At 60.1% G+C, this 65,167-nt stretch overlaps 1 protein-coding gene across 2 annotated transcripts; it reads right to left on the bottom strand.

Moving 5' to 3' along the window:
* Positions 1 to 10,995: 10,995 nt before the first annotated feature.
* LPCAT1 (lysophosphatidylcholine acyltransferase 1) lies at positions 10,996 to 54,026 on the bottom strand. 2 transcript variants are annotated; one of them, XM_072958892.1, is made up of 14 exons: positions 53,747 to 54,026; positions 37,637 to 37,779; positions 32,351 to 32,565; positions 29,149 to 29,261; positions 27,893 to 27,953; positions 27,582 to 27,640; positions 25,769 to 25,803; positions 24,589 to 24,643; positions 22,936 to 23,018; positions 19,442 to 19,567; positions 18,670 to 18,823; positions 17,585 to 17,683; positions 14,250 to 14,388; positions 10,996 to 13,017 (listed from the first exon to the last, which is right to left on the bottom strand). In XM_072958892.1, the coding sequence occupies exons 1-14, from the start codon at positions 53,879 to 53,881 to the stop codon at positions 12,833 to 12,835; spliced, it is 1,602 nt and encodes a 533-aa protein (XP_072814993.1). In that variant the 5' UTR covers positions 53,882 to 54,026; the 3' UTR covers positions 10,996 to 12,832. The 2 variants fall into 2 exon arrangements, with proteins under 2 accessions (XP_072814993.1, XP_072814994.1); XM_072958893.1 differs by lacking the exon at positions 53,747 to 54,026 and adding an exon at positions 38,602 to 38,636.
* Between the last annotated feature and the right edge of the window lie 11,141 nt (positions 54,027 to 65,167).

Below are 65,167 nucleotides of genomic sequence, written 5' to 3'. Positions count from 1 at the left end.
ACGCGCGCACACACATACACACACACACAGGAGCAGAAGGGAGCAGGATGGCAGCAGTAATGGGGTAATTTCCCTCTTCATCCAAGTTTGAACAAAACTCAGAGCACAAGCCATCTTCTGCGCGGCTTCTCCATGACAAACCCGGCAGCACTTTCCTAGGGTGAGTGAAGAGGCCCAGGAGGGGCTTCACCAGAGGAGAGGGTGGGACTGGCTGGCTGTGGGGTCTGCTTGGGGAGGGATGGACTTGAACTGGTGGCAGATCACAGCCTTTTTGCTCTGACAGCGGCCCTCGAAGGGCATCGAGGACCACCTGCCGGGAAACCCCAGGCTGGGCATTTGGGGTGAACCCACACACTCCCGAAGCCGCCACCTCAGAGGCCAGGCTTGGGCACAGGAAGCAGAACGTGGTTCTGAGGAAGCGTGGATCTGCACCCAGAACAGAAACGGAGCTCCGGTCCTTCCCTGCAGGCAGCCTGGACGCCCCGCAACCCCGTGCCCCACCTCATCTCAAAATCAAAGACCAAACCCCGCGAGAGGCAGCAGCTGCCTGGGAAAACCACCCGCGCTCGGTCAGGGGCCGCCGGCCCGGGTCCGCCTCGCCCTGCGCTGCGTCTGGCTCAAGGGCGGAATCAGCCACAGCTGCCGCCCCCGAGTCCACGGCACGGAGGCCTGGGACAGCCGCCCCCTGCCCGAACCGCTCCCCGCCTGGGGCAGGGCCGGGCGAGGGCCCGCGAGGGGCGCACACCAGCCCCCACCCCCTCTTGTGTACACGCCGCGCGGCCACAGATCGCCTTAAGGTCGCCAATGGCACTGTTGCGGGGCGCTGTGCACAACTGTTGGCCACTTTTGGAGACGCCGCCGCCTGCGGGATGTGGCACTCCCGACGGCGCCCGCCCCTGCCAGGCGCCCCTCGGCCGCAGCCTTCGGGATCCGAGTGGGGAGCGGCGCCCTCGAAGGCTGTGCGGGGGACGCCTGCGAAGGGAGCGGCCCGGCCTCACCTGCGTGCCCGGCCTTGGCTCCGCCTGGGATCCCACCGCCGATCGTCCACCAAAGCTCCTTCTCCGGTCCCTCGCAGCTCCGGGCTCTTATCTTGTCGCCGGGCCGCCCCGCCCGCCAACGGGGGCGCCCACCCGCCCTGGCTCCGCCTGCGGGCCGCCCGGGTGGGCGGGGGACGAGCTCGGCCCCGCCCCTGCACCCCGCCCCCGGGACCTGGACCGCAGGGTCGAGGCGGCGGCGCCAGTCCGCTGCCAGCGGCGCGCTCTGCCCGAGGCCCTGCGCCTCCCGGAGCCCGGGGCGCGTGGCAGCGGGGACACCTAGGGTCCCAGGCCTCGGAGGACCCAGACGGGAGGTTTTCCGTCTCCCTCCCACCTCGCCTGCATCCCCCCAGGGCTGCCTTTGGGGGCTGCCTCGGCCCACCCACCGCTCCGCCCAGCGAGGCCCGGCAGGAGCCGCGGGCTGCGGGAGGGAGCTGGGCGGCGGGCGCGCGGGATCCCGCCGAGCGGAGCCGGTCTTGCCGATCCCTCCCCCGTGCTCCCACCCCCCACCATGCTGTCCCCAGACGTTTTCTCCACTGTGGCCGCCCCTCCCGACGGCTGGCGCCCTGGGGACGTCTCCGGACCTGCGATCTTACTCTCTTACTTGGAGTTGGAGGGGGAGCCTAGCGGCCAGGATGCCAGTCCGGCGCCTGGTGTCCTGTCGCGTTTCTAGCTGATGACACGACCCCTGCCCCTGCCCGGATGGACGGGCTCAGACCCAGCCCAGTCTGGCCGTCTCTTCTCCTGCTGTGCACCCAGGTATCTGGGCCTCGAGGTACCAGATTGTCGCTTGGATCTGGGCTGCGGAGACGTGGGTCCTTCTGTGGCCACGTGAGCAGGGCCTGGTCTCCCTTCAGCGCGGGGCAAGGAGCAGAGGGTCCCCGTGCATTGCCACATCGAGCGCTAATGGATTGGAACCAAGGGTCAGGAGTCACACTGGCACTGGAGAACGATTTCTGTGGACTGGCCTGGTGAGCCCGGCGTCAGCACTGGCTCTGGGAGGAGACTGACTGGAGTCTTTGCAGAGACGCCCCTGGCAGGACTGGGCCCTCACCACACAGCGGAGTGGCGTCCCCCGGCCACCAAGCCGGCCCAGGACCCTCAGGTGCAGACCAGCATCAAGGTAGGTAGGTGGCTGCCCTGGCTCTGCACGTCGACGGGGGCCTGGCGACCAAGCCTGGGGCAGTCACCTCCCCACCCCGACCCCCAAGTATGCTTTGATTTTCTCGCTGTGTATTTGCTGCGAGGCGGGCCCACATGTGTCCCCACTCTCCACCCTGCTCAGCAGTGTCACAGATGCAGTGTCCCTCTGCCAGGGGTCCACAGAGCACCTTGGCTTCTCGTGCCCCCGCCTCCCACCACCTGGGCCTTATCCTGAGGCCACACCTCGCTGCCTCTCCCATAGCCTCCTGACTGGGGGTGGCTGGCATCCGGGGGAGCTGGCAGGGACTGCTCTTCCAGGCCGCGGGCTGAGTAAGGACCCTGCAGGGGAGCCCACGACCCAGTGCCTCGGTCCCTCTGGCCGCTGTAACACATACCACGGACTGGGCAGCTTAGGATAACGGAAATGTATGTGGCAGTGCTGGAGGCTGGAGGCCAAGTCCTCACGTGGCAGAAGGGACGTTCAAGTGCTCTGGGGCGCCTGTTACGAGAGTATCGGCCCCGTTCCTGGGGACCCAGTCCTCGTGACCTCCCAGGGCCCACCTTCCAGCACCGCTGCACGAGGGTTAGGATTTCAGTAGGCATTTTGGGGACGCATACTCAGAGAAGGGACAGGGGTTTCAGAAGATGGTGGCGAGCCACCTTGCACCTGCGCTGCCCCAGGGGCTGTCACAGCAGGATGACTCTCCCCACATTGCTCCTCAGTGTGGGTTTCAAGGAAAAAGAGCAGCCCTGCGTTTGAGAGGCAGGAACGCAGGGCAGGAGGGGCGAGCTCTGCCATACGTGTTGAAAGCACACACACTGGACAGAGACACCTGGGGAGGAGCTGAGTCCTGGGGAGCAGCCGAGGCCCCTGCCCAATGTGCAGGAAAGAGGGAGCAGGGGTGGGGGGAGCACGGCAGGGCAGCCTCCCCGTCCAGGCGCAGCGTGGACCCAGTGGAGGATGTTGGCCTGGGCTCAGGTGAGACAAGTGCAGCCTGGGCCCTCCAGCCCTGCCAACCCCCACCTCTAACCACGACTCAGAAGAGCCCTGGGGGTGTTTGTGACCAGGGAGCTGTGCCGGCAGCCTGGCCACAGGAGAGAGATTGTGAGCCGCCTGCTCCATCGGAATCCTGTGGTTAAGAGCTGGTTAAACCACAGCCTTCGAGCTCTTGGAACTTTGCCCCAGACTTGTCCTCAGCATGGCTGCCGTGGGCTGGGAGCCCTGGATGGGTGAAGGCAGAACTCAGGGCATCATCCTGCTCACCCTCAGGGCAGTTGCTCACCGTCTGGGGGGGGACCGGCTGCAGCTGCAGAGCTGGGGGAGGGCCGGCGGGGCAGGTGGCGGGAGAGTCCCGGGAGAGTCCCCTCAATTCCAACCAAAGTTCTAACTGGCTTTTTTGAAGTTGGTTCTAAAATGTGTATGGACCTAGTGGAGCCAAAACAATGCTGGAAAGGAACAAGACTGGAGGACAAAGGAAATGTCTTGTAATCCCAACATCCCAGCAAAACATCTTATCTTCTGTCGTTATCTTGCCATTTGTGTCCTTGCTTCACTAACAGCTTTGTTGGGGTGTGACTGGCGTGCAACACACTGCACGTGTGTCAGGTGTGCTATTTGGTAAGTCGTCTGTGTGGCCCCGGAACACGCTGAGGGCACCTCTCGCACTGTCCTCTCGCCCCTGCATAGTTCGCCTTTGCCCACCCCGACCCATAACCGCTCAACTGCCCACTGTCAATTCACTCATTCTTTCTAGAACTTTATGTAAATGGAACTGTTTGGGGATCTATTCTCTTCCACTCAGCCTATTTGAGATGAATGTATGTTGTTACACAAATCAGTGTGTTCCTTTTCAGTGCTGAGTAGTACTCCATCACACAGATAGAGCGCAGTCTATTTATCCATCCACCTGCCGATGGGTGTCGGGCTCTTACAAGTAAAACTGCCGTGAATATTTGCACACGAGTCTTTGCAAGGTGTGCGTTCATTTCTCCTGAGTGGAGACTTACTTGGGCAACGGCTGGGTCATTTAGTGGATGTATGTTTACCTGTTATTAAAAGCTGTCAAATTGTTCTGCCAAGTGGTTGCACTTTTGACATCTCCACAAACAGGCTGTGAGCTTCCATTGCTCCATGTCCTCCTCAGCACTTAGCATGGCCAGTCTTTTTAGTTTCAGTCATTCTAATAGGCACGTGGTACTGCCCCATTTTCCCAGTGACCAGCGTGTCTTGGCTGCTCTTCACGTGCGTGGTGCCATCAGGGTAACTTCTTGACAAGTGTATGTTCAAATCTTTTGCGCATTCAAGTTGTTTGTTGTATTATTACTGAGTTTTGAGTGTTCTTTGCCTGTTTTAGATGTACGCCCTTTCCATGTCTGATGGCTGCTTTGCAAACATTTCCCCCCAATCTTATATTGTCTTTTCATTCTCTTGAGTCTTTTGAAGAACAGAGTTGCTCATTTTGATGAAGTCCAACTTACTGATTTGTTCTCCTTTATGAATCCTGCTTAAATTGAGACACTTTTACTTAACCCGACGTCACAAACATTTTCTCCTGAGTTTTCCTCTGAGAGTTTTAAAAATTTAGGCTGTACAGTTACTTATATGATTCATTTTAAATTAACCTGGTGTAAGGCAGAGATCAAAGTCCTTCTGTTCACATGTGAATGTCCAGTTGTTCCAGCATCATTTGTTGAAGAGACACCCTTTCTCCTTGGAAGAGACACCCTTTCTCCTTGGAGCGGCCTTGGCACCTTTGTTGAAAAATCATGACCATATGCTGAGGGTTTGTTTCTGAGGCCTCTGCTTCGCTGATCTATTCATTTACGATCATCAGTGCCATTGGCTGGCGTTTTGGTGCCAATACCATGCTTTCTGCAGATGAATTGTGTCCAGCATGCCCTCACCCCTAATGTAACTGTGTCTGGAGGTAAGGTCTGCAGGAGGTCGTTAAGGGTGAATGAGGTCATCAGGGTGGGGCCCTATTCTAACAGGACTGTGGTCTTCCACAAAGAGGAGCCCCTCTCCTCTCTGTCTCTGTCTCTGTCTCTCCCTTTCTCTGCTGCGTAAGGACACAGCCAGACCGCGTCGGTCTGCGAGCGGGGAGAGAGCGCACGCCGGAAACCAGACTGGCCAGTATCTCGATCTGACGCAGCCCCAGGGCTAAGCGGAGCTCCGTCTCTGCCGTTTGAGCCCCCAGCCGGTGGTGGCTTCTGCCACGGCGGCCTGAGCTGGCTAGTGCTCCGCCGTCGTGGTTACTGTGGTTTTTTTAACACCTCGTCAGGTCAGGGGATGTCAGTCAAACAGCTTTGTTCTTTCAAAGTTGTTCAGGTTATTCTAGGGCCTTTGCATTTTTATACAAATTTTAAAATTAACTTTCCGATTTCCATGCAGAAAAGCCTGCTGGGGTTTCTCCAGGTGGAGGTGCTCACTGACTCGTGACCGTCACTCTTTTCTTCCTTCTTATCCCTTTTCAGTTTAGACCTTCAGTGCCACTAGTCCCCCGCAAGCGCTGCTGCAGCTGAATTCCATACAGCTGATACATTGTTTTTGTTTTCAGTCAGTTAAAAATTTTTAAATTTCGCTTTTGCTTTCTTCTTTGACCCACTAGTATTTATACATGTTAATTAGTTTCCAGATATTTGAGGGCTTTATGAGTGTTTTTCTTTATTTTATTATTCTCTGAATGTATTTCTTACGTTGGTGTCTAAGTGGTTTGCCCCTTCTTAGAGACCACACTTCTATCGCTTGAGTCCTTGTAAGCTTATTGAGACTCACTTTATTGTTCAGAATACGGTCACACTTGGGAAGGTTTTCTCGTGCTTTTGAGGAGACTGTGTGCGCCGTTATGCTGCGTGAACGCTGTGTAACCCTCGCGGAGGGCAAGTTAGTTCGCGTTGTTTCCCTGCAAAGCCCCCGCCCCCTTGCCCGCTCGGTCGCGGTCGCGGGGAGAGGCGCCGACAGCGCTGTGCGTGGGAGGGCGGGCGGCCTCGTAGGGCCTGTGGTCCCGCCGTCTTTGCTTCATTCACGTGGGGGCTCGCTGATGTGTCTTAGGGCTGTGTCTCCTGGGACCTGAGTTCTTGTCGTGAAATGACCTTGCTCGGGCCTGCTAACCGGCTCTGAGGGACGCTCACCCCTCCTTCTTCTGATGGCGTGGCTGCCGCCCTTCTCCGTTGGCCAGCTGGCGTCCACCTGACGCCTGCTCCGTGTAGGCCTCGTGTGCTCGGGTCTCGCTTTTGTGTCCGGCCTGATGATTTCCGCGGATCACGGAGGCCGTCCGACCGTGTGCGGCGAGTGCGGTGCTGGCGCAGCTGGGTGGGACGCACCGTCTGCTGCACTGCGTCCTCTCCCCTGCACCGCCGCCGCTGCTGCCCTTCAGCCTGAGGGTTTTCTTCTTGAGTGCCACGTTCTCCCCACTTTGTTGGACCCTTAGCTACATCTGTCGTGTCATTTTGGTGCCTCCTTCAAGTGGCATCACACTGCTGCACACGTCCTTAGGACACACGAGGGGCACTCTGTTTACCGCTCCTGGCGCCTCGCCATTGCTGTCCAGGTGTCATGAGCCCCAGAACACACCACCCGCTTTGCTTTGGACAGTCAGTCATTGCTGAAAGAGACCTGAGTAGTGCAGGAAGCCGTGTTGACAGCCGCCCTTGTGACCGTCATGTCTGCGCCCCCTCGCCCCCCGTGTGGATCCGGATTTCAAAGTGGAGTCACTGCCCCCCTGCCTGAAGGACTCGCTTTCACACTGTGCGGCGAGGCCTGCTGGCCAGTGGTGTATTCCTTCAGCTTTTGTGTCTGGAAACATCTGTATTCCTCTGCCTTGAAAGGTATTTTTGCTGAGTGAGGAATCCAGGCTGGCCGTGCTCTTTTCCTCTGCAGACTCGGCAGACACTGACTTCTGGCTTCCGTTGTCTGTGAAGAGAAATCCGCTGTGTCTCCCTGTTCTTCTGCGTGAAGTGTGTCCTTTTCCTCTGGTTTCTGACTTTCTCTTTGTTTTAAGCAGTGGATTTCGATGCACCTGATGTAGTTTCCTCCACGGCTCTTGTGCTTGGAATTCACTGAGCTCCTCGGATCCACGGGTTTACAGTTCGTGCCGCATCTGGGGAAGTGTTCCTCCGCATACTTCTCTGTTCGCCCTTTCCCTGTGGGAGCCGCAGCAGCGCGTGCGTCGGGGGGCGGGAGGCCCCGCAGCTCGCTGGGGCTCAGCTCGGCTGCTTGTCCCTCTTCTCTGTGCTGCTCTGAATAGTCTCCACTGCTGTGTCCTCACATGCGCTTGCTGGCTCCTCTGTGGCGTCGAATCCGCCCTCCAGCCCAACCCGGGCAGCTTGCATTGCAAACATCATGGTTGTCACCGACAGAATCTGCATGTGTGCTATTTAAAAGACACCTTTCAGTCTCAGCCAAGCACCGTCGCTCTCGCTCCTAGCGGGCGTTTGAACGAGGGGCCCAGGTATGCTGCACCGGGACTGTCAGTGCCATGGCCAGACTCGCTTCTGGGTGTGGCTGTGGGGCCTACGGGTCTTCCTTCCCGCTCGTCTTGCCTCCGGTGGCCTCTGGCTGGGTCTGAGGGGTTGTAAGCTTTCCTCTCTGGGTGCTGGACGGCTGTGTTCCCCTGAGTGTTCTGGAACCTTGGGCCGTAGGGAAGTTGCTCCCAGAGGGTTGGCTGTCCCTTCAGGTCTTGCCTCTAAGCTCTGTCTGGCGGGACCGGGGTTGGGTTTGGGTTTGTGGAGGGGTTACTTTTTCTTCACGACTCAGGCAGACCCCTCTGCGTTTCCATCTGTGACCTCTTCTGGGACGAAGGGCGAATCCAGTCTCCGTTTTGCCATCTTGACTGGAAGCAAAATTGCGGACTAGTTCACTCTAAGTTTAAAAGAATTACCCAGAGCCGGAGCGGCCCTTGGCAACCACGGGGCAGAGGCTGGCCGCGCTGCAGCCCTGGCGCTGCTCTGCCCCCGGGCGGACACCTGCCAGCTCCTGTGCGGCTGGCGGGCTGGGAGCCCGGTCCTGCCCCTGGAATGTGGGGAGCTTCCTCTCAATGAGGGAGCGTACTTGGTGTGATTTAAACATTTTAAGATGTCTTGAAATTTACTCTCTAGCCAAGCATAGGGTCTATTTGATCAGCTGCTTTATGTGCATGTTTAATGGCCATTCAGTCAATGTGGTAAACGGCGTTGGTCACATTTTCCGTATAATTGTGTTTCTTTCCCTGGTGGTTCTACTGCTCACGGAGAGAAGTGTGTTAAAATCTCCAGCTCTGCTGATTTGTTTATTTCTCCTTTTCATTCCGCCCCTGTTTGCTAAATGTATTTTAAGCTGTCGCGAGGGACGCGCGCATTTAGCTGGACTGAACCTTCTATCGCTCAGTGTTTGTCTACACCGTGATTCTCCTCGTCTTAAAGGTCACTTCGTGTGGTTGAATCTTGCTACACCAGCCTTTTTGTGGTTACGTCTGCATATTATATTTCCCTTTTTTTAAACTTTCAGGGTGTGTTTAGACGGCGTGCAGCCAGGTTGGTGGCTGTGGCTCAGTCTGGCCTCGCAGCTGTCGTCTAGGAGCTTCAGTCTGTGTTCCGTGCGGTTACTGATAGAGCTGGATTCAAGCCTTCCCTTTGCTGTGCTCTGTGTTTATTGTCTGTCCTTTCTCCCCCTCCCCTTACTTTCCTGATCAGTTTGAGTGAAATTATCATTTTAAAAATCCCATTTTATTTCTGCTATTGGCTTTTTAGTCACACCGCTACGTTTTCACTGTGTTTTCCCTGGGAGACTTAACACGTTTTCACCTGTGCACCACCTGCCTTCAAATCACACTAACCCCCCTGCACAGCCTGCTCTCCACGTGTACTCCTCTTAGCCTGGCCCCACGATGCGCTCTTTCCCTGCCTGCCTTTTCCCTTTTTTTAAATTGCAGTCTAGCTGACTTACTCTCTGGCTGCTTTCACTGCCACCAACTTCCAGAATCTTTTGTGACCTGCTTTGCTGTTTCGGTTACGACTGTCCTGCTGGGCTAACTGAGCTGCTCGGGTATCTGTGCTGATAGATTTGAGGGAGCTCTGGCCAATATTCTGTCCAGTATTTTTTCTGTCCTAATCTCGCCTCCGCTGGGACTCCAGTCGCCGTGGCAGGACGCTTGGTGTTTTTTCGGTCAGGTCCCCTGTTGGTCTGTGCTTTGCTGGGGCGGCGCGTTGCCCCACACAGGCTCGTGGCATTTTCTCCGAGTCTGTGTCTCGGGTGGCCCTGTCCCAAGTGTGCACGTGATGGGTGGGGCCTGCCTCTCCCCCCAGAGAGCCCAGTGTGACAACGTGGCTCTGGAAGGAGGGACTGGGGTGAGTCCCAGATCCTACACCGGAGCCGAGTGACCAGGAACAGCCCAGGCCGGGGGGGCCATGGCTGGACCCCCCTTGTCAGATGCCGGCCCAGGACTTGGCTCCCGATGCGGCCCCCTCCCTGGGTGGCAGCACGCCTGGCTGGGCCCTCCTGCCAGGAGGGGAAACGCTTGTCCTCATTTTAACACGCTATTCCAGGTCCAGACCTGCCGTCTCTGCCTCTGAGCCTCCGCCAGCAGCACTTGCAGGCGCAGCGAGCGGCTGGCTCCCGTTGCCGCCTCATGTTACGTCACGAAGGGGTGAACTTGACAGCACAGGGAAGCCTGACGCTCTGACCAGGCCCCCACCCCCAGAAGCAGCTGGCCCGATGACGTCGAAGCTTCAGTGAGGGGGTCCGTCCTAACAGGGTGATCTCCACCACACTTTGAGAGTGCTTCCCAGCGGAACACAGGGCTGTGACCCCCAGGGCTGGAGGGTGGCTTGTGTGACTGTGTCTGCGAGCATTCCTGGCCTCCCTGCATGGCCCTCGTCTGCAGGACACAGGGTCCCGCATGAACCCTGAGGGGCTGGTGCGCTTCGCTTTTGTGCAGAAGCTCCAGCACCCTCTCCATCCCTGTGTGTGTGCCTGGCGGGGCCCCAGGACAGGGCTGTGCTGTCGGACCGGGGGCCGCCTGAGAAGAGGCGGGTGAGGAGGAACTGTTTGCTGACCCAAATCTTGGGGCACAGAGCAGCCACCGCCCCGGCCCCACCACTGACGCCCGGAGGCTGCTCTCCAGTCCTCCGACGGGGAGTTGGGAATGACCAGACCCTGGCTTCGCTTTAGCCTCTTCCTTCACTTAACAACAGGAGAACGATTCAACCAATACACAGGCAATGCCTGTTTACTATGTCAGGAAGAGCAAGTGCCTGTGAGCACGAAGGAAGAGGTAAACAGCTCGGCTCGGGTCACACGCTCCGCTCCGGCCCGGCGGGGTCCGCGCGCACGCGCGCCCTTGACCGGCTTCCCAGAGCTGTCGCAGGAACAGCGCCCCGAGTGCCACTCGATCCCGAAGCCGTGGCCGCGTACGCAGCTCGCCTCTCTTATCCGGTTTTGGGGATTAACATGTCAGCTCTTCCTCTTATGTCTATTTCTACACCCTTCGCTGATTTAAGAGGCGGGCCAAGTGCGAGACTGACGTTTCTCTCTGCTCCACAAAGCGCGTGTTTAAGGCGTGTGTGTGACACGGAGAAACTGCAGAAGCCAACGCTCCAGGTCAGCAAACAGCCGTACAAGGTTGAGTTCTGTAACACGCTGGCCACCATCCACGTGGTACGGAAACATCCAGACCTTCCCTTTGGGATCCAGAAAGCCTTCTCTGCAGAATTCCGAGTGCTGTGTTTTCCCAACATGCTGGAAGAGCAGCAAGAGAAATCTCAGCCGGGCTGGCGCGCCTGCCGCGGCCCAAGTCAGGTCTGCTGTTTTTCTAATTAAAAAACCACACGTAACAAACACAGCCGCAAGCACATAAACTAGGTTTTATTCGTTCCACTGAAAACCTGAAGTTGCCTGTGGGTGCCCGTCCCACCCGCCCTCGGACCCCGGCGGGACCCCCGCAGGCGGGTGGCCGCCCCCTCCTCACCCTCCGCGGATTCGACTCCCAGACTAAGTACACCCCCGCTCTGGCTGCCCGCAACTCAGTTCTGTGAAGGAGAATCAGGAGGAACAAACATCCATTCACGGTCTGTCTGTCAGAGACTTTTCCCTGAAAGCGCGCAGCGGCGCCTCATTCGAAAGCCCTTCATGCGCAGACGGGGGCCGAGGCCTCCCTCAGAACATCTCAGCTTGTTCACCTCCCTCATGCCACGTGCGGGGTTCTCTTCCAAAGCGAACCTTTACGCGCTCCACGACCACCAGGTCAGTCCTGTTCGCCACCAGGGCTGCGCTGGGGGTTCTGTGTCCGGCGGGCCCGACGCCCTGAACGATGCCAGGTGGCCCCACCCGGGGCGGGAGGGGCCTCGGCATGAACGGAAGCGGAGGCGCCTCCCTCTTGCCAAGCCTCTGTGCCTCAGGAAGTTAGCAGACGTCTTCCCTGCGCTCCTGGCCCTGGCAGCCACTTTCCACAGAGAGGCCCCCAAGAAAAAATCCAATTTTCTCAGAAATTAAAATAAATTTCCCCACGAAGCCCAGAGGTTCTGCCTGAGGGGACAAAGGTGAGTGTGTGGTTGTGACTGTGCCTTGATGGCAGGTCTCTGACTGCGTCCCAAGGAAGGGAATCAAGGCGCCTTCGTAAGAGGGCAGGGAGCTTCCTCCCAAGCCCAAGGTGCTGCTGCCCCAGCGTCCCGCCCCCCGGCCGCCCACCGCCCGTCCCCACTGCGCCCACACCTTCCCCCACCAACGGCTCATGGTCTCAGAGCCACAGGGGGTGGGGGGGGCACACTCAGCCATGGCCGGGCCTCCCGGAGCGTCACGGGCCCCCAGGGCTCCTGACCTGGGGACTCCCTTCCCGCTTCCACCTTCTGCCTGACTTATCTCACCAGCACCCGGCGCTCTGATTAGAGTTGACGCTACGGCGGAGTGGATTCTGCCATATTGCAACAGAAACCCCAAGTAGTAATAAAAACAGCGGCATCTGAAAAGGATCAAGGAGGCAGGAGAGCGGTTGGGGCCGGGCGCCCACGGCGCCCCAGCAGAAGCAGCGGCCTGGCCAGGGGAGGCCGGGGAGGCGCGCTCAGAGCCCCACGCAGCCTCAGGTTCTATCAAAAAAGGGCATATAAATAAATATCCTCTGACCCTCAAAGGAAAACGAAGTAGAAAAACAATGTTCTCTTTATAAAAAAAAGCTGAATGTTTCCTGGAGTATCTAAATGAAGTTTATAAAATCCTCATGAGCTCCTGCAAATATAGAAATGTTTAAAAATCAGACGGCGGCTCTGCCCTGCCTCCTCGGCGGTCGGGACTCGCTGCTGGGATCAGACGCAGGGGACACGTCCCGTTTCTCAAGTGCGCATGCACGCACGGGGCCCAGCTGCCGAGAGTGGACCGGGGCCGGGGGCGGGGGGCGGCAGGTGGGAGAGGTGGATGGAAACTGAAACCCAGGATGCTGGAGGGTGGGGGGGGGCACAAAGTGACACCGGGGGCCCGGCCTCGAGCACCTGCCGGAGGGAGAGCCCGGACACGCCCCCAGGAGCCCCCGTGTGCAGACCAGGCCACTCCCTCCAGTGCTCCGCACAGGGCCGCGCGCTGGCCCCGCCAGGTCCTCGGGCCTGAGGGTGGGGACAGCACGTGTGGGAGGGCGAAACCGGACGCTGTTGCCGCAGCAGCCGGGCGGCGGCGGTGGGGAGAACCTTCTGTCCTAGTCCAGTTTCTTACACAAAGGCTCGGGCCCGATGCCCGCGTTTTCGGGGCTGAAGTCAGTGCAGAAGCCGTTGGCGGTCAGGGCTGGGGGCGTCTGTGCGCCGCTCTGGAAGCGCGTCTGGTCGGGGTACAGGTATTCCTCTGCAAAGTCGGGGTACGTTTCCGCAAACCTCTCGAAGTCGGCTGGAAAGACAAAGGCACCTTGGTTATGGCCCACGGGGCGAAGGCCTGGAGTCTGGGGTCTTCCCGGGTGTCTCCCCACCCCCAGGGGCGGCAGGCCGTCTCTGCGGGTGTCGGAGGCCCGCACGCCACTTCGGTTTTCCTCTGTCGCACAGCAGCCGCTGTGAGAACCAGGGCACCTGCCGGGCCTTTTGGCTCTTCCCGCTTCGGGGAAACTGAAGGTTCGGGTCGGGTGCTTTCTGGGTGCTGGGCGTGGAAGGGGCCTCCGCCCAAGCGCTGGTTTAGACGCGAGGAGAGGCATCCTCGGGTGGCCTGACTGCTCACCAGGCAGGCGCGTGGGTGGACGCGGCTGTGCTCTGGGGAGGCCAGGTGCATGGAGGGCCACCCTGCTGTCATGCAGCCTTTGCCCCCGTGTGTCTCCTGGTGGCCACGGGCCTGGTGTCAGGGTGAGAGCACCCCCCAAGGGCTTGGTGATGCTCAGAGGCCCAGGCGCAGGGCACAGTGGGCTCCAGGTGGCTGTAGGAGATGCGCCTGTGTTCCCTTGGGAAGCGGGACCAGTGTCCCCCGGGAATGGCTGCCGTTGGTCAGGGCTCACTGTGAGCGGCCGTACCTGGCTCCCTGGGAGGCCTGCCCCCCCATGATGCTGACACACACACATACACACACCCCCCTAAACCAACACTCGTGCCTGACATTTGGATGCAATTTAAAAGCACATCCAAACACGATGCGAACAGTGACCTTTCCTGAGCAAACGTCTCTTATTTCAGGGAGATTACGCGTTCATCTTCAGATGTGCACGCTGGCTGGCGTGCTGGGTGGGGCCGCCTTCTGGGGGTGCTGCTGCCCACCCCTCCCTGCCTCAGCCCCAGACAGGTCTCAGCCCTGGTCCCCAAGGACCCCGGCCGCCCTGCTTTCTGTGGTGACAATTTCCAAAGCCATCAACCCACCCCCCAGGAGACGCCCCCAGGATCAGCCCCGCTGGGCTGGCATAGATTCCCTCCCCCACCGGGGAGCCTGACCCCGCCGACCGTGGCCCGGGGTCGGGATGCGTCTACGTGGGGGTTCTGGGCTCGGAACTTGCTTCCACTGATCACCTGCAGAAACAAGACTGGGAGCCCCAGCCCCCTCCCCCTGCCCAGGCTTGGGAAGGGCCTTCCTTGAATGTCCTCGTTCGGGACAATAGTGTTTCCCCCTCATGCACGGGGGCGTCCTCCCTGCTCCCGGCCACTCACCAAACGTGATCTTCCCCGTCTCCTCTTGGTCGATGGCATGGAAAAGCTCGGCCACGCTCAGCTCGGCCACCCCCAAGGCAGTCCTGAGGATGCACGACAGGGCGCCCTGGTCGATGCTGCCGTCCCGGGACCCGTACATCTGTGAGGCAGAGGCTGCGTCACCCCACGGCCCACTCTGTCCATCGCCCCCCAGCCCCAGGAGTCCGGGGCGCCCGCTGTCCCTCCGCACGGCCTTCCCAGCTCTCCGGTGGCGCTGAGCCCATGGGTCAGAGCAGCAGGACTCCACTCCTCGATGGGGCCCCCGGGGCAGGGAGCAGTCGGCAGCTCTAAATTCCTGTCCTAAGTCTTATTCACTAAGAAAGGGTGCTGCACACATCGTGGTGAGGAGCTCGGTCCATTCACAGACGTCCACCTGGGTGAACACCCTGCAGCCATGAGATGCAGTCACCCCTAAAACCGCTGGGTGAGGGGCCAGGCCACCCCCATGGGGTCCCCCGTTCAGGACCCAGATAACTGACTGCTTCAGCGACCCCCTTCTCCCTTCCCACCCCTTAATTCCTCCTCTTACGCTTTACATTCACCGATATCACCTATAAAGAGCAAACCTGCCACACCCTCGCCCCCCGTAAAGGCGGAGCCCCAGGCCCATACTCCCCGCACCACCCAGCTGTGACCTCGCTGTGCCGTGTACCCTCCAGGACCTGTGAGTAACGAACCAGGTTTACAAGGTCCCCTGGAGGTTGCTGAGGGCATCCTTCAGTCATAACAGGAACCGCCGGGGCCGGTGCAGCCCCAGCACGGCCCCTTATGGGCTGAGACCAGCACACAAGCCCCTTATGTCCTGCTGCCCCAACTTCTGAACTTCCTCCTCCTCCTGCCCAGGTCTGCGGGCAGCGCCCTGCCACTTCCAAGCTTGATCGGGGCTGCAGGAGGTGGGGGGCTGGCCCCCACACGCCCTGCTCCCCGTCTGCGGGCTTCCCTCCCCGGCTCCGTGGCTCCAACCTCCGCCTGCCTCCCATGGGTGCTGAGACCCGGGGACCCCCGATCAAGCTGCTCCTTCGACCCTGAGCCGTCTGGAGCATTCGCGCTGCCCTCCCACCTGGAGGTGGGCTCCGGGGTGGGGGTGCCTGTCCTCCCACCGGGCAGCGCCCTGAGCCCTGCCAGGCACACGTGGGCTCTCGGGGCCTTTTGCTCAATGGCACAAACTGGCCACCACCGCTCGGCCTTCAGGAGGCACGGGCCTGCTGACCGCGCCCTTTCCAGTGGCTTCTGCTTAGCTGCCCGTGTTGGCAGTGGCCACCTACTTCCCGCTCCCTGCCTGCGTCTGTGTCACCAGGCCCTCCCTCGCGCCCCTGGCCTCAGGTCGCACCGTCTGTGGAGCTGGCAGCCCCGGGCCCTCTTCAGCCGCATTTCTCTCCTGTCTTTAGACTTGCTGAACACTGCATCTGGAGACTGAGCCCTCTGGGACATTCCAGAGCCCCCGGTCACGCCCTTCCACTCAGCCTCCCCGGCCAGGCCTGCAGCCCAGCCCGGGCGCCTCCCCGACCCGTGCTGACGGGCAGGTGGCCCGCCAGGCGCCTGCCCTGGAGTCTGACGCTGTAACATTCAGAGGAGAGGACTTCTATTTCTCCATCCAGAAGGTGATTCTGAAGTCTGTCTGGGCCACGTCAGGAGGGACTGGGCTGCTGACGGGGAGGCAGACGCTCAGGACCCATCACGCGCGGACGCCGCGGTTGTACGGGGCAGCGGCGGCGCGGGCACTGACAACACCAGCACTACTAGTCCCTCGAGCAGGAGCAACAGGAGGCAGAAACAAAGGCCCGGAAGTCTGTGAGCTCCTCGGGGATGCCCCGGGGCAGGCGCACACCTCAGGAGCTAAGCACCCCGCACGTGTGGCGTGTCCTCACTGCCAGCCCAGGAGGGGCTTTAACTGTGAAACGAGGAGGCCTCGGGCGCACGTCCTCTGCAGGGCGACACCGACGTTCACCTCCCTCCCCCCACCAGGTCCCGGGGGCGCCCCGCCCCGATGTGCCCGGGGACTCGGTTGTCCGGGGCTGCAGGCAGGGACAGAAAGAGGCTCCTCACTGTGACGGGGAGGCCAGGAGCCCCTGAGACCTCAACCTCACGCCGGGCAGGGCGTCCACACGGCAGAACACGCTGCGTTGCGGGGGGCGCCCAGGTGCTTCCCCAGCTCAGCCGGGGCAGCGTGTGCTGGTAACCTCGGCGTGAGCCCCACAGGGAAGGTTGTTGAGGGGACGCGCTGGCCGCGCTCTCCGCCCCGTTGGGCGGGGCCGTCCTCCCCTGCAGCCCCCTCCGCCTGCCCTCAGGTGGGAGCTGGGCAGCGCCTCCTGAGAAAGGTCAGGCCCACAGTCGGTTGTTTACTGAGAAACAAGCCGCCAGCCACTGTCATTGAAGCAGATCCCACTGGTGACAACAGAAACACCGCCCGTGGGGCCACCAGATGGGGTGTGGCGTAGGCAAGCCCCCACGGGGTGATGAACCACTGGCAGCCTTGGGAGATCCCTGCCCAGCTGGAGGAAGGGGCCAGGCTTCCTCGGGCAGGGCACTACCAAGGATTGACCCACCCGGCTAATTCCCCTGGCATGACCCACAGAAGCCACCCTGCAGTGTGGGGGGTTCTCCTGGTGTGCCAGGGAGAGGGTCTGCTGGGTCAGGAGTGAGAGACGGGGGTTCTCCACGCAGTAAGTGACAGTCGCTTCCTGACTCACACATCAGGTTCTCATGAGTCAGGCTAATGTGAGTTGTACTTGGGAGACAAATCCACAGTGAGACCCTGGCAGACTCGTGTCTCTTGGCGGACAAAGGCTGCCCAGTTCCATCTTAAGTCACTGACCTGGCAAGCCCAGCCTTCAGGGCAGCCAGGTGAATCTGCAGGTGGGCTGGGACCCCGTCACGGGCCTTCCGGCTCCCAGACTCTCTGCGCCCATGGTGAAGGGCCTGGCTCGGCTCCGCTGGGGCAGGCAGCACCTTAACTCCCTAAGCCCTGCTTTCCTCCATCAATGGCTAACGGGGAGGCTATGTTGGAAGAGCTGATAGATGCGGGACTGCACACGGTGGTGTGTGGTACCCACCAGTCCCGCTCAGATGCCCTGGACTCAGGAAGACCCTCCTCCAAGCCCTCCTTCCAAGCATGGACCACCGATTCCAGGAAGAGATTGCCTAGAGGTTCGCGGGCACTTTCACAAACAACGGTCCGTAGATGCTTCCGTGAAAACAGCAGTGGGGCAAATAACCCGTGTGCCAGTGTCACAGGGACTACAGACGCACCACAAGCCCGTCCCTGCACATGCAACTCACGTCAGCGCCGCACTTGCCTGGAATGCCAGCCGGACGGTGTCCAGGGTCTGGGACGGCCGGCACACGACGGACAAGGCGACCACGTACTCCCGCAGGTCTATCTCGCCGCCTCCGCCCTGCGGAGAGACACCGTCAGGCGCCAGCCCCGCCACCCGCGCGGGCACGGGCAGCTGGGCTCAGCGCCATCGCTGGCTGTTAGCTAAGAGGTTAGGGCCACTCTGACTTGGGGGCATTTGCCAACAAATGAGTGAAGAGTGTTTTGGAAGAATGTTCACAACCAACTGTTTCTCCAAGGTGGCTGAAGCTTCCTGCACAGTCTGCAAACTCTTGGGGGGTCTCCTGTGCCAGCGGCCACCCCACCCGCCTCAGTTCTACCACAGGCCACTGCGGCTGCTCCTGTGGTCCCACGGCACACGCTGTGTTGTCACTCTGAACACACAACACTGTCGCCTGGGACACGCTGTGCTGTTAACGTGGGACAGTCACGGCCGGAGGAGCCCGCCACACCCCCTGCCGCGGGTCGGCTCCTGCAGGGCTCAGCACGCGTGTCTGTGCGGTGACGCGTGTGCGGGAGTCGTGGTCCTGACAGGCTGGCCCCGTGTCCGCCCGCTCCTCCCGGGGCCCTGAGGGCCGAGGGGCTGTGAACGCTGCCTCCTTGCTCAGCCAGAGTGTGTCTCCCTGCCGAAGTGCGGGTGCAGGAGGGCCTGAGTGCTGTGCCAGGGAGAAGCCCACGCACCAGACAAGAGGCTGAGGGGACCCCTGGCCATTCAGGAGAGGAGGCCGCTGTTCAGAAATTCTGCAGACTGGCCACACAGGGTCGGCAGAGGCCTCTGGGGCAGGGGCCGCGGGCCAGGCCAGCGTGGCTGTGCGATGTCACAGGCCTTTAGCCACCGTCTTTAAAAAACCCAAACTACAAGCATGTTTATCAGCAAACGTTGATTTAAAAGCCAAAATTCTATGTGCATTTAAAAGCATGGAGGAAACACCCCAAAGACAGGGTGGCTGGGGGGCGGCGGGGGGGGTCATCCCCCTCCGCTTCTGGGGTCGCCTGCAGCATGCACCCGTCCTGGGGCACATAGCTGCCCCCAGCCCAGGGCCCCACCTCGTCAAACAGGGAGAACAGGTCCTCCAGCGCCTCCGACACGGGGACCCCCAGCTGCGCGGCGAACTCGGGGAGCGTCACCCTCCCGCCCGGCTTCGCCCCAGCACGTTCCGCGTGTCTGTCCAGAGCTCGGTCAAGTTTTTCTGGTTTTAGCCTACACAGAAAACAAGGGAAAGATTTAAAGAATGCTAAATGAGGGAGATGTACCGCTATGTTTGAAGAGCCAAAAGATACTAGAATTAGAGACTGACGGCAGCCAGCCTTCAAGACGACGGCTGGTCTGGGCACGGCGTGTCCGGTGTGTCCGGCGTGAGCGTCTGCACACGCACTGACACTCAGGTGTGTGGGCCCCACCCTCTGGCAGGTCCGTCTGTGAACCCGGACGGTCCTGGCGGGGCGGGGGTTCAGGCATCCAAAAAGAGACGGCGGTGCCGACCATTAGGGGCTCAAGACGCTTACTTCTGCGTCGAATGAAGTTGGTGTTTGAAAAAAGAAAAACCCCAAACCTCAGAAGAAGCACCACCAAGTACCTCCCCATCGCCTGCTGCCTGTGCCTCCAGCTCGGTCCCCGAGTGCCCGGCGGGGACCCTGCGGGGGCCTGACGAAGCTTCTGGGCTGGCGAGAGGCCTCTCAGTGGCACTTTCAGGCTGTCCCCTATGCTGAACAATCTTGCTTTTTTGTCGCAAGTGCCCACAGCCCCCACCTGGCACCGCCTTCCAGGGCCCACCGTTCCCCCTGAAGCCCTCAGGAGGAAGGATAACCGGGAACTCACCCCAGGCCCCTCACCAGCCTGGCAAACTCTAGAAGGCAGGTGTCCTCGGGCAGGCGGAGCTGGCCTTCCGCTAGGGCCAGCTGGCAGTCTTCAAACGTGTAGTCAGTTACGGACACGCCCAGGGCCCTGCAAGAGAGGAGGGCGCCCCCGCTAGCTGCCCTGCACGCAGCTGCCCCCACTGTCCCCTTGGCCCTCGGGGCAGCAGAGCCAGGAGGACCTCACACACACAGGCCCCGATTCCCGCGACCCTCCACGCGGTCTCTCCGGGCTCAGCTTTGATGGCAGAATTCCCTGTGGCCGTGACGTCTGCCAACCTAAGCGTCCCCCCCCGCTCTGGGACCCTCCTGGCATCCACGAGCAGTTTGTTCACGAGAATGGGTGCGTTTTAAAAAGGAAGCTCCTCCTTCTGTGGGACCCGAGTTATTTACCTGCGTCGTGAACAACACTTCTGCTGAGGTTTCCTTGTGTTAAGTTTGTAGCCTCCGTAAAACTTACTTTGGTTAAACATTAAAAGAAAAATTGATAATACAGGTCGTGTCTAGAGTAGAAGTGAAGTCATGAAAAGAACCAGTTTCCCAAGAATGGGAACCACCCGGCGGCTGAGACGCGGAGGGGCAGTCGAGACGTGGGCGGCCTTGCACGGTGCAGCCCCTGGGTTTAAAGGGCTGGGGGTGGGGTGCTGTGAGGGGGCGGCTATCAACGCTTGACCTTGAGAAAGAACCAGAGGACCTGGCATCAGGAGGGAGGCTGCGTTTAAAGGCAAGACTAACGTCCACAAATGCATGAAGACACCGGCTGAGCAGTCTTTGGGTCTCGCACTCCAGGCTCGAGCGCCCCCTGCCGCCCCTGCCCCTGCCAGCCTGGCAGGCGGATTACGGACACTCTGACCAAGCGAGTGCCGAGGGCTGGGAATGGAGGGAGGGCGCACTGCGTCGCACCTTCCTGCGGGTAAACCCACAAGGGCTGGACGGGAGGAACGTGCCGAGACACCAGCAACGACCTCGCTTCCAAACCCCCTCCAGGTCAGAGGGTGCAGGCAGCTCCCCCCCAACCAGAGGGCGTCTTGTCCTCCCTGAGCCGTCACGCCCTTGAGCGACAAACAGGGGTGGCCACATGTCCTCGGGGAGCAGCGCCCCCCACCAGAGTGGGGCCCTTCCATCTGTCCCCTCCTAGAAGGGACATCTGGGCCAGCTGAGCAGGACCTGGAAGGAGGAGACAGGACAGGACAGCGGGGCTGCGGGTAGGGTGATGTGGTTCCTGAACCCAGACCCTCAGCCCAGCCTCCTCCCTTAGCCTGTGGGATGAGCATACCCACCCCCCGCCACCAGCAGGAGTTTTAACGGGAGTCACTGGGTGGCCAGGGCTCTGGACACCACGGTGTGTGGAAGGGCGATGCTGAGCGTCCGTATGCAGCACCGACCCCAAACTTCAGTTCCTTGGACCTGGGGTGCCCCAGCTTTGTGGCTAATGCGGTGCCACGTGGTTTCTGCCCACTGGCCTGCGTCTGGTGCTATAAGCGTGACGCCGCCCACAGGGGTGCTTAATTCAGCTCAACACATCTTTGCCGCAGGAGGGGCCACTGCTGTCAGGGCGGGCACCGCCCTGAAGTCAGATGGAGTCAGAGCTCAGCCGTTCTGCACAGCTTGTCAGAGTCCCTGACAAGCGGCTTTTCCCTGAGATTAGACAGCACATCCACGACGGGAAACTCGCCAAGCGCCCCCAGCCCAAGGACTGGCTGGGCCGTCCCGCATTCTGGCGGTGCAGGTGGCCCTCGGCACCTGAGGGGCCCACACCCCCGCCCCCACCAGTTTACACACGGGATGTGGCATCTGGGGGTCCTGGAGCCGCCGACAGGTCCCGGGGGACGGGGATGCCGGCAGCTCCTTGTCGCCGCGGCAGCGCCGCGTGCGGCCAGGTAACGAGGAAGCAGAGACTTCGAAGGCTTCCTTCCTTCCGTGGCTGCTAAGACGCCCCTGGGGCACTAAGGCCTGGTCGAGTGGGGACAGAAGGCAGAGCCTCGCAGGGAGCTCTCTGAGTATCCCACAGGGGCGAGATGACGCTGGGGCCCGCCCAGATGTGGGCCCTTCCCAGGCACATTTTTGGGTGGGGCTGAGGGCCAGGGAGGTGGCAGCCCACCCCCGTGTTTCCAGAGTCCTGCTGCGCTGTGAGGCAGGGTGCACCTGGCGGGCCATCTGCCCTTCTCCACTGAACACGGTGCATCTCCATTAACAGAGTGTGGGGCGTCATAAGAGTTTCTTTAGAATACATATTTTAAAATATTTAATAGTTAATTTATTTGAGCATAAACTAAAAAAAAACATTACGTCTAACTTGTCAGGCCTGTGATTCTGTGATATGGTTTCTTTATCAAGAGGCTCATCGGGAGTGACCCCGAGCACCCTGTCTCCCCAGGGGCAAGTGTATCCTGATTTCTGGCTGCTCTGCGTCCTGGTGTGTGGTTCAGGGAAGGGTGATGGACTCCCCGGGGGCGGGAGCCCAAGGAGGGGGCATGTTCCCCTGGACACCTGGTGCCTAACACTCCGCGGGGCGCGTGGGCAGACTGAGTTCCTTGCTGAGTTTGATTCATGTGTGTTGAGGTGAATACGTGATTTTGCTCAGCACAGGCCCACGGGATGTGCCGAAGAGGGGATGGCGCGCATGAGGAGGTGGGGCTTCCTTTAGAACCTGTCACACCAGGGCAGAGGCAGCACCCCAACCCCCTGTAGCTGCGTGCTCCCCACGGGGGACACGGTCTAAGCGCCCCTCCCAGCACTGCAGTGGCCAAACGCAGAGGCAGCCCCCGCCTGGGAGACGAGAGGAGAAAGGGCAGACGTGGAGGGATGGAGGCAGTCAGGGGTGAGGGCCAAGGCTGCCGCAACCTGAAACAAGCCAGGAGCTGTGTGAACAGACACTGAGGATGTTGCAACCGCATGCGTGCCGTCGTGGAAGTGATGGGAGGCATGTTACGAGATCAGGTGCACACAGCTAGGATCAGATGCCACACCCAGCTCGGCAGGATGGAATCAGAGCCTTAATGGCATTACACAGACAGACAGCAGAGTCAAGGGTGCTCCACCCCAGACCCTCCAGTCTGTGCAGGCCAGCGCTCTGACCGTGGCCCTGCTGCCTGAGATCGGGGATGCACACGGACGTGGCCCCTAGGGAGACCAATGACCGACGGGAATGGGTGCAATTTGTAGGATTCAGTGGCAATTAACCGCCTTCCAAATGTTGGACAAACAGAAATGTCCTTCAACAAAAGCAGGAGACAAAGTGTGCAGCCAAGCACACTCTGGCCTTTACTTGGCCCAGGCTGGCCGAGCACATCTTCCCGATGCTGCTGGTTGCTTTTACAGCAATGAGATGACAGTGGAGGAGGAAAGCTGCGGGCGGCTGGGCATGAACACTGAGCAGTGAACACTCAGGGAGGCCGAGGGCATCGGGGCGTCCCGTGGACACCGCCAGCCAGCCGCGGGGGCCGGCCGTGTACTCACTCTGCCATCACGCGCCGCACGTTGCTGGCGTACAGGGCGGGGTCCTTCCTCTCCTCCTCCGAGGGGCTGTACACGGGCAGGAACTGAGCACACAGAGGAGCGGCATTACCTGCGTGAGCACCATGAGCACCGCCCCACCGTCGCCCCGCAAGTGACGATCGCGAGGCCGACAAGTTAAGATCTGTCGGCACCTGCCCCTAGAATCCCCTTCAAAGCTGTCACTTCCCCTGACACAGAAGCCAGCGCAGCGTATCATAACTTCACACACAGGCTTAATCTTTGGATGCAGAAGAATCACGCATGTGCTTCCGTTTCTAAAGGTCTCAGTTTCGTGTTGTGGATAACAGCAAATTGTTTCTAAATAAATGGCTGCTCATAGCTTGCTGACACCTGCCGCATTTGGAGAGCACAGAGAGTCACCTCGGGAGCATGTGCTGCATGACTGACGTGCACGCAGTGTGCTGCACTCCGTGCAGGAAAGGCGAAGGCCACCACCAAGCCCCTTTCCCTTAACGCAGACATTCATGAGCGCAGACCTGACCGACCTCCCACCCGTTCTCGTCCTGTAGTTACGGCCTTCCATGCACGGCTACATTTTTAGAACTATGTCAACTGCATCTGATAAGAGTGGCACAGGAAAGAATTCAGAGGGATTTACAAAGCCATACAGTTTCTTTTCAACCCTTGAAATTAGACACCAGGTCTGACACAGAGCGTCTCCCTCCCCACCGCTGCCTCCCAGCCGCCAGCCACAAGTCACATAAGAACACCCGCGTGGTGGGCCTGCCGCCCTTGGACTCGGGCCGCGGCCCTTTTGGCTCAGTCCTTTATAACTAAGTGGCTTATGTTCTACTGAAATGAAAAGCCTGGCTGAGGGCTGGGCCCCTTGATGAAGTCAGTGTTACTCTGTGGTGCCTGCTGGGAGGCAGCAATCAAACGCTCTACGTTGTGTAAAACTCATGTTTCACTTTCAGGTGTAGGAGGAGCAAGTTAGTTCCCCTTTTAAGGAAATAAACGATTCCTTATCTACTCAGCGAAATTCACAGGCCGTGTGAACGGGACCATCCTCATCTGAGCAGGGAGCAGGGGTGTCGTGACTTTGGAGATGGGCTGAAAACTGGGAGGCAGTCTACCTGGTCTGATCAAGTATTAAACAGAGGGTGGAGGAATGATAAATTCAGCAGTATGATTTCAGCAGTGCTACGATCAGGGGGAGATACAAGCCAAAAGAATCCTTAATTGCATGTGTGTCAATTTCACATGCCCTTAAGCTATGCTAACCATGATATAAGAATGAAGGTTTAACTTCCTGTTGATTTAAAAATCCTATCTGGATGGATAAAAAGTCACACAAGAGACACAAAGTGATTGATGCAAAACCACTGGGAAGCACCTCTAAGGAGCCATGAGAAATGGAAAGGGTTCAAAGCAAGAGAGAGGACACAACATGGTGCCTGGGCAGAGACCAACACAGCATTGTGTCACATTACATCCAGGGGAACACCTGTGACATTGCATCTGCACAGACACCAGCATTAACACTGTGCAACATTGTATCTACAGAGATAAACAGAACATTGTAACCATGCAGATGACATTGGATCCACAGGTGCATTCCAGCGGAACCTTGTGTAACACTGTATCTTTACAAACCTCAATTTCCACTTGATTGTGAAACTGACACAGCGTGAGCCACAGGATTTTCAACCTTAAAAACAAACAGATTTACACCACTGGTTAAAAGATTCTCAGTTCCTTGTAGTCAAATTACTCTCAGCTTGGGAGCAGAATCTGCAGACCCCGTTCCCCTGCAGAGGGCACTACTGAGCAGGCAATGCTGCTTCAGAGGGGGAGGCTGAGCCTTCCTCAGCCTAAATCTGAACCTCAAAACACGGTAACGAGCTGAGCTGAGTGGCAAAGCCCCTTCTGTTAAACAGCCTGACTGATCTTATTAAATATGCTTGCACCTGCTTGAGTGAGCCCTGCAAGCCCCCCGCTTGGCCCCCAGCTCAGGAACCCTCATCCACCTGACACTCGTCCCTCCCTGGCTGTCCCCCCTCCCTCCCTGGCTGTCCCCCTTCCCTCCCTGGCTGTCCCCCCTCCCTCCCTGGCTGTCCCCCTTCCCTCCCTGGCTGTCCCCCCTCCCTCCCTGGCTGTACGCACCTCCCTGGCTGTCCCCCCCCCGCTGCCCCCCCACTGTCCCCCCTTTCCCTGGCTGTCCCCTTCCCTGGCTGTACCCACCAGCTGCCCCCCACCCCCCGGCTGTCCCCAGGCAGCCCTAGTGCAGACCACACAGGCCCTACAGTGTACTTGTCACTTCCAGCCCCAAGCCCAGGCCACCAGCACCCAAAGGGCCTCCTCCCTAGGCCTTCTCCCAGTCCCCACTCTCCTCATCACCCTCCCTCCACCTCCTGCCTCCGTGGCAGCACCACTGCCTCTTGAACGTCAGCTCACACGTTGGCACCTGGACCCCTGTGTGCCTCTTGCAGCCACACAAGAGGTGGGTCCTGGGTTCCCCTGTCTTCTCTGGGGTCGAAATGTGATGGTGATCACTGAGCTGACAGACAGGCGGGAAGAGACGTGCTCAGTTACCTTCCCGCCACGGCTGAAGACAATTAAGTTAAGTCCCGGAATCCAGGAGTGTGAGAAAGGCCAGCCTCGTGCTGCAAGAGCTGAATTAGCCTCACGGGGCTGAACCGAGCTGCGGTCCAGCAGCAGCGGGCCACGTGCTCCGCGTCCACATTTGCTACAGTGATCGGCACGGCAGTCACTCGAGCGGGCCTGCGCTTTCCCGCAGGACAGGACAAATAAGACAGCACGGGGTCTGACTTACGCTCCAGGTCCTTGCCACGTCCACGTGATGGTGTCCTGGGGGCAAGAAAGGTGCGGATGAATCTGGATTGGGAACCCCGCATGTGCCGCGTCCCTCCTCCTCCTGCGGGCGAGCCCGCCTCGCCTGGCCCTCCACTCAGCCCACCTCGGACCCCAGGGATGCTGGTCTCCCTCATCACTCACGTCCACTCTGGGGCAGGACAGAAGGCGCATCTCACTGCCCCCGGGTCCCCCCAGACATGCTCACCTCTCTTCCCACAGCTGCAAGGTCACCAGTTCCAGCGTCCACCTAAGACCCAGTCCCGACCCTTTTCCCACTGTCCCCCTCCTTCCGGTATGCATGGCACCTTCAGGCTACGGCACGGGTGCCCGCTTTGTGTGCCTGACTCTCAGACGTGCTCTGCAGGCCTTGCCCTGCCCGTCACCACCCCCCAGCCTCACGACGCTGTTGGCAGCCTCCTTCCAACTCCACACCCACCTGTGCCCCCAAAGGTCCCCCTGCCCAGACTCTCAGTCAGAGACACTGGCAGGTCAGCCCCGGGCTCAGGAGGGGGTGGAAAGAGCACTGCTGGGCCACATCTCCCCCACCACGTGTGTGTCCAGGGCCCCGTGGGGGCATTTCTGCAGCTCTCCATCCTCAGCCTGAGCCCTGCACCAGCCACCCAGGTGAGGACAGGGGTGACACGTGTTCCAATTCTCCCCTGACACTGGTCACGTCACCAGCCTGGGCTTCCTTTTCCTGTGGGCCTGACACCACCTGGACCCCTCCCACGGCCCCTGGCAACCCCCCTGACACAGAGCCTCCCGCGTTCCCTGGCCAGCTCCCCCCGCCCACTGCGCAGGTCTGGGCTCGAACCCCAAGCAGCAGAAAAACACACGACACAGACTGTGAGCACAGGCAGACATCCTGCTTGGGCACAACCGAGCCGAACGCTCCAGAAGACCCAGTGCCGTGCTTCAGATAAGTCAAAACTTAAAGGGGGAATCTAGAATGCCACACACTGACGGCGGAGTCTCCCTCTCAGAAACTGGCTAACGAACACGCCTCTTCAGAGTCACAAGAACAGTCACATCTGCTGGTTCTCACTGGCCCCCGTTTCCTGGCCGCTCTCCTGGGCCTGTCCACACCCACGGGAACAGGATCAGGGCGCAAACCTTGGACCCGACAGGCTTGGCTGGGAAACGGGTGGCCCGAAAGCCCCTTGTGAGCACAGGTGTCACAGGAATCCTGCCACGTCTGCCCCGGCAACTCCAGAGCCCCCGGGCCATGCCCCACGTTTCTCTGGCACCGTCAGAAAGACACAGTGGACAGAGGAGGCTCAGTGTGAACGAATCCACCTTTCATCCTCTGCTGAGTGACAGTCGGCGCACCTGCACCCAGGAGGGCCGGGGCACGAGCCTGGGACCCCTCAGCTCAGAGAGCCCCATGTCCACTGAGGGCCCTGCTGGAGGGGGTCACAGATGCACAGGGGAGGCTCGTCCCGGCCCCCCGGCCCATGAGACCGGCAGGACCTCTGAGTCCCAGCGGCTGCCCCGGGCCTCCGGCCTTCGGGACTTAAAGATTCTCAATTTCAAAACATCCTGGCATGTGAGCTGGGCAGTGAGAGCGGCTGAGGGCACAGGAGTCTCACACCAGCACGTCCGGATCGAGACTAGCCACCACTTCCTGACCCACAGGAGTGGGACATTGTGAGCGAGTGCCAGGGGAGGTTCCGAACACCGGGGTTGACGGAAACGCGGTGCGCTGGGACGCCGCACAGTTCTCATTCCCCGGGAATTTGCACGGACCCTTGTGCCCAGGAAAGCACACTTACCAGTCTGTTTGGGTACCGCAGAACCACGGGCTGCACGGGGACGCCCGGGATGAACGCGCCTGCGGGGCAAGGGACACCGTCTTACTTCTGGGCGGCAGGTCCTCCGCCCACCTTCGCGCGCGGGTCTCAGAACAGAACAGGCCTCTCCGCCAGGCCCTCCCAGTCAGCGGCCGGCGGTGCCCGCGCGCCGTGCCCGCGTGGACACTCAGAAAGCCGGGGCGGTGGCACACAGGCACGGGGGCGCCTCCAGGCCTAGGTGCGCTGGCAGGGTGAGGGGCTCAAGGAGAACAGGAAATAAGAAAACTTCATACCAGGTTTGAAGGTGATCAGGCAGGTCCTGTTGGTACAGGTGCCTTCTGGGAAAATCATTATCTTGAAATGGAATAAAAAGACCAGCGTTAGGGGCGGGTTCAGAGCTCACAGCGCCTCTCTGACCCTCCGACCACACTCGGCTGAACAGGGCAGCGTGCCTGTGGAAGCGCCCACTGATCTCTCTGACGACCGGCTTTACTACCATCGGGAAGCAGCCCAGCTCGTGTCCCCGTAGACGGCGGGGCTGGCAAACAGGCGGCGGTCCTGCCCACCGCACGGCTGCCGCGAGGACTGGACACAGCTGCCCGGGGCAGGCACCCAACAAGCCCAGAGGGGGCAGGCGGGGAGCCCTGGCCGAGGATGGGGCCTTGGGCCGGGGCGCTGGGCCAGCAGCGCCAACGCCCACAGAACCAGCGGCTACGGCCGCCGTCCTCTCTGGGACTTCGGTTACTCTCTCGTGCTGCCTTCCAGTGACATAACATAAGCGAACTCTCCCCCGCGTGCTGGAAGGTCCAGCCGTGAGGCCGCTTTCACTCCTGGCCCTGGAGCCAGCACGGGTCCCACCAGGCCCGCCCGAGAGTCAGGCAGGTGAGCTGAGTGGAGGGCGGTCGACCCACACTCGGAGGGGCGGCCAGAGCACCTGGAAGCCACGGCCCCCGGGGCGGCCCATCCACGGGTGTGGGTGCCCCCAGCCAGGCCGTCGATGTCTTCTGAGCAGCCAGAACCCCACAGTTCTGTGGGATTTCCAGCTGCTCAGCGTCGGCTCAGCGGAAAGCAAACAAGAACTACAGCTCGCGTCAAATGCGACCGGGGGGAGTGTGAGCAGAGGCCCCGCCTCGCAGCCCAGCTCAGCCTCCCCGATGTCCCGGGGAGGCAGCCGTCTCAGGGAGCCCAGCCAGGGCTTCAGCAGTGCGTGGACACGCCCTGCAGACTCACTGACTATTCGGGCACGAGACTGTGCAGGGAGACGGGGCGGTCAGCTCTTTCCAACTCAGAACGGACAAAAAGATTCGTTTTTAATAAAGGTGGTTGGGACCTCGAGATGCCTGAGCCCTGCTTTTCACTAGTTCTTTTGTTGCTAAAACTCCGGAGCCCAAGCACCTCCTTGGATTCGCCTCCTTGAAGGTAAAACGGAGCAAAACAAACCCCGCCTCCGGGAGGGCAGGCCTGCCCTCACACGCCTTCTTTCTCCTCCAGTCTCTGAGTTCCCGTCTTTAAGAACAGATCTGCTCAAAACGTGAGCAGGGCTGCACACCTGCGGCCACTTCCCACCGGACTGCGCCCGCCTCTTGATCTCTTCCACCGTCTTCCTGCGGGAATCCTGGTCTGATCGGGACACGAACACGGGCCGAATGTACTTTATCAGAGCTGCAAGAGAGGAAGGGGCACTCGGGTGGGGCAGTGGCCGACGGGGGGCCGCCCACGGCGACCAGGGAGATGTGAGGCTGCAGGCGCCCGACCACGAGGGAGTCGGGGAACCACCGAAGTCCCGTGGACTCAGACGATGCCAGGGAGCCTGACAACCTCCTGGGCCAGGAGTGACAGCTCCACAGATGACGCATCAGGAGAAAGAGAAGGACGAGGCTGACCCTCCAGGGAGCAGAGAGCCTTTGGTCACCTGTGTCACCGGGGAAGGCGAGAAAGGCCCAGAACCAGAAGGGCCTGGGGCGTGAGGCTTGGACCCCGCCAGCCCCACTGTGGGTTGAGCTGTGTCCCTCAGGAAGACAGGCTGACGTCCTAGCCCAGGTGCCAGCTTCTGCAGATGCGGTCAAGTTAAGAGAAGGCTGTCCTGGACAGGGGTGGGCCTTCACCAGCGGCTGGCCCCAGAAGAAGGGAGACGAGACGGACACCGAGGGAGAGAGCCCATGTGACAACGAAGGCGAAGACGAGAGATGCGGCCACAACGGGGGATGCCCGGGACAGCTGGGGGCCAGCAAAGGCTTGGGGGGGCCCAGGACGGATTCTCCCTGGGAACCGACCTGCCCACACCTCGATTTTGGGCTCCTGGCCCCAGGGTGGTGAGACAGTGTACATTTCTTTCTAGGTTAAGCTGCCCGGGCTGCGGCGTCTGTCACGGTGGCCCCGGGACACTCACACAGGCCCCGTCCTAAGCGGGCGTGGCAGCCCAGGACCCCCTTGGCGAGGCCGGGGCGCCACCGCGCCGGTCCTCTCGGAGGACGGCTTGAAGGTGGGAAGGCACTTCCCGGAAGTGGAGACTCTGACCCGACAGTGAGCGGGCCCCGCCCACCTGCCCTGCCCCCGCCCCGCCTCGCCGCGCCCAGGGCGTGCCTGGAGCTTCCTTCTGAGCACTTTCACCACTGGCAAGGAGCAGTACTTCATGACTGATTTCTTGGAGGTCTTCCAAAAAGTAAAGAGAAAACATTTTTTAAAAGAATAAAATTCCATGAAGCTGGGGCCATGGGACTCACAAAATCGAAGGCACATGGACCTGAGTGACGTTTTTTTCTGACGTCTTGAAATACTTCGCTTGTTCACCGAATTGGAACTGCTTCACCTTTCCTTGCCAACTATTCCTGACGCCGCTCAAAACGACGTGAGAAGGAAAGGGGGCTCGGGGGGAACAGCCCAGAGGGACAAGGGGACGGAGAAGTAAGTGGCCGGCCGACCATCTCTCAGGCTCCTCACTGTCTGGCCCCGAGCACGGCGTCCCCTCCTGGAGGGCGGGGGGGGGAAGGGGCCTGCAGACGTGGCCGGGGTGGGCTTTACCGGCCAGACCTGGAAGTCTCCCTTTTCTGTCTACATGGCAAAGACGGGAACACTGACGAAGAGGCTTTTTAAGCCTCTTGGATGAACTGGAAGCTGAAGGCAGAGAAGCAGAAGGGCTCTCTGGGCTCAGGCCGATGGGGAGCCCAGACTGTGCGTCTCGGGTGGCACCACACCGGTCCTCACCCTGGAGGACCGTGCACTCTGAGGACAGAAAGAAAACACGGCCTCCGTCCCGCGAGCCCCGAGCCACGTTTGCAGCAAGAGCTCGGACCCCCATTTTACTAAAAGGAAGCGTGGCAGGCGCTGCCATCAGGACCTGAGCACCAAACTCCAAGAGTTTGTAAATGCAGCGGGCTCTACAGAGAGGAACCAGATGATGGAAAAATGGAAAAAGTCACCGGTCTGATCACTCAACTGGCCTTTATAAATCTAACTGTGAATGCATTTTGAATATTTTCAACAATCACCTCTTCACCAAAGCTGTGAGCTTTCAAAAGGTCCAAAAGTGTCATGCTTTATGGACAAGAGGGACGGCAACCACGATGGCTGGGCCACTGGGGCCGCTCTGCACTCGGCTCAGGGTCAAGTCAGGGGTCAGGACGGCAGCGAGGCTCCCAGAGCTCTGCCTGCCTCCTGCCCAGACAGCCCCGCCCCTGAATCCACCCCGTCGTGCTCAGCGTGACACACTGGTCACCCGACTTGGCTCAGACTAACAGGTGGAGAGGCCGGTGGGCGAGGACGTGGGCAGCACAGGCTGGGCCAGGCAGGGGGACGGGGGAGACGGAGCCCCGGGGAGAAGAAGCGGGAACAGGTGGGCCGACCCCCGAAAGGCAGCCTGAGCAGTGCTTGCTCGGCCACGGCGTGGGGTGCGGGGCATGGGGCTTGGGAAGGCATCTTCCCTGAAGAGCGAGGGGCACACAGACGGCCGCAGTGTGGTGGACCTGGGGCGCCCAGAACCCGCGACACGACCTCAGCTGGAAGAAAGGCTCTTTGCGGATGGAATTAATGAGGGTCCGGAGAAGGCGTCACCCTGGATAATCCCATGACAGGTGTCCTTGAAAGAGACACGGACACACACGGAGGAGAAGCCATGTGACGGTGAAGAGATGGAGAGGCGGCGGCCCCGAGCCCAGGACGCCTGGGGCCCCACGAGCCTCTGACGGGAGCGCAGTCCTGGCGCCCCCGGGTGGCAGCTACAACTAACGCACTGGGACAGTTACTGAGCTGAGCCCGGCCTCTGGAACTTCTGTGTGATAAGGTAACGCGCTCGTATCAGAATCTGAAGAAGCATTTCAGCACATTACAGCCGAGGGCACTTGTGTGCTAGTAAGAAAGACCACAAGGGTATTACAGAAGTCACAACAGAGAACAGGGACGCAAGGCCAGGCGCCGACTTCACGTGGGCGGATGTGACCTGCGTGGGTGCGTGCTGTCCTGTGCTGTGACCTGCACCGGCCAGAAGCGGGGGTTCCCTCCCAGCAGGATGGGGGCTCGTGCTCTGGGGCGGGGCTTACCCACTCCCAGTGGGGGGGGCTCACTCACTCCCAGCGGGGGGGGCGGGGGGCTCACTCACTCCCAGCTGGGGGGGCGGGGGGCTCACTCACTCCCAGCGGGGGGGGGGCGGGGGGCTCACTCACTCCCAGCAGGGGGGGCGGGGGGCTCACTCACTCCCAGCGGGGGGGGGCTGGGGGCTCACTTACTCCCAGCGGGGGGGCGGGGGGCTCACTCACTTCCCCATATCGGGATGTCTCTGCTCTCCGCCTTCATCACGATGGAGGACATTGTCATGGTGACGGGGATGGCATCGAAGTAGGAGGAGTGTGGTGCCAGGGTGAGGATGGCGGCCTCGGAGGGCAGTGCCTGCCGCCCCTTCACAGCCACGTGGTGGAAGCCGCCGGCGAACCACATGGTGCGCATGATGGCCCTGAGCAGAACGTCCACGACCCTGCAACAGAAGCGCCACGTCACAGCCAGGCTGGCAGCAGACGCACCCTGATCCCCACAGCCCGGCAGGGGCCACGCCGACCCGAGGAGAACCGGGCCGGGGCCCACCCATCCGGCGCGTGGTCCAGGCCAGCCGGACCCGCCGGCGCGGTCATCGAAACGTCCCGAGCAGGGAAGGAGAGGAGCTGCACGCTCTTCCCTCTGGCTGTTTAAACATGCCTGGGACGACTCTCTCAGTCAGTCAAGGAAACCGAAGCTGGCTCTGCCACGTGGCACCCACCGCAGCTCGGACACGGCAGGGACCCTGAGGCAAAGAGCGGGGCCCACAGCCAGATCAGAGAGATGAGACTGTCAAGGGACTGATCAGCATTCTAAGCGTCTAAGTTTTCAACAGAAAATCATCATTAACACCTAAAACACATATCGGGACGTGGAGGGGCAGTTGGCCGGGGTCAGGAGCAGAGACCTGTGGGCGAAACTCCCCAACCTCAGTTCCCACGGGCGGCCTGACGTCCCCGGATGCAGGCGCGATGCTGTCTCCTGCCACGTGGCCCTGTGTGTGCAGCCACCTCGTGCCCCTGTGGTTGGGGCCCATCCACAACAGGCCCAGAGCAGCCCGCTCTTGCCCAGGGTGATGCAGGCAACGGCGGAAAAGCCACCAACATGAGGGAGAGTGGCCTGTGGGGGCCAAGAGGAGGGCGGCAGGGCTGGCCTCCACCACCTGGCCTTCCTGCGTCATTCTGGCAAAAGTGAGAGAACTCACCCCGTCCCCAGCGAGCGCCCACAACCAGCCCTGCCCAGCTGAGGTTTGTCACCCTCTAGTGAGGGAAGTAAGAATTTTTAAAAATTAGTGAATTATGGACACTAAGTTAAAAAGAGACATTGTCCATGAAAAGGTGAAACAGGAAGGAGAGAGAGGTGAGGAGGATCAGAACAGAGAGGAGGCGGCTCAGGATGAAGTGGTGGGGCAGGGCTGAGGCTGCACACTCTAGGTGGGGCTCATGCCACAGGGAGGACAGCCGTGCAAAGGCCCTGAGGCAGGGGCACCCTCAGTGGGGACAGAGTGGGGAGGAGGACAGCGGGAGGGGCGGCACATCTTGGGGGCCTGGTGGGTGCTGAAAGGCGCTGGGGATGCGGACGTGGGCGCCCCCGCAGGGCTGAGCAGGAGGGGAGCTGTGCCCCGAAGCAGGTGTGCAGGAAGCAGGAGGGCAGCTGGCAGGCTGTTCCGGGAACTCAGGTGAGTGACAATGGGGGGTGGGTGGAGCGGAGGGGTCAAGGGCCTTCTGAGGGCAGTACAGGTGGGAGGCGTGAGGTGGGGGGTCCCAGTGAGGAGGGTGGAGGAGTGGCTGTAGCTAGAACAGGCAGGGACATGGGAGCCAGCTGTCCAGTTCAGATGCATTGAGCTGAGGTCACCCACAGACAGACAAGCTCGGGGTTTGGCGGGAGGAGAGCTGCTGGCTCATGGACGGTGGTCGGTGTCCCAGACCTGGACGAGCTCACCAGGAGAGCACAGGATACACGAAGTCGGGGCCGGGGGGAGGGAGAAGCAGAGTGATGGGGAGAGGTCCAGATGGGGAGAGGTCCAGGAGCCCCCGACACCTCGCCTGGGGCACGACTGCGGAGGCCTGGGCCCCCGACCAGGCAGGTGTGTGAGCCATGCAGCCCGGGCCCGGCCCACCTGGGACTTTAAGACACAGCAGAGAACACAGACCTGCACGTTTCAAATGGTTTTGCTCCGAAAGGGCGCTCACAGATGGGGCAGGAGCTGGCACTGGGAGGGGTGTAGGCTGGCCTGTGTGCTGGTGGGACCCCCAACCACCGACATCGGAGAGGGGCCTGGGCCTGTCCTGGAGCAGCGAGGAGCCCGGTGGTCAGTGCCGGGACAGGCCGGCCAGGAGCAGGGGTGGTCCTGGCTGCAGGCAGGAGGTGATGCTGGGCTGCGGGGCTTCCCGGGGGCAGTTCCAAGCTGAGACACCGGGGAGTGGGGGGTGGGGAGGGCATCCCAGGAGAGCAGAGAAAAGCAAAAAGCAAGTCCAAGTTCGGGCTGCAGCCTCCTGTGTCCACGCGGCATCCTAGGGTCGCCAAGGAGACAGACTCAGATCTGGGGGTGGGAGCCCCACACGGCCACTCGGGCAAGCATCCCCCCAGGTTCCTATGTTGAAGCCCTAAGCCCCCAACCCCCGCTGTGCGACTAGATTTGGTAAAAAGGTCCAGTGAGGTCCTGGGGAGGGGCTCTGGTCCGACAGGACCGCTGCCCTTAAAAAAGAGAAAGAGGATGGATAAGAAGGTGGGTCTGCAGCCGGGAGGAGGTGTCACCAGGCGCCGCGTCTGCCGGCACCTTGATCTCTGACTTCCAGCCTCTAAAACCCTGAGAAATGAATCCCTGCGGTTTGAGCCCCCCACCTGCGGGACGTGGCCGTCACACCGTCCTCCCAGACCGCGAGCTGGCCGAGGGCAGTGCCCACGGGAGCAGCCTGCCTGGCTCAGGGGTCAGCCTGCTGGCCGGGTTTTGTAAGAAGATGCTGCGGTTTTTACAACACTTTGTGTTTTGAAACATACAGCAAGTGTCTTTTATGAAATTGTGTCATTCCTCCTCTCACTGAAAACCTAAGATATATTTTTGGAAAGTCTGAATGACGCTTACGTGCAGCAAAAAGCCTCCCCAGTGCAGCACCAATCTACTCAAAACCGCACCGCTGTGCGCGGTGCGAAACAAGGCGCCCCCAGCTGCCGGCACGGTGCCTCCACCCCGGACCCTGTTACTTCAAGCCGGTCTCCTCCCAGCCCCCCGGGGCTCGAGCCCAGCCGCTGCTGTCTCCGCGTCTCCTCTGAGGAGCTCAGCGCCCGGTGTCTGTGCTCATCTCCCCGGAGACCCGACCCGGCCCAGGGCCGCGCTCTGAGCTCTCGATGAACACTGCTGCGTGGACACCCCGAGGGCTGCGCCAGGCGGCGGGGACTCAGCGTGCGCGACGTATGCAGCTGGGGTCCACACCAGTACACGTGCACCCACGTGCACACACACGTACACAGACATGCACATACACTCGAATGCATTATGCACACACACGTACTCAAACCCATGTGCACATACAAAAGATGCAGTCAGCCCCCACGGACCTGAACGGCCAGAGTTCCCGAGAAACTTACAAAACCCCCGCACCTCCCTGCGCAGGGCCCGCCAGGTGTGCACGTCACACACATGTCATGCGTGCATGTCGCACACACGGGCACAACACACACATGCTCACGGGCGTGTCAAACACATCACGTGTGCACACCACACACATCACGCACACGCACACAGGCACATCACACACACACGGGCACATCACACACACGTCATGCGTGCACATCACACGTGCATGCGGGCGTGTCACGTGTCACATGTGCACACCACACACTCACACACATGCACCTCACACACACGCACACACAGGCACCTGTGAAGTGGGCTGCAGCCACCCAACAGCTTGGCCGCTTTATTGCCCGATGAGACCGAGCACATCATTATCACAGACAGGAAAAGCCACGGGAGCCAGCAGAGGACATGGAAATTGCCCTTCTCATCTGTTTTGAAAAGACAGACCCTGCGGTGTGAGGAACCCCCTCTGCGGGGGCACAGGAGGGCAGGAGCCCAGCCCAAGAGCAGAACAGAGGGAACGGGGAGTCAGGTCACCTGTGAGCTGTCACAACCACAAAGTCTCGGCTTTCAAGCCATGGGTTCTCAACCCAGTGAAACTGAAATTCTGATTCTTATTTGGTCTAGATTTATTTTGTTTGATTATATATTTGATACGAAAATCATATTTTAGTTAAAACATACAAGAAACACCTCGAGGTAAAGCATGATTTCCAAAGAGCTTAGGAACCCAGCCCCCTCCCTCCCCGTCCCTCTCTCTCTCACTCACTGACGCATTCATGGTTTTGGAAGAGGGCTTCCTGCCCCCAGGCCAGGCTCCGCGCTGTGGACACATGGGGAGGCGGTCTCGGGGCCTTCGGGCTTCCGGGGAGGAGCAGAGACCGAGGTTCACTTGAAACTGGGGAAGGTCTGAGAACATGAGGCACATCGGGACAGTGAGGGGCCCCAGGCTGTGCCCCGCTCAGCGATGGCTCAGCAAACCCCTGAACCTTAACCGGCCGTCTTCAGCCTGCACGTGGCTGACCGTGGCCCGCGGGCGGCGGAGAACCAACATCCCACAGAGATGCCGTTTCCACAGCCTCTCGGGGCACCAACGCTCCTGCAGCTCAGACACTGGAGAGGAAGGAGGGCCGAGCTGGTCCCTGTGCCGTGAAGGGCCGGGCCAGGAGCTCAGGCTTTGCTGGCCCGAGGGCTCGGCCACACAGCCCGCGATGGGGGCGGGGGGCTGCGTCCCCATCAGGCTCCACTTGAAAACACAGGCGGCAGCTAGCCTTGGCCTGCGGCCCTCCTGCCACACCCCCGCACCCGCACGAAACTAACATTTCTGTTCCAAATAAACCCTTCGCCCCTGTGACTGACCAGAGACGCGGACGGGGGAGGCCACCAGCGCCTGGCCTTCGCAGGACAGGTGTCCTCCAAGACGCTCACTCACCGAAATCCTTACAGCTGCTCAACCTTCCCTTTACTGAGGGCAGATACTGCGAGTTAAAACCAGCGTTAGGTGTTCAAATACACGAGAAAGCGCTGTGACCTAATTTAGTATTTCGAGGTCCCTGTCGGGTCTGCAGTGAAGATGTGCCCACAGCCCGCCCCTCCGCAGGCGGCGGCTTATTCACGTTCTCTATGTAAAAGAGGGCAATGCCTAGGTCTGTGAACCGGGGCGGGGGGACGTCGACCTGCAGAGGCCAGGCCGGGGCCAGCGGGCGGGACAGACGTCGGCTGACGCGCAGCCCTGGGCAGGGTACCACGGAGACACGGGGGACCTCTGCGCTCGGACACGCGGCTCGCAGAACCCTGGAAGGAGCCCCAGGCAGGACTGCGGCAGGGATGTGGCGGGGACCCTGGTGCCGGGCGGGGAAGATGGACTGGCCCGCGGAGGGCTGGCTCTGTGACACCGGCCCTCGATCGGAGCCCCCACAGGCAGGCGACTTACTTCCTCCACGAGGCCAGGGGCTGTTCCGGTTCCCTCTCAGCGGATCCCAGCGAGGCCACGAGCGCCAAGGGCCAGGCCAGCAGCATCATGCAGGCGGCAAACAGCAGGCGGACGGGGAAGAGCGTCAGTGTCATGATGGTGACCTGGGGAGACAGGCCGTGTCACTGCGGAAGCGGCGTCCTCTGGGCCCCCTGGGCCGGCCCGCCCTGCCCGAGCCGCTGACCTCCCTCCCATGGACAGCAGGGTGGGGCCAGCTCTGGACATCCCGCTCGGGGTCCCCGGCCACGCTGCTGCCCCACCGGCCCGCTGCCTCCTGCAGACACCCTGGGGGGCGGCATGGGAAGGGGGGGCTCTCTCCCAGTGGACAGCGCTTGCCCACTCCCGGCGCCCCCACCAGGCAGCCCCCTCTCCAGGCCCAGCACAGCCGCCCTGCTCCTCTGAGCCCCCCCCGTAGTGCCCCGCCCCCACAGGAGGGGGCTTTCAGGGCACTGAGTGGCCATCTGTGAAGCGTCGAAGTAGCAGGTACAGCGTTGGCAAGACTGGACCGTGGACAAGGGAGACTGGGGGTTCAGGGACTTTCCAGCCACAGGACAGGACAGGAGCCCAGCAGAGAGGGAGGTATTGAAGGCCAAGGGTCTGGTCAGGAGGACGGGGGGTGGGGGAGATGCACTGGGGATCAGTGGGGAAGGGCAGGTCCTGCAGGTTGCGGCGGAGGGAGCCACAAGTGCTGGGCGGTGGAGCACACACGGTTCAGCAGAGTGGCCGAGTCGGGGGAGGCCCGGCTGGACGGCAGCTATAACTCAGCTCGTTGGTGCAAAGTGACATCTGATTCCGCACGGGGGGCAGGGGGGCGCCGGGGTGGGGGCGGGGTGGGTGCTCCAGAACAACGTGTTTTGTGATGAACCCAGTCTCAGGGGGTCAGCTAGAAATGGGGCAGCAGAGGCGTGACAAGACGTGAAACTCACCGAGCGCTGTGACCAGTAGACGCAGCTCTCCACTACTGCAAGGAAAACACTCTCAGCACACGGAGGGCTTGGTGCGGGGGAGACAGCAAAGACAGGGGAAGAGGCCCAGGCCCACGGTGCCACATCGAGCTGCTCGAGGCCCCGCCACCCCAGCTCACGCTGCTGGCCTCTGCACCGCAGGCCTGCACGCTGACCGCTCCCACGGGCCTGCGAGATTCTCCAGGGTCCCCAGCGAGGCCAGCATGGCCCAACAGGAGCCCGACTCAGGCCACACGTGCAATTGCACATTTTCCAGCAGCCAAATTTAAACCATAGAGGTGATGAAATGAACTCAGCACACCCGAAGCAGCGTCACTTCGGCACGTTCTCGGTACAAAAGTGCCGATGAGCTATTCCGTGCTTCCCTCACAAAGCCCCGGAAGTCCCGTGTGTCTTCTCCATCCCTCACACACGCCCACATTTTGAATCCCCAGCAGCTGAGAGGGGGCCCTGGGCCCGGGTCTCCACGTGTTGCAACAACGGTGATTTTTGACCTCCCTCCTCTCTGAGAGCCGGCTGTCACCCTGGCCGAACCTGCAGTTTGAACACGGGGTGGAACAGGATGGTGACCCCAGATCTGTGTGGTGGACCTGGTGGCCACGTTTCCCGTTAAGTGGGGGGCTGCTCGAGGCTGTCAGAGGGCGTCCCTGCTGAGGGAACGCACCCTCCAGCCCCGGTTTCCTAAGGGTTTGGTCTTGCCTTCAGCACGAGCGGGGCCGAATGTTGCCACGTCTTCCCGTGACCCGCGGGGCCATCACACGCCTGTCTCCATGGCAGTCTCGGCTTTCCTGGCGTTACGACCTTGGCTGCTGGGCTGGGAAGCCACCGGCTATGACGTCTCTTTTACGGACTTGGGTCTGTTTGCTGCACGCGCCGGGGACAGTGGGCCTGGCCGTCACCCATCCTCGGGTGGGCCCCGCGGTCACAAGGCCAGACGCCAACACACGTCGGAGGAGGCGCTTCAACAGAGCAGCGTTCTGATGGCTGCTCTGATGTCTCCTGACCGTTTATATAGATTTCCTATTTTTCTTGAGTCACTTCAGAGTTTTCTCAGGGAGAACATTCTCTCCGGGTGTCCCCAGCCGGTGTCTCCTCCCCACCCGGCTTCCCGACACACGTGTTTGCAGGATGACTGCCTGGAGCCGCTCCCGTGAGGTCACGTCGACCCTGCCCTGACCCAGGGTGTCGCTGCAACACAGCTGCGCCCGCACTGCGGACGCGCTCCTCCTTTGTTCCTCCGTTTAGGGAACCGCGTCTGGACCCTCTCCTTGTCCCGCTGTGCCCTACGCAGTCATCTGAATTGCGGCTCTTGCAAGCACCTCTCTCGTCTGCTCTGCGTTCACTCTGGTGGTCTTTTTAACTTCTTGAGGGGAGAGCCTGGAGCATGATTTGCAGAAATATCTCATTTACCAAGACTCACGTTGAGAAAACAGCTTTCTCGAAGTAACATTCTAATCCAACTCCACAAGCTTCAAACGTCGCCTTCCCTTCATCTTAAAATGTAGGTTGAGCATTACCTCCTGCTCCTTCCTTCCCTGTCACTTCGCAGTTCTGCTCGGAGGGAAAAGAGGTGCCGTCGGCAGACACTCCACCCGCTGGGCCCCGCTTCTCGGGCTCCCGGCTCCGGGGAGGCTGTGCTGGAAACCCACACACCTGCGACCCTGCACACCTGCTCGGCGTTTCAACCCACTGCTGCCGGCTTGTCCAAGTTCAGAGCAGTTCCGTCACCGGAGAGTTTCCTGCGTGTTCCCATAAGCAGACCCTGAAGCCGAGCCTGTGCCACAGACAAAATGGACGTGCGGCGAAGCAATGGCCCAGGCTCCGGGCGCCCACCACGCCCAGATCGCTCCCGGATGCTAGCGGACCACCCCCTACCCTGCAGCCACATACCAGGATGGCTGCCACCACAAACGACGGCATAGAACAGCTGGTCCCAGGGGTTCCTGAGGCAGGAGCCTGCTTCCCGCGCCCCACCCCAGGCCTCTGAGAACCGAGACTGCAGAGGGGCTCCTGTGGGCCCCGGGGAGGCAGCGCCCCACTCGGTCCCGACCAACAGGAAGGTGATGGCGAGTCTGGGGTGGGTGACCAGAGCCGGGGCAAGTACACTGCTCAACCTGCTGGTCCCATAGGCTGGTCAGCAGGTGGGGTGCACTAGGCCACTGCACGTGGGACATCATGTGTGACCCCATGTGCACCTCGGGGGATGCATTCCTGCTCCCACTTGGTGTGCATCAGGGGAGAACACAGTCCTGGGTTCTGAGTTTCGCAGCAGGCAGGGAGAGGACGTGCGAGTGACCACAGAGCCTCTGACCCTCAGCAGACAGGCCCCCATGAGACGAGGAGGGCGTCGGTGGAGGCAGAACGTGGTCGGAGCCACACGCCTGTCGGTCGGCCCTGCTGGCCTGGGGGAGGGGGTGGGAGGCAGTGGTTCCAGCGCACGTGCCCTGAGGGCTGTGGAAGCTGCTTGGAGGGCCCGCACCTTCGGGACCCACAGGCTGCCAGAGGGACCGGCTTCCTGAAATGCCTCCTGAGACGCTGCCCACAGCCTCGGTCCTGCACATCAGCATGAGCCTGGTCCCCTCGAAAGTGCCAGGTCAAACACAGGGAGGTCCCCGAGCCACACGAGGGTTTGTGACGCAATCCTATGGGCAGCGGCATCCAGAGTCTCTGCTGAGCCGCTCAGTTTAAACGGTTAGGGGGTTGGCTGCGAATACTGCCCCGTCAGAGGGTCTGACACAAGTCACCAGGACATGCACGTCCCCAGCGCATCCGAGTCGTCGGGCAGCCAGTCAAACCAGGTCTCAGGGTGCACAGCCACCCTCCCCGGGCACGTTTCGTGACGGGTCCCCAGCAGAGCTGTCCAGGCTCGGGTCAGCATTTCCTGCCAATGGGACCCAGGGCTCCTGAGTGAAGTGACTCCAGGTCCAGGTCGGGGTAAAAGTGTAGGAGGTGACCCTGGAACACTGGGACAGCCAAGGTCCCCGGACTCAGGCCCCCACGCAGAGGGGGCGACTGGAACACGGACAAGAACAGTCCACGCGTGACGTGAACTTCACACTGCACACCACCACGACCCCATGGCAGGCACACGCACACATCCACACGCGCACTCACGGGCACATGCCCCAGCCTCACCGCCGCCTTTGGATGGCCCTAGGAAACCAGCTCCTGGTTGTGGCACTGGCCGAGGGCACAACAGGTTTCACGCTGTCTGTCCTGTGAGACTGTCCCTCGGGGCAGCCAAGGGGTGGAGGGGCTGTGTCCGTAGACCTGCCCACGAGGGGCTGGCACAGGCTTCCAGAACCCGCCATCCAGGCACACTCAGGTGACAGAAGGTCCTGCCCAGACGCAGATCAGCAGGCCTGCATGGCCGTGCGTGTGGGGGCCACAGGACACCCAACAGAAATGGCATCTCTCCAGTTCTAGACCAAGCCACCAGCTTCCAGAAAGCACCGAAGCCTGGGACACAGTCAGCAGAAGGCAGACTGGGAGACACAGACGCCCCACACGCACCGCAAGGAAAACAGCCAAGACAGAGCTAGAAGGGGACCCTCTGATCAGGACGTGCCTGGGGCACCTGCTCGCTGACCTGCCTCACACTGGACACCTTGAAGCGGGCAGCTGGCATCTTCAAGGCTGATGACGGCCGGTGCGGGGTGGCCACTGCCTCCTGCCTGGATGCAGGTGCACACGGGATGCTGTGGGTGAGACGCTGAGGTCTGGGCTTGGCTTCCGAGTCACTGGTCGGGGGGTGTCGGGGGGCCCAGAGGGGCCCGAAGTGGGTGACTGCTGAAGCCAGGGGGGTGGGAGGCTCATTACATTTTTCTCCGCTTTGGTGTTAGGGGCTGAACTGTGTCCCCCAAACTCATATGTTCAAGTCCTGACCCCCAGCACCTCGGAATGTGACTATTTTGGGAGGTGGGGTCTTCAAAGAAGAGATCAAGGTAAATGAGGCCAGTAGGGTGGCCCTAATCCCATGTGACTGGGGCCCCTCTGAGAAGAGATCAGGACACAGCCACGCACGGAGGGACGGCCGTGTGGGGGCACGGGGAGGACACGGGGTCTGCCCGCCAGGAGAGGAGCCTCGGGAGGAAGCGGCCCGTGACGCCCGGGTCTCCGCCTCCAGCCTCGAGGACCGGGAGGAAGCAGCTCTGTGGGGCCGCCCCCCGGCCCCGGCTGCGGCGCCTCCTCACGGCCGCCCGAGCGAACGCGTTTGCCTGTGTTTGAAATTTCCTGCGGTAAGGACTGTGAAAGTGACAGTGCTCGTTTTGGGTGTAAAACAGTCACCAGTTCACAGTGGACTCACCAGGCCCACTGGGCACCTGCAGTGACAGTGCCCGGCTCGGACCTGCCCGCTGTCACTCCTCTTCCCTGCCCCGGCCACCAAGGAGCTGGCATCGCCCACGTGCAAGCCGGTCCATGTGCCTTGTGTTTCACAGCCGACTGGGAACCCCCAGGGCACTGCTTCAGAGACAAGATCTCTGAAGTGTGTGTCACCCCGGTCTCCACCCACGCAGTGGCTGTGCCAGGCTGGGCCACCTCGCCCTCCCCAGAGCGACGCCAGATGGAGGGACCTCAGCCAGCCATGCTGGGTGCTGACTCAGCACGTGCAGCCAGCACAGCACAGGGGAGGTGCCAGCCGCCGTGTGACAGCAGCCGGGAACCCACTGAGCCATCAGCGCCATGCTGGCGGACACAGGGGAGACTCCGCTGAAGGCGCGCTCCAGCGCCAGCGCTTCAGTCACGGGACATGGCCACCACTGCTCCAAAGGAACAGGAGGGGCGCCCACAGACAGACGGGCGGGAGCTCCCTCCCTCCTTCGTGCGGAAAGAGTCAGCGCGCGCGGGGCCTGCCACACACACGGACGGAGCCCGCGCTGAGGCCACAACCTCGGCCGCTACCTCGTTCTCAGAGCTTCTGACAACCACGCGGATGGGAGCAGAAAGGGGCTTTGCTCAGTCGGCCCACGGTCACCATTAACCAGCCTTGGCCGGAGGGGATGCTGGTGAGCCGATAAGGCAGGTGGACGTCAGCTGCGCTGGCCCCACAGTCCCGTGGCCGAGAGTGCAGCAGCCCTGCCCGCAAGGAGGCCGAGCACAGGCACTTGGGGGTCCAGGGGCAGCCGAAGCTCAGGCTGGGCCTCCTGGGCTCCCTGAGGGCCGAGCCGCAGCCCCTGCCCTGAGGGAGGGAACCGCCCCAAGCCTGTGCGGTCACGGGGGCAGCCGGCAGGCCCCGCCCCCAGGGAGCTGCGCACACTGGCACGGCACCCGGGGAGGCTGCTGAGCTCAGCGTTGCTGGTGGCAGCAGAGCTGCATGCCACCCAGGGATGCCGCCAGGGGACAGGTGCGCTGGAGGTCACCTGCGTGACAGACCCAGGGGCCACCCAGGGGAGGAGCTGCAAGTTACATGAGGCACAGAGAACACAGCCCGAGATGACAGTCAGCACAAAAGATAAGACACAAAACAGGACTGACATCACCCACATCTCCAAGCCACTTAGACTGCAACCTGAGCCAAGCATCCCTCTGGGATGGCAGCCCAGGGTGAGCACGCGGAACGTGGACTCTCGCGGGTGTGGGGGTGCAGATGGGGCCTGGAGTGAAGGGAGTGCTGCCAGCCCAGGGAGCACGGGGGCAGCGCGGGCACCGTGTGCCGGACTGCGCTGAGCGGGTGCTGGCAGGGCCCGGCTGCAGGGGAGCCAGATGATGGCGCTGATGGAGGCGGGGAGCAGGGCGCAGGCCACGCCCCAGATTGGAAACCCCCACAGTAAAGGCGCTGGGTCGCAGGAACCGAGGCCCGACCCCAGGGTCAGCCTAATCAGAGCAAAGCCAAGGCCATAGGAGCGGCCAGCAGGAGATGGGCTGGCACGGGGGCTGGGGGACAGGTCCGAGCCCCCTTCCCTCTGTGAGCGCCCGCACACGCGCGGGCATGGGCCTGGCGGGATGATGCCCCCTCCGTGCACCCAGCCTGCCCAGGGCTCCGGACCAGCAGCAGGATGACTGGCAACCCGCCCTCCCGGACCAAACCGGCCCTGAGCTGACCCTGCTCGCCCACCCCTTGGACACACACTTGGGAGCCACCTCAGTCTCTCACCAACTTCTACTGGCTCCACCTCCAGAACACCCAGAACCTGTGACCCCTCCCCTCCGAGGTGCAGCATGGGGACCCCGTGGCCCCTGGGGCTCAGCTTTCTGCGTGCTGTGGGCTCACCCCTACCCCCACTTCCCCGCCAGCCTCCCTCCGCTCACTGTGCCTGCACCTCCCCAGCGAGAGTCCTTCCCCAAATTGCTACAGGGCGGGTTCCAGAACCTTCCCTCACCTTGGCCACAGAAAAGTGCACTGACAGGTGCACCGGCCCTCACCCTCCGCAGACCCTGGGGGAGCCCTCCCGAGACGGCTCAGCTGGTGCCTGGGGCGGGCGAACGGGGCTCATCTCTGGACCCAAGCACGGGTAGGGCCAGACATCAAGGGAGCAGGACTCTGGGGCTGGTCTTGTGCGTGCCTGGGACGCTGCCCTGGTCACCTCCAAGCTGTCCCACAAGGAGCAGAGTAGGCACAAGACTCGCGGACTCTGCAGAGAGACCTCCAGGCACGTGAGATAGACAGGAACAACTTGCCCAGGAAATCGGTTTCCTTTTTTGGCTGTTACTTATAAAAAAAATACAAAGCCGGCTGTTTTTAAGAATCTTGATTCAGAGTAAACAGAAGGTCCTAAAACTGCCAAGGTGACACCTGAGGCCTGGGCAGCCTTGCACAGGCAGGAAGTGGGGCAGAGCCTCAGGACGCGGGGGCAAGAGGAAAGTGCACACCCTGCTTCACTGTGCTTTCTAAAGAAAGGAGACTGGAGAAGGCACGGCCACCCTCCCGGGGCCCCGTCAGCCGGCCCTGCCAAGCCCTGCGTCAAAAGCGCCGCCGCCACACCTCTGAGCTCGCGGCCACACAGGAGCAGCACCAGCCCTGGACCCGGCATCTCAGGTGCAGGCCCAGCCAGTCAGCCCAGAGAGCCTCCGCTCCCCAGAAGGCAGAACACCTTCCGGCCCTAATCAGATGCTACTTTCAAATTGGAAACAAACAGTCGTTTGCACAAGTAATTCGAATAGTTAAAACACTTGAAAGCAAAAGTGAAACAGACAAGGCTGGCACTCTGCACGGTCACTGTTAGCTCCACCTGTCACACACACATCTGCTCTCGAGAAAAGTCCCCTCCTCACGATCAGACAAAACCCTGAGTGTGGCTAGAAATCCAAGAGGCCGACGGCAAGGGTGGAAATGGCCGGCTGGGCCCGGGGGCGCAGGTCACGGCTACTGAGCGTTTTGTGTTGGGGGGTATCTGGGCTTCTTTGGTATGATTTGTCCATTTGCATAAACCCCATGCCCAGATTCACACTGGACTGATTTGTCTTTTTCTTACTAACGTGTGAATGTCTTCCTGACTTCAGGCCCTGGCTACATCGCCTCTGAGGCTCCCCACCCACCCGAGACTGTTAGGAAAATGTGTGCCTCCGCTCAGGAAAACTTTCCTTCCAGAGCCCATGCTCGCTGCTGTATACAAGCTATTTCTTATCTCTCCCACCCAAATCTAAAATTAAATATAGCTTTTCCAGAAGAGCTGCTTTTTTCTTTCAAACCCTCCCGCAGCCCCAACATCCCCATTGTCCCCGTCATCTCTATCCAAGAGCTTTCAGATCAAATCTTGGCATCTTCCACCCAATCTGGAGGCTTCTGCAAAATGAGAGTGTCTTCCAGTAATTCGCTGAATTGACAGTTCTGTCCTGCAGTCCAACGCACAGCGATTTTCCTCGACGACCACAGTTACCATTTTCAGCACACCTCAGCTGATGGTGTGCGCTGTGCCTGTGCGGCTCTTTGTGGGGTCAGACCACCCTGTCCAAGGCAACCCTAATCCTGACGCCCCACCGCCCAGGCACGCCGAGACCCTCGGCACCAGGCCTGCCTCCTTTCAGCCAGGGCCCGAGGGCTCCCAGGAAGGTTGGAGCCTTTGCACCAGCTGATCCAGCCCAGCTCGGGCCCGTGTCCCGCCCCGGCACTCGGCACTGCCAGTTTCACAGGGCTGGTGTGCGCAGGTCCCTGGGGCAGCAGTGCCCACGGGCCACAAGTAGAGACAGAAAACCAGCCACAGGGTCAGTGGTCAGCACAGAGGGGCAGCTGGGGGCTTCCAGGTGGATGCAGCAGAAGGCACCGGGGCCCCCGAGGAGGACAGGCAGAGCTCTCAGTCCCAGCTTGAGGGCTTGGGGACACGTCAGACATCTTGGGACAGCGGGAGCCACCTGCCACGTGGACTCAGAATCTCCAGGGCAGCTGAGAAAGGTCCCTATCATGACAGTAGGTCAAGATGGAAGGAAGTGCATGGGGCAGAGGGGCGCACTTCCAAGCAGGGGCAGGTCTGGGCCTGGAGAAGTGGGTGGGCCAGGGGGCCAGGCAGGGTTCACTCTCCCTGGCCCTCCTCAGCCCCCCTCCCACACACTTAGTTTTATATAAAATGTCCTCTTGGAGTTTTCAGGACCCTCTGCCTGGAGACCAGAGCTCTGTCCCTGGGGTCCTGGTGATTCCGACATGCCGCTCCCCAGCCTCCAGGTGTGAAGGTCGCAATGAAGCGACCCTCAGGCCGGAGGCCCTCCTGCGGCCCCGCCACCCACCCCGGAGAGCTCAGGGCCGCAGGTCGGGGGGTGGGGTGGAAACGCTGGAAGGCGTAAGCTCTCTCTCCTGGCTGGACGTCCCACCAGAGACAGGCTCAGATCCAAAGGTGGGAGTTGGCGCAGAAATTTGGCAACACCTGACCTACTTCCTCCGGCGTCTCACCTGTGGGGCCAGGACACCTGTAATTACACGTCGCAGAACGGAGCTTTCAAGGCACCAAGCTCCCACTTGCAAAAACAGATGCAGGGCTGTGAACTCCACAGACCAGCGCAGAGGCTTGGGCAGTGACCGAGGCGGGATGGGCAGCGTCAGGGGCAGGACCCGGTGCACGACGCAGCCTTGTCGCTGAGAAGATCTGGCCGAGGGGGTGAGAGGCAGCGGGGCGGGCACAGGACAGGCACGGAGAAGGCCAGTCCTCCGCCCGCGTCCACAAACACACGCCAGGTGGCACCTGCGGGAACACTTGAGCCAGTGCCAGGGCCAGAGGTGAAGGCTCGAGAGGCATGGACCCCGCCCTCCAGCCGCGGCTGCAGCCTCGCTCGCTCAGCTGGGAGCCCGCCCAGAAGCCAGACCCGCCCTGGCTGCGGCTCAAGGAAATCCCTTGTCTCCGGGGCTCTCCCTACAGGGCTGGAGTGAAAGAATCTCGAAATTCAAGACCAGCAGCGCTTCCTGCCGTCCAGTCGCTTCAGCAAATATCCTCGGGAAGCGACAGGCCTGGGGCCAGAGAGGGCGTCCTGGGCTCCAGGCTGTGAGGCCACTGCCCCACTCCCCCACTCCGTCCCGGGCTGTCAGGGCTCCCAGCTGCAGGACAACCTCTCCAGCTACAGGCAGCCTCTCTCTGGGCACCTCCTACCCCACGGCACCCTCAGATAGGGGAGCATCCCCAGAACATCCTGCCTCAACCCCCACCCCCAGTGGCTGGGGGCCCCTCCAAAATTCTGGGTCCAGGGCCTCATCTGTGGGAAGCCCCAGGGAGCATCCTAGCCCCACCCCCTAACTGCAAGGAGTTCCCCTCACCCACATCCTGGCTACAGCCCCCAGCTGTGGGAGTCCCCCTTTATCTTCGAGGAGACCCTTGGGCATATTCTGTACTTTCCAGTGGCAGGCAGCCCCCCTGAGCTTCCCAGCTCTGCCCCCAGCTGCAGAGAACCCCTGACCCACCGGTTACACTGTGAGGCCAGGCTGGGACACAGGGCCCCTGGTGCTGGTCGGTGGAGCAGGGGTGGAGAGCAGCCTGGGGCAGCCTATCCCCTGGCTGGGTGGTCATTCCCCTGAGCACAGCGGGGAAGCATGCAGGTGATCCATCTGACTGCTCCTTAGAATGAAAGCACAGGTGCGGTTGAGATGGACTGGAAGGGGGCAGGGGGGCAGGCAGCTGGGAGACCACTGCACAGGGTGGGGCGGCGGCAGAAGTAGCCCCGACTACCCTGAGACCCCTCCACGCTGGGTGGTTGTGGGCGCTGACAGCAGCAAAAGGGAGGAGTCCAGCTGGAGACAGACTGAGCTGAGGGGGCCTGCGGGACCGCAGGAGGGTGTGGGGATGGTAAGTCACATGGCACAAAAGTGACCAATGACTCCTCCCTATGGGCGAGAAAGGTCTACTGCTATAGAAAGGGGGGTTCTGTCACTTGCTCTGTGTGTGAGACGGTGGGGGGCTGGCCTGGGGGAGTGAATGGATCCCAGTGTGAAAGACCCCCGCCCTGAGGGGGTGGGCCGTCCAGTGCCTGGCCCACCCCCGCATGCCCGCTGGCTAGGGCACAGCTGTGCGCAGGCGCTGCGCACAGCAGGAGCAGCAGGTCCCCGTCGAGTGGCACACGCCAGCCCTCACCTGCTGGGCCTGGCCGAGAACACTTAGGGAGCCCTGCCCGTGGCCCCATTCTCCGGGTCTGAAATGTGAAGACTGTGAAAGATGTTGTTTCAAAAGTTCTTAGGCGGCAACTAACTTTTTAGGGAAAATAACTCACTCCTCCAGTGCTAAGATGGAAATATGGCTTTCCGGAGGAAAAAGGCCGCAGGTCCACGCACCTGAGCTGGCCCCTCACAGGAGCACAGGGCGAGGCCAGCGGCTCCACCCAGGACGGTCCAGGAGCATCACCAAATGCAGCGAAGCCGGAAGCCGGGAGGCCAGCGGCCACATGCAGGGCCTTTAGCGACGCTGACAACACCCCAGCTGACGATGCTGGAACGTGGTCAAAACACCAAGGAACAAGCGAATCAGCTCTAATGTGAGACGCGGCACTGACGGCTGAGCGGTGACTTGGGCTTTAGAAGGACAAACCCGCCACCACATTCAAAGATGCTTCCAAGTGCACACTTTCCTCCGGGCTCATCTCAGAGTCACTCACAGCTGGAACGGAGGTTTCCACTGCAACACCAACCCGGACCCACGGCAGACCCACGAGAACTCGGCAGGGCTCCAGCCCCTGGGTCTGACGGCAGGGAGAGGGGCTCGCAGAAGCTGTGCTGAGACTCACCGGGCAGGGGCGCCCCAGGCACTTCCTCCAACCTTCCCACCGCCTGGCGCCCTCTGGGGTGGGGCCTGTGGACGGCAGGGTGGGCAGGCATCGGCTCCTTCAGTGGGGCTCAGCGCTCCCTTCAGGGACAAAATCCTGCGTTTTTAACATGAGAAGTAGCCGACCTATGTGTCCACCGACAGATGACCGGGTAAAGAAGCTGTGGTGTATTTACACAATGGGAGGCTACTCAGCCATAAAAAGGAAAAGAATAACGCCGTTTGCAGCAACATGCACGGACCCCGAGGTCGTCATTCTAAGTGAAGGAAGCCAGAAAGAGAAAGAAAAATACCACATGAGATCGCTCATATGTGGAATCCAAAACAATGAAAATGAAAGGACACACAAACTCCTCTATAAAACAGAATCAGACTCACAGACGGAGTAAGCAACCCTGTGGTTACCGGGGGAGGGGGTGGGAGGGGATAAGTTTGGGAGTTTGAGATTTACAAATGTTAGCCACTGTATGTGAAAATACGTTAAAGAAACACATATTTCTTCTGTACAGCACAGGGAACTATGTTCAGCATCTTGCTATAACCTTTAATGAAAAAATATGAAAATGACTGTATGTCTGTATCTGCATGACCGGGACGTTGTGCTGTGCACCAGACATTGACACGTTGTAACTGACTGTTCTTCAATAAAAAAATTAAAATAAAATAAAATGGGAAGTAAGACTGACTGTGTCTTACTCAGTGTTGAGACACTAAAGAGGGCGTAAGACAGGACTATGCATGTGGACGTGTGTGTCGCCATTCTGGGACAGAAAAGCATAAAAAATGAAGAGTCAAGTCTTAGAAGCTTGAATCCCCCGTCTCCCTCCTCAGCATCAACCACAGTCAAGTTCTGCGTGTGCCCTTCCAGAGAACCAGAATCGGATTAAAGGAGGCTCGGGGGGGGGTTAGCCGAGAAAGCCGCTGGGTCAGACTCCACGCTGAGCCAGCCCGCACTGCCCGGGGTCCGGGGTCAGCACAGCACCTGGGCCTGCGCCCCTCACCTGGGTAAGGGGACACGGCGCCCCCCCAACCCTGCCTCCCAGCGGCAAGGACGCTGGAGTCACCAGGACCTCTGGGCACAGATGCACCAGTGCCACCATCAGGCACCCCCTCGGGAAGCAGCCTGGAAGCCCTGCTCCAGGGCCGCCACCCCTAACACAGACCCAGGCTGAGACATTGGGGCGCTTGCTGCCGTCCTTTTATCAGAACTCGGGCATTCGGATAACAACTCGGAGAAAGACATCGCCCACTCCACGCAGGCCACTGCACAGGCCTGTCCCTAGAGTCACCCCTCCTGGTAAACCTCCCTACGGACTGGCCGGGGGAGGGGTGCACACAGTGGCCTCACCTCCAAGGACTTGGTTCCAAAGTGTCTGGGAAACCAGGCTGCTTTCCAGGAAGTAAATCCTCACTGACACTGGTTACAGTGAATTCAGAAACGGGGAAGTGACAGAGCTGAAGTGGGGATGTGCCCATGACCACGGCTTCCAACGGGAAGTACCAAAAGGCCGGAGTGACGTAACACCCCTGCGTGACTCCCAGACCAACAAAGCACCCTGCGATCTGCCACTAAGTTTCTACCAGTCACGGCTGCTCTGATCTTAACGTGTGGTTCTCCCTCCAAAGAGATGCTTAAGCTCCTCACCAAATGTGCAGTTAAGTGACAGACGGACGGACCAGCCATTCACCCCCAGGCACGGGCAGCCCCTCCCCCACAGCCAATGCCAGCAGGTAACACAGGCACACTTGCTGGGCCATCTGCGCTCACAGCTCAGCGCCCTGGGGGGTCTCAGACGTTGCAGGTTCCATCTACTTACTGATTTGGGGAGGCAGCTTTCTTTGCTTGGCTTGGCCAGTTCACTCTGCGGAAACTCTACCATAACGCATACGTAAAGGGGAAACGCTTTGCAGAGTGTTTTTGGTGAAAAGCAAAATGTTTCCACAGAGCGGGGCTTGGAACTTGGAGGGTAAATTCAGGCTACACACCCTTGGCCTCACACTGCAGGCCTCGGAACAGGAGCAGGACTTGGTTACAAAGATGCCAAGATGATTCTGAAACGGCCCCTGAAACGCTGCAACAAGGCACACACACACAAAGCGTCCCTCCCTCTCTGGAGGGGAAGACACCCACCCGCCCGGTCCGCTCTTGCATTCTCGCTTGACGCTCGGGCAAGAACAGCCCACAGGAGTTGCTCCAAACCGTACAACGCCGTGACCCCGCCCGAGGGAGCTGACGTCTGTCCCCTCCCCTTGTTTATTCTCTCAGCAACCAGCTGACTCTCTGCAGTGGACCCCTCTCCCCTGCGGGCAGTGAGCACAGAGTCCTGGCCAGGACAGACCTGGCCCCCATGCACCCGCAGGACCAGAGGCTCCTGGCGTGGTGGGAGCTCAGGGGGGGCCATCCAGGGTGGAGCGGGCCCCTCTCAGAAGTGCTGTTTCACCGCGGGCCCGAGGGAGCTGCAGAGTGGCCAGGAGAGAGCGGCCAGACAGGGGGACAACAGCGGGAGGCCGGGTGACCAGCCAGGCCCGGGCAGGGATGAGGGGTCAGGGCCCCAGCCCGGAGGCACTCACCCCAGCGGGCTCTAAGCAGCAGAGCCGTGGGAGGAAGGCCCCGCTGGATCACAGGGCGCACCTGCTCAGGAGCCCAGAGGAAGGGGCTGCGGACGCCGGGCAGAGCACCCGGCAGTGGACGAGGTGCCGGCAGACCACACGGGCGAGTGGAGCTGGTGTCTGCTCCTGACACGCACAGGGACCAGCGGAGCACAGCCCTGCCCTTTCGCGTCCCAGGAGGTCCGCCACCCTATCCGCTCTTCCCTCGCCTCAGTCTTCGCTGCCTGTTTCTTCTCCCACCGACAACAGCTGAACGCGCCAAAGAAGGCACTGAGGGGAAGTCAGGCATCTGGAAAATGACAGCTTTAGACTGAGTTCAAGACTTCTCACTCCAATATTGTTTCAAATGAATGACCTTACACATTAAAAAACACGTCAACCTCCCCCCAAAAGAGTTCCGTCACAGTCGGAGATACAGTCCCCACCGTCTGCACAGACGCTGCAGACCGGAAACTTCTCTGCTTCGACGTTCAGTTTTGGAGTCAGAAGAGCAACTTACAGAAGCGCAAACCCAGCTCACCACCAGAGTCCGCAAGGCCAGCTCGCAGGCCCCACCGGCTCGGGGAAGCGTCCCTCCAGGCCAGGAGCCACGCGAAGGGAAGGCACAAGCGTGGGGACCCCAAGTCCTGCAGCGGCCACCCCTCCGCCAGGGCCGGGCCCCTCAACAGGCTAAACGTGGGGAGCAGACGCGCCCGCACGCTGTTGCCCAGGGGGACCAGGCTGTGCACGACCGAGTCGGGCCGCAAGCCCAGCCCCACGCGGGCCCCGGGAACAGCTCGCAAACGCAGAGGCTGACGTCTTCCCGCCAGTTACCTGCAGGGCACCCCGCACAGTCCGCACCACACTGCCACTGGCAATGACTCACGTGACCAGCGAGGTCCCCACACACCAAGCGCACCAAGGGACCAAGTCACATCCGGGGGAGCCGCTCCGGTACCGCGCGGGACCGGAACGCAGCGGGAACGGGAGCCCGGACCAAGGGCTGCGGGGCGCGGCCGACCTGCGCGCAGGTCTGAGGTCGGGGTGCAGGGGCCAGGGATCCAGGGATCAGGGAAAGGGGGATAGGGCCGCGTGCGGGGACCTAGGGACTGGGGATGCGGAGCCAGGTTCGGGGCACCGGCGGCGGGAACCGGAGGATGGGGCGAGGGCGGCGAGGATGCGGGTTGCGGGCCTCAGGGGAGTGTGGCGATCGCGCGTCCTGGGGCCCGGGGCCGCGAGGCTGGGCCGCGCCCGCGGTCCCCTTCCCAGCCCCCTCCGGCCGCGCATCCCGGACCCTCGGCGCAGCCCCGGGCCCGGGGCGTGTCGGGCACACGGCGGGCACCCACCTGGGCCTTCTGCAGGGCGCTGAGGCGCAGCTCGTGTACGAAAGGGTTCCGCCCCGGGGGCGCCAGCCGCCGCGCGTCGCTGGTCCCCGCGCTGGAGGCGGGGGCGGCGCGGGAATCGCGTCCCCGCAGCCTCATGGCCGCGCCGCCCGCCGCGAGGGGCGCGGGGCGCGGGGCCGGGCGCGGAGCGGGGTGCGGAGCTGGGGACCGAGCGGGGCGCGGAGGTGGGCGCGGGGAGCCGGGCGCGGGCAGAGGATGCGCGGCGGCAGGAGCGGGCCGGGAGCCCGGCCGCGCAGGCGCAGGAAGGGCAGCGGCATGACGTGGGCGGGGCGGGGCGGGCTCGGGAGGGGCTCCGCGTGAGCCCCGCCTCCCCAGGGCCCCGAGAGGCAGTACCCCCCGCGCTCCCCCGCCGCGCGCCCTGCGCCTGGGTTAGCTCGCGGGGACCAAGGCCGACCCGTTCCCAGGGGCGCCGAGGCCCTGGCGGAGAGCCTCCTGCTGTGGCCGGACCACTGGGCTTGGCCAGCGGGCCCGGTCCCCGAGAAGGGGAGATCCGGCCCCCAGCGCAGTGCGGCCCGCCACGTCGCCCCCTTCCGCCGCTCAGGGTACGACCCGGGGGCGGGGCCGTGGGGGGAAGGGAGAGTCAGCGACGCGGGGACAGAAGACCAGGAGGGCACGCGCTCCCATGGCGTGTGGGTGAGGAGCCCCCCGGCAGTCCTGGCGCTAGGCCGCCCCAGCTGCCCAAATCCCGACGCACACGAGGAACGGGCCCCAGCCAGGCCGCACGTGTGACAGGCCTGCAGGAGGTTCCACTGGGTCCCCGCCCCAGACCCAGCTCCCGCGGCTTTTCTTCCGTCTGTCCTGTCCTCAGAAGGGCTCCCCTGCGCTGCTCCGTGGTCCTGCCAGTCCTGGCTGTGAGCTGCTCTAGGAGCCCCTGAGGGCAGGCCTCATCCCGGACTCTCCAGGTCCTCTCGGGCCACAGGGTCCATTCGGATGGTGGGCCCCGGCACGTGCAGACTGGGACCCAGTGGTCTGAGAAGCGGGTGATGAATTGTTCCCATTCCCTAAGGACTCTGGGTCATGGAATAACACCTGTGGGTGAAGGGGGGTGCTGGGGGTCCCTATTTGTGGCACAGCACTGACCAGGGCAAAAGCAAAATAGCTCCCTCTTCAAAATTTATAAATTTCAAAACTTCACCTCAAACCTTTTGCAGTGAGAACAGCTACATTTCTGCACGTCTCTCCCTGCGGCCCTGACAGGCAGGAGACGGAAGGCGTGAGCTGGCATGGGCGGCGGGTGAGGAGAGGCTGGCGTACAGCTGCAGCCCCGTCAGGTCACACGTGGACGCCTGGAACCGCGGGGAGGAGCCCAGCTCTTCTGGAGTGCTCAGGCTGCCTGCCTGACCTCTCCAAGGCCCTGGGCTCCTGGGGGGCACCTGTGTTCTGCCTGGGTAGTGGGTCAGGAGTGGTTGACCCTCCGAGAACCCAGCCTGCACCCTCGTGGACGACATGGTGAAGTATCGCCATGCCGAGGGCCCTTCTGTGTTTCGATGGAGAGAGGAGAGCCCGGGGACCCAAAGGGAGGCCATGGTCCTGCTGACGTCTGCGGCATCCTACACACACCGTCAGTGTGGAAGGGAGAGAGCAGGGCGGGGTCCGAACTTCTTCAAAGCCTTACGCTTGACCTGGGCAGGTTACCTCTCCTCGGGACCTTGGCTGTCACACCTGCAGACAAACAGAGCAGCGTCTGCCTCTTCCCCTGTGTCGCGATGACCCAGAAGCCTGGGGATTTGCTGGTGAGCTCCAGTAGGCCCCATTTCCCTTGTCTCCGAAGCCATCAGCCATTCAGTTGCCAATTGCTCTGACTACAGAAACGAGCCAGCCGAGCTGGGAGAGCTGGTGGGCTGGGCGACGGGCTGTGCGGCGGGAGAGGAAGCTGGGTGGAGGGTGCAAACTGAAGGACACTCACCTCATCAAAACCGCAGGGCCCTGGGGACCTGAGTGGCCCAGGAGGGTGGAAGCATCCAGGACAGCGTGGCCCAGAAGGGACCACAGAAGGGGCGAGTCCGTGGACAGCAGGGCCAGGGAGTCGGGGGTGAGTCTGAAGTTACCTCCTCGGGAGGATGACCAGGGTAAACCTGGAATGGCCACTCAGCAGTGGGATCAGCAGTTGAGACCAGCCCGTGGTGAGCTGTGGTGTGGACGGGGAGATTTAAGAGCCTCTTTCTGGGAAGCTGTGTGATAGAGGATGGGGGAGGGGGTTAGGAGCCAGGAGGGCTCTTTAGGGAGGGGCTTGGGGCGTGAAGGCAAAGAGCCAGCCCTGCAGGGGAGGCTGAAACCGCTGTTGTGGCCCCATCTCGGTCCTGAAGGATCCTGGGTCAGGTGAAGGGATGGGCTGGGAGTCGGTTGGGGACTACAGCTGGAGAGGAAGACAGTCACTGCTGAGGCTGAGGGTCCTGAGTGGGTGGGGAAGTCAAGGGCTGTCCCCAGTGGTCTAGACCTGGCCTGGAGTGGTGAAGGCAGGGCTCAGCGCCCCGAGGTGGGTGCCCCACAGAGGAGAGGGCTGGGCTGTGGGCTCCGGACTGGCTGGTCTGCATCTGGAAGGTGCGCTCCCGGAGGAGTAACCCTAAGAGCATCCCTCCAGCGGCAGCAAGGCCTCAAGACGTCAGTGAGTCAGGAAATACAGAAAATAAAAGAACATAGTCAATACGAACACACAGGTGCTTTGCAATTTCAAGCATTGTTTTTTCACCAATAGTTATTCTCTCATTTATTTAGGTCTTCTTTTTAGTTCTTTGATAGTGTTTGAAATTTTTTTCTACACAAAGATTTCACATTTTACCAGATTAATTCCTGGATGTGTTGTAATTTTGCGGTGGTAAAATAAAGGAATCTATTGAAAAATCTAAAAGTTTTTTATTGAAGTGTAGTTGATTTATACTGTTAGATTCAGATGTACAGCAAAGAGATCCAGTTATACATATGCATATATATAATTGTTTTTCTTTTCAGATTCTTTTCCATTGTATGTTATTACAAGAAATGGAATACTATTCCCTGTGCTCTACAGCAGATCCTTGCTGTCTATTTATTTTATGTAGAGTAGTGTGTATCTGTTAATCCCAAACTCCTGTTTGATCCCTCTCCCAACCTTTCCCCCAAGGAATTTTTTTAAAGTCACTCTTTCTAATTGTTTGTGGCTCACGTTAGACGGCGGGGAGGAGGGGCTCTGGAGGATGCTCCGGCCCCAGGGGGACACGGCCCCAGGACGATGCAGCTGAGTGTCGGACCTCAGCACGTGCAGAGAGCAAGCGTCCAGGAGAACCACAGAATCCTGAGAAACAATCGATGGTGTGGTTTTCAGTCACTGGTGGTGGCACAGTCTGGTAGGTATCAACAGCGTCTTTCAAAAAGGATGTTTTAAATTTTGATGAAGTCCAGTTTATCAATGTATTTCTCTTATGAATCATGCTTTTTATATCCTGTTTTGGAAGTATTTACCTACACCAAGGTCATTAAGATTTTCTCATTTCCTAAGTCAGACGGAGAAAGACCAATACTGCGTGACATCACGCACTTGCAGAATCTAAAAAATGCAACACAGCTAGTGACTATAACAAAAAGTAAACAGTCTCACGGTAGAGAACAAACTGATGGTTACCAGTTGTGGGGGGCGGTGTAGGCGTAGGGGGTTAAGAGGTACAAGCCACGATGTACAAAATAAATAAGCCAAGGATATATTGTGCAGCACGGGGACTGCGGCCAGTATTTTATAGTAACGGTAAATGGGGTAGAACCTTTGAAAACTGAATTACTGCACGGGACACCTGTACTTTGTATAATATTGGACATCAGCGGTACTTCAGTAAAAAATAATGAGTAAAACAAAAAAGATTTCCTGATTTCAGAAGTTGTATAGTTTTAGCTTTCACATTACAGGTCTGCATTCCATTTCAAGCTAACGCTTGGGGGGGCCTGGAGTGAGGATGGAGGCTGCATGTCCGGCACCGTTTGTCAGTGTGAACATCCTTGCCCTGTTGACTTCCCTCGACAGCTCTGTGACATGCACATGTGGGTCGGTCTCTGGACCCTGCATTCTGACACCCGTGCTGGTATCACACCGCCCTGATTACTGACGCTTTAGGTTAAGCCTTGAAATTAGATAATGTGAGTCCTCCAAGTGTTCCTCTGCCAAAACTGCTTTGACCCACCTGGAGCCTTTCGCTTCCCATATAAACTTCAGAATGAATTTGTTAGTATCCCAGAAACACTTGTTGGGATTTCTCATGAGATTGTGTTGAATCTGCTGGTCGGTTTGGGAAGATCAACCTCTTGGTAACGCGGTTGCCCGTCCCCGAGTGTGGTGCGCATCGCGTTGATCTAGGTTGTCTTTCATTTTCTCAGCAGCGTTTCATCACTCTTGCTTATCATCTGCAGGTCTCACCTCTGCTTGTCTAATGCTGCCCTTCATTGTATTGTTTTGATGCTGTTGTAAACGAGATTGTTTCTATTTCAGTTTCCAGAGTCTGTTGCTAGTGTCCAGAAGCACAGCTGAATTCCGTTATGTTTGCGGTGTGTGCTTCGCCCTTGCTAAGTTCATGCATTAATCCTGTAGCATGTTTGTAGATTCCTTAGGACTCTCCCCACTCACAGCCACGCTACCTGGGGAGGAAAACGGTTTTATTTTTCCTCCTCATCACGTGTGCCTTCATGGCTGTTATCTCCTTGCACTGACTGACACCCGCTACCCAGTGCTGATCAGAGTGGTGCCTCGTTACCAATTTAAGGGGAAAACTTCGGTCTGGACGTTAGCTGTGCATTTTCAGAGGCACATTTAGTAAAGTGGGGGACGTTGCCTTCTGTTCCCGGTTTGCTGAGAGTTCTTGTCGTTCTGTCAAAGCTCTGTCGTATGGTTCTTCTCCTTCATTCAGTTAATATGCTGGATTAAATTGGTTGATGTTCCAACCTTAAACCAACCTTGTTTTTCTGGATGAGCCCCAACTTGAGCACATAGAATTGTATTTGTTTTTAGCTATGTCTTTTGTGATTGTTTTTAAAGCTATCATTTAAAAATGAATCCTGCTTTTTAGTGTCATATCTAAAGAATCCTGCTTAACCCAAGGTCACAAATACTTTCACCTATTCTCTTCAAAAACTTTTATAATTTTATATTGTACATTTAAGTATATAATCCTTCCTGAGCTATTTTTATATGATATTATACATATACATACATATATACATATAATATATATATGGTTTTAAAAATTTTTTGCACGTGGCATCTGTGGTTCCGTACCATTTATGGTAAACACTACCGTTTCCCCACGGAATTGCACGTGCACCTTTGTCAGGAGCCAGCTGACCGCATGCACGTGCTTCTGTTGCTGGGCGGTCTGTCCGCCCGTTGATCTATTTATCCGTTTCAGCGCCCAGCCCGCCCCGCCTTGATCGCGGGAGCCTCACAACACGTCTTGAGGTTGCTCAGTGCTGGTCCTCAGGCCTGGTTTTCCTTTTTGAAAGTCAGTCCAGTTGTCCCAGGTCCTTTCCATCTTCCACGTGAATCTTAGAACCAGCCGTGACTTTCCACAGAAGACCCTTCTGTCATTCTGAGTGGGACTGTGTTGCTCGGGATTACGGGTCACTTTGGGAGAAGTGACACCTGAGCAACATCGAGCCTTGTGGTCCTTCGGTGTGCGTGAGTCGCAGCTTGTTCACATTTTCTTCGCTCCCCTCGGCTCTCGGAGTGGAGACCTCGACCGCCTCCTGTCGGGTTCACCACAGCGTGTTGAGTTTTTGGTGCTGCTGCACAGGACACGTGAGACGTCCGTTCTGATCGTTCATTGCTCGTGTGGAGGAGGGCACCTTACTTCTCGTGCAGATCTCATGTCGTGAACTGACTAGGCTCACTTGTGAGTTCTCTCTCTTGAGCTCCGTGTCTTCTAGGCAGGAGACCGTGCTCTCTGCAAATAAAGGCATTTCACTCCTCCCGTTCTCATGTTCTGACTTGGATCCCTTTACTTCTCTTACTGGCTGGAACCCTGCGTGAACTGTTGGACAGAAGTGGTGACAGTGGACAGCCCTGTGTTTCCCACTTGGGCAAAGTGCGTTATGCTTTTCCTTACGCTGCTGGAGGCTGTGTGCAGACACTTTAAATGGTGACGTGCCTGTGTATTCGAGCAGGCGCAGTGTCCTCTCCTGCAGCGTCCACGTCTGGCTTCGGTGCCAGCACAGCGCCGGCCTTTAGGAAGGGCTGTTTAGTTCTTCCGGAGTTTCTGGGCGAGTTTGCGTGGCGCCGGCATCACCTCTTCCTCAGATGTTTGGTGGGGGTTCCCATGAAGCCAGCTGGTGTCGTTGTCTTTCTGGAGCCCTTTTAATTCAAATTCAGATTCTTTAATAATCAGAGCGCAGTGCCCGTGGGCCTTTAATCGCCCTTTTCTTCCTCCTAGAGGGACGCAAGGCTCACTCTGACTCAGGAGGATCTCACCTCGAGCTTTTACCTTAGTTTCACCTGCAAAGACCTGTTTCCAAATAAGGTCACATCCGCAGGTCCTGGGGAGCGGGACTTGGGCACGTCTCTTTTGGGGGGACACCGACCAGCCCACTGCAGCCAGCTAATCTTGGGCAATTTTGGCAAAATCCATGACTAGATGTTAAAGATAAAAGGCAGTGTGTGTCGGCTCCACGTGACCCCTCTGTCCACGGCATCACTCTGTTGAGATCAGAGCTCAGGGCTCCCTTCCTCATGGGCTGGGGGTTACCACCTCCGTGGAAGCGGCTCAGCCAAGGTGCCCTCTTCCAAAAGCAGCCTAGTGAGTCTGCAAAGGACGGCTCAGGAACCCTCACGATTCCACCAGCTCTGGGGAGCGAGTTTGCCCGCGGGCCGGCAGCCCCTCTTGCCCTCAGGCTTTGTCTCACTGCAAGTTCCCCACCGTCCTCATTACATTTGCTCGACAGGCCCTTTAGGGCAGTTTCCATACACATCTGGCCTTAAGATGCCCAAGCAACCAGTTTGCTGCAGACTGTCCCAGTCCTCAGCGTCTTCTCCAAAACTGCCCAAGCCTGGCCGATCGAGCACCTGCAGGCATCTGCTGGGAGCCCCCGGGAGGGAGGCGTCCAGCTGCAGTGCTCCCGGCGAGCCGGGGGACAGGGCCGCTGGGCCCGAGTTCTGCCCCAGGACCCCCCACCCCTGTGCAGGGAACAACTGCCAACGCGGCAGAGGTGACGGTGCAGGCGAATGAGTTTCTAAGACCGTGAAGTATTCCCTGCTGTGCTTTCGTATTCAACTCAGCACTGCTGCAGGTTGGACAAAAGGAAGAAAATATTGCCTATTTGGGGACTTCAACGTGTCGAAACACAACATCGATGCAGGTCAACCAGCTAAAAGCCAGTGCACACACCTGCGGGGTGGGTCCTGTGCACAGGAGAGTCACTTCCTCTGCAGTCAGTTTGGTTTCAAGGTGCACACCCAATACAGAAACCCAGGGAAGCACTGCGGTATAGACTAAGGAATGTACACTGATGGCTCCTTGAAACAAAGCTGACACGGACACCTCAGTGTCCCCGAGCGCCCAGCGGAAGTCCTGTTTCTCCGTCTGAGTGAGGGTGAACGTGGCTTCTGGCTGGAGGGCCTTCCAGAGCCTTCCCTTCTCCCCAGGCCAGCAGAGGCCGGGGCACTGGCCATGAAAGTGTCTGTTGCAGGCGTCCAGCTCCATCCAGCGTCCTGGCCCTTGGGGCGTCGTTGCCGAGCCGGCTGCCCGGGAGCTGGTGACCCGGCCAACGTCTCTCCCAGCCTGGGTCGGTTTGGTGCCCTCAGCACAGGCTTTTCTCTGGCGACCCCACGTGGGCCCAGAACTGGCCAGAAGTGGCAGTGTTGTGTGCCCAGGGCAGCAGAAGGTGGCCTTCTCTGGATGGTGGGCACCACAGCACCCGTCTCCCCCGAGAGCTGGAGCAGGACAAGCCCTGAGCCCAGTGCCCTCAGACCCCTCTCCCTCCTGTGGCCACCTGGGCTCTGCGTGGCGCCGGGGTCCTTGTCTGTCAGCATCTGGACGCTCAAGGGCATCTCGCTGCTGCCCTCGCCCCTCCTCAGAGCCTTTCTCCTTGGGCTTCCTGGGGCCGGGAGTCTCCTGCCACCTTCCTGGCCTTGGCGGGTGACGCCTGCTCCCTCATCCACCCCTGACGGCACCTTCCCCAGGCTCCCCCTCCCCTCCAGGCCTCTTGTTCCCTCCCTCCCTCCCCTCCTCCTCACTCCGGCGATATAGGGCCATTTTACAGACAGAAAAATTGAGACACAAGAAACAGTGGCCGAGATCCTAGTCAGGACTGTGAAGGCTGCGGCCGTGACTCTCATGGGCTTTGCCCTCTGCTCGTGTGTCAGGACGGACGGTGCCCTGCGGTCACTCACGACTGCAGGCTGCCTTCTCGACAGAGGTCTTAGTTTTACAGAGTTTGGACTCGGATTTCAGATAAAACCGTCTTCCTCAAAGACACAGACGTTTGACATCAAGTAAGGACCCAGAGACTTGACATTATTTTATATTTTATTTGTAATTTTTGACTCATTTACTTTTCGATGATCATTTAATGTCACCCTCACCACACAAGTGTGTGACGCCGACAGCGTGCCAGCGATCCACGCCACTGTCCTGGAGACGCAGGTTTAAGGGGCCCCTGGGGATTTAAAGTCTCATCATCCAGGCGGCGCCTCCCTTAGCAGTGTCACCTGTCCCACCTTCCTTGGCAGGAAGACGGTGGTCCTCGGCGTGGAGCACAGTCTGAGACGCTGCTCATTTCAGGGGGCCTCTGGGCAAACCAAACCGACTTGGAAACTCAGAGGCACAGCTCCTTCACATGCTGGGTTTGCAGAGCAAGTGTTTGCATGTAATTTTGCTTCCTAAAATGTCCCCCCAAAAGCACACATATGAAAACATATTCTCAAAACTGTGCTGTCTTATGAAAAAAAATTGCTCACAGTAACTCATTCCAGTTGACTTTGAGAAATAGTGTGTTGAATTATTTTCAACAAATTTACAAAGAAAAATCTCACTTTTCAAAGGAAAGGTATGTTCCTGAAGGAGGAGATTGACGATGAGGAGGGGACAGAGGCCAGGCCACATCCTTCCTCACCTCCTTAGTGACAGAACATGTACATCTCAGAAGGAAGTATTGTCACCCGGGATAAAGATGGCATTTCCCAGCCTACCTGCCAGTTAGCTGTACTCATGTGACTCAGTTTGGAGCCAGATGGGACACAAGCACAAGATTTGTGGGACTTCTGGGAAGCACCCTTAAGGAGAGGGTGCTTTCCTAATGGCTGGTAGGTGAATGTAATGGCTGGAGCTACAGCATCCATCTTGGGCCGTGAAACAACTTTCGGAGTGGAAGGCGTGCTACCAGAGCAACCAGAGAGATGGAGCCTGGGTTCCGGACCTCGTGGAGCGTGGACGGTGCCCCCAAACCTGGGGCTGCCACTGGCCTTCATGACTGGGAAGAAGTGAGCTTCTAGCTTCAAGTTGTTGCCACTTTGGATCTTTCTGCAACTTGCAAGTGAACTTAGTCCGGATGAAAGAACAGGCCACTAGGGATGCTTGGACTGAAAAAGCAAAGCTCGGGAAGATGTGGTTTTGATCCTTTGATGTCAGACTAGATTTCGGCACTGGCCGCTGTGTATTGAGATAGACTGCAGAGCCCTTTGAGGTCCCTCTGGCCGTCCCTGCCTCCTGCTTCCTCTCTCAGCCCCGAGCCATCCTCGCCTCAGTTTCCGCAGGGCTCCTGGCCCGGCCCCCTCACCCCTTCCCACACCGCCTCACTCCCCAAAGCCCCCGCTGTCCCTTCAGGAGGGGCCCCCGCCCTTAGTGCTCTGACGCCCGGGACTTTTTTATTCATTGCAAAGCCCGAGAACGTTGTAAGGCACCAGGAGACGTTTCTCAAAAGTGTCACCTTTGCTCTAAGCTCTGGGGACATTTTGGTTGTATCATATCATTGTCTGAAAAAAAAGAGAGAAGAGACTCATTTGGAGAACTCACACGTTCCCAGACGGCGTAGTGGCACAGATCTTCCCGCTCGCGGTCTGACGAGCCTCCATGCGGCCAGGGCCAGGGTGCTCGGGGTGGGGATGGGGTTCTGCCTCCAGCTGGGGGAGGACCCTGCACTGTCACAGGTGGGCCCAGCAGGTGCGTGTGGGGAGGGACCTGCTGGAAAGACCCAGAAGCTGGAAGAAGGAAGCGGTAACTCCCGCTGGAAGGTCAGGAAGGTGTCTGAGGAGGAGAGGGCATTTGAGAAGGTCTGAAAGGGGTCCAGGAGGAAAGCAGGGAGAGGAGCTGAGAACACCGCTCCCTCCAGTGGAGGCCTGTCTTGTGAGGCCCAGAGCCAGGCCCACCGGGGTCGGCTGGGGTTGGGGTTGATGTGAGTCCCCCGCCCCCTTGCCTCCCACTGGGATGTGATTGCTGGGCACCGGGTCTTCGGCGAGGACTCTTACGCTCGAGGGCAGCGTCGCAGCCCTCACTCAGCCCGGAGCTGAGGGGCAGCGCGGATGGGCAAGCTGTGCAGTGGGGCCGTGGGCAGCCCTGGGTCCGCTGCTCGCAGCCTGTGCCTGCACGCACGCCCGTACCTCGCGCAGAGCTGCCCCGCACGCACGGCTGCACGCACGCCTGCCCTCCTCACGCCCCTCCCCTCCGTGCATGGACGTCGGCGGTGGCCGCCCAGGGCTTCACTCGGTACAAGTGGTTCTTGCTTCAGCAAACAGGGATGATACCCGGCGTGGAAGCGCTTGGTCTCCGGGAGCAGGTGCAGGGAACCACCTGACGCCCCAGCTTCAGGGCACCGGTTGCGACAGGACCCTTGTGCACATTTTCAGTCCTTAAGTTGATAAGGCTGAGAACTCGCGTTGGGTCAGACGTCTTTTACAAGCCACTTGACCTTAAAGACTCGATAAAGAGGGCGTATCCGGTGAAACAGGAGAGGAGAGCAGCCCCGGTGCTTGAGGAAGGACCGCGAGGCGGAACTGGGCGCGCCGGCCTCGCGGCCGGGAGGCTTGCTCAGTCCGACCTGAAGCAGCGCATCTTCCACTTCATCGTGTTTTTCGAACGGTCTCCACTTAGAGCATGCACTAATAACCCCAGGGAACCTGCTTATTCTGCATTCGTGTTTTTCAAGCTGGAAAGGAAGTACTTCCACGTGTCCGCGATGCCAGTCCCTTTGGTGAGGGCGAGGTTGCTGCCTGGCAGTGGTCCTGGAGGTCCCCCTTGCCCCCAGCTCAGAATTAAGGGTTGTCCTGGAAACCCGCTGGTAGCCAGCGGTGACCCCCCCGGCTGGGACGAGCCAGCACCAGCCCCTAGTCCTTCCTAATCACGCAGCTGCCTTCTGTGACGTGAGGGGCTGAGGCTCAGGAGCCGGGGCTCTGCGATGCCCCTGGGGGGTCCGCGGCGC

This window comes from Vicugna pacos, chromosome 3 (genome assembly GCF_048564905.1).
Source record: "Vicugna pacos chromosome 3, VicPac4, whole genome shotgun sequence".
Classification (NCBI taxonomy): Eukaryota; Metazoa; Chordata; class Mammalia; order Artiodactyla; family Camelidae; genus Vicugna; species Vicugna pacos.
Note: the sequence above shows the minus strand (reverse complement) of the source record. Positions and strands in the feature narration are given on the sequence as shown.

Excerpts from the sequence above, each read along its gene's own strand:
- LPCAT1 (XM_072958892.1), bottom strand. The coding sequence starts at position 53,881 with ATGAGGCTGCGGGGACGCGATTCCCGCGCCGCCCCCGCCTCCAGCGCG. Across the intron at positions 37,780-53,746 it reads GCGCCCTGCAGAAGGCCCAG|GTCACCATCATGACACTGAC; the intron begins GTGGGTGCCCGC and ends CTGTCTCCCCAG. Across the intron at positions 13,018-14,249 it reads GACGGGGAAGATCACGTTTG|CCGACTTCGAGAGGTTTGCG; the intron begins GTGAGTGGCCGG and ends TTGTCTTTCCAG.